Source organism: Rattus norvegicus, chromosome 6, assembly GCF_021556685.1.
Source record: "Rattus norvegicus strain SHRSP/BbbUtx chromosome 6, alternate assembly SHRSP_T2T, whole genome shotgun sequence".
Classification (NCBI taxonomy): domain Eukaryota; kingdom Metazoa; phylum Chordata; class Mammalia; order Rodentia; family Muridae; genus Rattus; species Rattus norvegicus.
In genome coordinates, this window is record NC_141539.1 from 90,881,214 (window position 1) to 90,953,302 (window position 72,089).

The 72,089-nt window shown below is 38.3% G+C and overlaps 1 long non-coding RNA gene across 1 annotated transcript; it reads left to right on the forward strand.

Annotated features, from left to right (window-relative positions):
• The first annotated feature begins 421 nt into the window (after nt 1-421).
• Nucleotides 422-27,264, forward strand: LOC148005275 (uncharacterized). Its single transcript, XR_015623486.1, has 4 exons — nt 422-559; nt 10,901-11,035; nt 11,311-11,412; nt 27,107-27,264. It is a non-coding gene; the product is annotated as an uncharacterized LOC148005275 (long non-coding RNA).
• Nucleotides 27,265-72,089: the final 44,825 nt, after the last annotated feature.

Genomic DNA, 72,089 nt, shown 5'->3' on the forward strand with positions numbered 1-72,089 from the left:
AGTCCAGGGTCAGTCCATGTATAGTCTTTAGGTAGTGGCTTAGTCCCTGGAAGCTCTGGTTGCTTGGCATTGTTGTACATATGGGGTCTCGAGCCCCTTCGAGCTTTCCAGTTCTTTCTCTGATTCCTTCAACGGGGGTCCTGTTCTCAGTTCAGTGGTTTGCTGCTGGCATTCACAGAGGCACAATCTTATACTACCACACTGTTAATCCCACAGCGTGAGAGTAAGACCAATACCAAAAATTTTGAGCCAATTTTGAATCAAGCTTTATTCAGTGCTGGCCAGTACAGTGGACATTGGCTGTGTCCATTCTCAGGATTCCCAGAGTATGGCCATGAATTGCATTTGTCATAATGTAATTTGCTCATAAAGACAAAACCCATAAAGCTACATACTTCCCAACTTCATCCAATCAGGGGCAAGCATACATCCTAATATACTTCCTGCCTGGATGTGATCAAGCTCACCCTGGACAGTTGGAACAAACAAGATTGTTTACAGAAGTGAAATACCTGGCATGTTATCTTACATGAACAACAGCCGCCAACATTTCAGGGATGTATCCTTCCTTGGGCAAGTGTGGCTGACCAATTAGAAGTTTTTTCTTTCCTTTCCTTTCCTTTCCTTTCTTTCCTTTTCTTTTTTTTTCTTTTTTTCTTTTTTTGCTTTTGTTTGTAGACCTCTTAAGCACAGTAATTTAAACTTAAAACATTAATTAACAAAACCTATGTATTTTCAGAGACCCTTACTTAGAAAAAGAGTTGAAGGGCAAACCAATATGAAAGCAAGTTTACAACTTATTTAAGGACATGTTTGATTGTTTTTTAAAATTTATTTAATACTTAATAATAATTCTTTGGTTTCTGGGCAAACATCCCCCTCCCCCCTCCCCTTCCTTATGGGTGTTCCCCTTCCAACCCTCCCCCCATTGCCGCCCTCCCCCCAAAAGTCTAGTTCACTGGGGGTTCAGTCTTAGCAGGACCCAGGGCTTCCCCTTCCACTGGTGCTCTTACTAGGATATTCATTGCTACCTATGAGGTCAGAGTCCAGGGTCAGTCCATGTATAGTCTTTAGGTAGTGGCTTAGTCCCTAGAAGCTCTGGTTGCTTGGCATTGTTGTACATATGGGGTCTCGAGCCCCTTCAAGCTCTTCCAGTTCTTTCTCTGATTCCTTCAACGGGGGTCCTATTCTCAGTTCAGTGGTTTGCTCCTGGCATTCGCCTCTGTATTTGCTGTATTCTGGCTCTGTCTCTCAGGAGTGATCTACATCCGGCTCCTGTCGGTCTGCACTTCTTTGCTTCATCCATCTTGTCTAATTGGGTGGCTGTATATTTATGGGCCACATGTGGGGCAGGCTCTGAATGGGTGTTCCTTCAGTCTCTGTTTTAATCTTTGCCTCTCTCTTCCCTGCCAAGGGTATTCTTGTTCCCCTTTTAGAGAAGGAGTGAAGCATTCACATTTTGATCATCCGTCTTGAGTTTCATTTGTTCTAGGCATTTGGGTTATTCAAGCATTTGGGCTAATAGCCACTTATTAGTGAGTGCATACCATGTATGTCTTTCTGTGATTGGGTTATCTCACTCAGGATGATATTTTCCAGTTCCAACCATTTGCCTACGAATTTCATAAAGCCATTGTTTTTGATAGCTGAGTAATATTCCATTGTGTAGATGTACCACATTTTCTGTATCCATTCCTCTGTTGAAGGGCATCTGGGTTCTTTCCAGCTTCTGGCTATTATAAATAAGGCTGCGATGAACATAGTGGAGCACATGTCTTTTTTATATGTTGGGGCATCTTTTGGGTATATGCCCAAGAGAGGTATAGCTGGATCCTCAGGCAGTTCAATGTCCAATTTTCTGAGGAACCTCCAGACTGATTTCCAGAATGGTTGTACCAGTTTGCAATCCCACCAACAATGGAGGAGTGTTCCTCTTTCTCCGCATCCTCGCCAGCATCTGCTGTCACCTGAGTTTTTGATCTTAGCCATTCTCACTGGTGTGAGGTGAAATCTCAGGGTTGTTTTGATTTGCATTTCCCTTATGACTAAAGATGTTGAACATTTCTTTAGGTGTTTCTCAGCCATTCGGCATTCCTCAGCTGTGAATTCTTTGTTTAGCTCTGAACCCCATTTTTTAATAGGGTTATTTGTCTCCCTGCGGTATAACTTCTTGAGTTCTTTGTATATTTTGGATATAAGGCCTCTATCTGTTATAGGATTGGTAAAGATCTTTTCCCAATCTGTTGGTTGCCGTTTTGTCCTAACCACAGTGTCCTTTGCCTTACAGAAGCTTTGCAGTTTTATGAGATCCCATTTGTCGATTCTTGATCTTAGAGCATAAGCCATTGGTGTTTTGTTCAGGAATTTTTTTCCAGTGCCCATGTGTTCCAGATGCTTCCCTAGTTTTTCTTCTATTAGTTTGAGTGTATCAGGTTTGATGTGGAGGTCCTTGACCCACTTGGACTTAAGCTTTGTACAGGGTGATAAGCATGGATCAATCTGCATTCTTCTACATGTTGACCTCCAGTTGAGCCAGCACCATTTGCTGAAAATGCTATCTTTTTTCCACTGGATGGTTTTGACTCCTTTGTCAAAAATCAAGTGACCATAGGTGTGTGGGTTCATTTCTGGGTCTTCAATTCTATTCCATTGGTCTATCTGTTTGTCTCTGTACCAATACCATGCAGTTTTTATCACTATTGCTCTGTAATACTGCTTGAGTTCAGGGATTGTGATTCCCCCTGAAGTCCTTTTATTGTTGAGGATAGTTTTAGCTATCCTGGGTTTTTGTTATTCCAGATAAATTTGCAAAATGTTCTGTCTAACTCTTTGAAGAATTGGATTGGTATTTTGATGGAGATTGCATTGAATCTGTAGATCGCTTTTGGTAAAATGGCCATTTTTACTATATTAATCCTGCCAATCCATGAGCATGAGAGATCTTTCCATCTTCTGAGGTCTTCTTCAATTTCTTTCTTCAGTGTCTTGAAGTTCTTATTGTACACATCTTTTATTTGCTTGGTTAAAGTCACACCGAGGTACTTTATATTATTTGGGTCTATTATGAAGGGTGTCGTTTCCCTAATTTCTTTCTCGGCTTGTTTCTTTTTTGTGTAGAGGAAGGCAACTGATTTATTTGAGTTAATTTTATACCCAGCCACTTTGCTGAAGTTGTTTATCAGCTTTAGTAGTTCTCTGGTGGAACTTTTGGGATCACTTAAATAAACTATCATATCATCTGCAAATAGTGATATTTTGACTTCTTCTTTTCCTATCTGTATCCCCTTGACCTCCTTTTGTTGTCTGATTGCTCTGGCTAGAACTTCAAGAACTATATTGAATAAGTAGGGAGAGAGTGGGCAGCCTTGTCTAGTCCCTGATTTTAGTGGGATTGCTTCAAGTTTCTCTCCATTTAGTTTAATGTTAGCAACTGGTTTGCTGTATATGGCTTTTACTATGTTTAGGTATGGGCCTTGAATTCCTATTCTTTCCAGGACTTTTATCATGAAGGGGTGTTGAATTTTGTCAAATGCTTTCTCAGCATCTAATGAAATGATCATGTGGTTCTGTTCTTTCAGTTTGTTTATATAATGGATCACGTTGATGGTTTTCCGTATGTTAAACCATCCCTGCATGCCTGGGATGAAGCCTACTTGATCATGGTGGATGATTGTTTTGATGTGCTCTTGGATTCGGTTTGCCAGAATTTTATTGAGTATTTTTGCGTCGATATTCATAAGGGAAATTGGTCTGAAGTTCTCTTTCTTTGTTGTGTCTTTGTGTGGTTTAGGTATAAGAGTAATTGTGGGTTCAAAGAAGGAATTCGGGAGTGATCCATCTGTTTCAATTTTGTGGAATAGTTTGGATAATAGTGGTATGAGGTCTTCTATGAAGGTCTGATAGAATTCTTCACTAAACCTGTCTGGGCCTGGGCTCTTTTTGGTTGGGAGACCTTTAATGACTGCTTCTATTTCCTTAGGAGTTATGGGGTTGTTTGACTGGTTTATCTGTTCCTGATTTAACTTCGGTACCTGATATTTGTCTAGGAAATTGTCCATTTCCTGCAGATTTTCAAGTTTTGTTGAATATAGGCTTTTATAGTAAGATCTGATGATTTTTTGAATTTCCTCTGAATCTGTAGTTATCTCTCCCTTTTCATTAATGATTTTGTTAATTTGGACACACTCTCTGTGTCCTCTCGTTAGTCTGGCTAAGGGTTTATCTATCTTTTTGATTTTCTCAAAGAACCAATTTTTGGTTCTGTTGATTCTTTCTATGGTCCTTTTTGTTTCTACTTGTTTGATTTCAGCTCTGAGTTTGATTATTTCCTGCCTTCTACTCCTCCTGGGTGTATTTGCTTCTTTTTGCTCTAGAGCTTTTAGGTGTGCTGTCAAGCTGCTGACATATGCTCTTTCCTGTTTCTTTCTGCAGGCACTCAGAGCTATGAGTTTTCCTCTTAGTACAGCTTTCATTGTGTCCCATAAGTTTGAGTATGTTGTACCTTCATTTTCATTAAATTCTAAAAAGTTTTTAATTTCTTTCTTTATTTCTTCCTTGACTAGGTTATCATTGAGTAGAGCATTGTTCAATTTCCACGTATATGTGGGCATTCTTCCCTTATTGTTATTGAAGACCAGTTTTAGGCCGTGGTGGTCTGATAGCACGCATGGGATTATTTCTAACTTTCTGTACCTGTTGAGGCCCGTATTTTGACCAACTATATGGCCAATTTTGGAGAAAGTACCACGAGGAGCTGAGAAGAAGGTATATCCTTTTGCTTTAGGATAGAATGTTCTATAAATATCTGTTACGTCCATTTGGCTCATTACTTCTCTTAGTTTGTCTACGTCTCTGTTTAATTTCTGTTTCCATGATCTGTCCATTGATGAGAGTGGGGTGTTGAAATCTCCCACTATTATTGTGTGAGGTGCAATGTGTGTTTTGAGCTTTAGTAAGGTTTCTTTTACGTATGTAGTTGCCCTTATATTTGGGGCATAGATATTTAGGATTGAGAGTTCATCTGGGTGGATTTTTCCTTTGATGAATATGAAGTGTCCTTCCTTATCTTTTTTGATGACTTTTAGTTGGAAATTGATTTTATTTGATATTAGAATGGCTACTCCAGCTTGCTTCTTCTGACCATTTGCTTGGAACGTTGTTTTCCAGCCTTTCACTCTGAGGTAGTGTCTGTCTTTGTCTCTGAGGTGTGTTTCCTGTAGGCAGCAGAATGCAGGGTCCTCGTTGCGTATCCAGTTTGTTAATCTATGTCTTTTTATTGGGGAGTTGAGGCCATTGATATTGAGAGATATTAAGGAATAGTGATTATTGCTTCCTGTTATATTCATGTTTGGATGTGAGGTTACGTTTGTGTGCTTTTCTTCTCTTTGTTTTGTTGCCAAGATGATTAGTTTCTTGCTTCTTCTAGGGTATAGCTTGCCTCCTTTTGTTGGGCTTTACCCTTTATTATCCTTTGTAGTGCTGGATTTGTAGAAAGATACTGTGTAAATTTGGTTTTGTCATGGAATATCTTGGTTTCTCCATCTATGTTAATTGAGAGTTTTGCAGGATACAGTAACCTGGGCTGGCATTTGTGTTCTCTTAGGGTCTGTATGACATCAGTCCAGGATCTTCTGGCCTTCATAGTTTCTGGCGAAAATCTGGTGTGATTCTGATAGGTCTGCCTTTATATGTTACTTGACCTTTTTCCCTTACTGCTTTTAATATTCTTTCTTTATTTTGTGCGTTTGGTGTTTTGACAATTATGTGACGGGAGGTGTTTCTTTTCTGGTCCAATCTATTTGGAGTTCTGTAGGCTTCTTGTATGCCTATGGGTATCTCTTTTTTTAGGTTAGGGAAGTTTTCTTCTATGATTTTGTTGAAGATATTTACTGGTCCTTTGAGCTGGGAGTCTTCACTCTCTTCTATACCTATTATCCTTAGGTTTGATCTTCTCATTGAGTCCTGGATTTCCTGTATGTTTTGGACGAGTAGCTTTTTCTTCTTTACATTATCTTTGACAGTTGAGTCAATGATTTCTATGGAATCTTCTGCTCCCAAGATTCTCTCTTCCATCTCTTGTATTCTGTAGGTGAAGCTTGTATCTACAGCTCCTTGTCTCTTCTTTTGGTTTTCTATTTCCAGGGTTGTTTCCATGTGTTCTTTCTTGATTGCTTCTATTTCCGTTTTTAATTCCTTCAACTGTTTGATTTTGTTTTCCTGGAATTCTTTCAGCGATTTTTGCGATTCCTCTCTGTAGGCTTCTACTTGTTTATTAATGTTTTCCTGTGTTTCTCTAAGGGAGTTCTTCACGTCTTTCTTGAAGTCCTCCAGCATCATGATCAAATATGATTTTGAAACTAGATCTTGCTTTTCTGGTGTGTTTGGATATTCCATGTTTATTTTGGTGGGTGAATTGGGCTCCGATGATGCCATATAGTCTTGGTTTCTGTTGCTTGGGTTCCTGCGCTCGCCTCTCGTCATCAGATTATATCTAGTGTTACTTTGTTCTGCTATTTCTGACAGTGGCTAGACTGTCCTATAAGCCTGTGTTTCAGGAGTGCTGTAGACCTGTTTTCCTGTTTTCTTTCAGCCAGTTATGGGGACAGAGTGTTCTGCTTTCGGGCGTGTAGTTTTTCCTCTCTACAGGTCTTCAGCTGTTCCTGTGGGCCTGTGTCTTGAGTTCACCAGGCAGGTCACTTGCAGCAGAAAAGTTGGTCTTACCTGTGGTCCCGAGGCTCAAGTTTGCTCGTGGGGTACTGCCTAAGTCCTCTCCGCGGCGGCAGCAATCGGGAAGATCTGCGCCGCTCTTTCTGGGATCCTCCGTGCACCAGGGTTCCAGATGGTGTTTGGTGTTTTCCTCTGGCGTCTGGATGTGTGCAGAGTGCAGCCTATTCTGGTTTCCCAGGCGTGTCTACCTCTCTGTAGGTTTAGCTCTCCCTCCCAAGGGATTTGGGTGCAGAGAACTGTTTATCCAGTCTGTTTCCTTCAGGTTCCGGCGGTGTCTCAGGCGCAGGGGTCCTGCCGCTCCTGGGCCCTCCCCTACAGGAACCCAGAGGCCTTATACAGTTTCCTCTTGGGCCAGGGATGTGGGCATTGGTTGGCAGTGTTGGTGGTCTCCTCCGCTCTGCAGCCTCAGGAGTGCCCACCTGACCAGGCGGTGAGGTCTCTCTCCCACGGGGTTTGGGAGCAGAGAGCTGCTGCGGGCCGGGATCCGCGGGTCATGTTTGATTTTTTTAACATAGATTTGAACAAGGATAAGCAAAAATAAAAAGATGCCAGAGCTTAAGTCCAAGTGGATCAAGGACCTCCACATCAAACCAGATACACTCAAACTAATAGAAGAAAAAATAAGGAAGAGTCTCGATCTCATGAACACTAGGGAAAATTTTTTTGTAAATTAATGATGCAATATTTTAATTAGGTTGATTGTGTTTTTATACAATATATACATATAAACACATGATATCATTGGTCAAAAAATTCTATAAAAGAGAAAAAATAAAAGAGAAATAATAGGAGGGAAGAAGAGAAGGAGGGGAGAAAGAGGACAAGGAAGATAGTAGGGGGAAGAATGGATAAAGGGAAGGAAAGAAAGAATAAAGGAAAACAAATCAAGCTAAGTAAAAAAATGATTCCAAATTAATTTTTAGGACATTTTTTATGCATACAATTAACTTAGAATCCATCCATAACTTAATTACTGTCCATCATCCTTTCTATTCGCCTTTATAGTGATTATGACTGAAGTCAGATGGATGTTCAATATTGTTTAGATTTCTACTTCCTATTTTACTTACTTCATTATAACATAAATATATTAAAATAATCTACCATTATTTATATTTAAAAATAATATGATTAAAGATTTCTATTAACAATTAATATACATCATTATCCTGAAAATTTTTTTCATCTCTGATAGTATTATCTGGTCATGTGAAATAGAGAAAATTGTAATACTATTTCATTTGTCTCATCAATAATAAGCAACCCTATATAAATGCATATAAGATTTCCATTATTCTTTTTATAAGAATGACTCCAACTGATAACCGTATTTTGTGATGTTTTCTAGTTCTATTCATTTACCTGTGAATATTATGATTTCATTTTTTAGCATCTGAGAAATACTCTCTTGTGTGAACATGCCACATTTTTTATATCTGCTCATCTGTTGAAGAATAACAGCTAGGTCATTTTCAATTCCCCACTGTTATGAATAACGTTGCAACAAACATGATTGATCCAGTATCCTTGTGGTAGGATAGAGCATCTTTGGGTATATGGACAGGATTGGTATAGCTGGGTCTTGAAGTAGACTGATTCTCCTTTTCTGAGGAACTGCCACACTGATTTCCATAGTGACTGTATAAGTTTGCATTCCCACCAGCAATGGAGGAGTGTTCTCATTACTCCACTTCCTCATCGTATGAACTTGTCACTCTTTTGATTGATGTTAGTCATTCTGACAGGGGTAAGATGGAATTGTGACAGTTTTGATTTGCATTTCCCTGATAGCCAAAGATGTTGAACATTTCTTTCAGTATTTCTCAGTCATCTTTCCTCTTTTGAGAATTCTCTGTTAGATCTCTACCCAATTTTTAAATTGATTTTTGTGGTTTTTTGTTTTTATTTTTTGATGTCCAAGTTTTTTAAAACTTCCTTATATATTTTGGCTATGAACCTTCTATTAGATATGTAGTTAGTATGGTGATTTGAATATGCTTGGCTCAGAGAGTGGAGGCAAGGTCTTGTTGGTGGAAGTGTGTCACTCTTGGGGTGTGCTTTGAGAAACCTTCTTCCTAGTTGCATGGAAAACAGTCTTCTGTTTCTCTGCAGAACAAGATGTAGAACTCTTATCTCTTCCCGTGCTATGCTTGCTTGGAGGTTGTCATGCTTCCTGCCATGATAATTGCTGCTGAGAATTAAACAAACTCTTTTGTACTCCTGAGTGGTCATACTCGCACACCAGCCCAAGGCCAATCTGGAACCAGCAATGAAATATACCTTTGTTCCCTCTATTTTCTTGGGCATGGTTGTGATTCACTATGTGGTTGCTAGGAATTGAACTCAGGACTTCTGGAAGAGCAGCCAGTGCTCTTAACCACTGAGCCATTTCTCACTTCTCCGTCCCTTCAATATTCTTTTATATTTAAACTTTATATTTAAAGTTTAGATTAAAGTATATGTATTAAATTGGAAAATTTCCTGAACAAAACACCAATGGCTTATGCTCTAAGATCAAGAATCAACAAATGGGACCTCATAAAACTGCTAAACTTCTGTAAGGCAAAGGACACTGTGGTTAGGACAAAATGGCAACCAACAGATTGGGCAAAAATCTTTACCAATTCTACATCTGATAGAGGGCTTATATCCAAAATATACAAAGAACTCAAGAAGTTAGACTGCAGGGAGACAAATAACCCTATTAAAAATGGGGTTCAGAGCTAAACAAAGAATTCTCAGCTGAGGAATATCGAATATCTGAGAAGTACCTAAAGAAATGTTCAACATCCTTAGTCATCAGGGAAATGCAAATCAAAACAACCCTGAGATTCCACCTCACACCAGTCAGAATGGCTAAGATCAAAAACTCAGGTGACAGCAGATGCTGGTAAGGATGTGGAGAAAGAGGAACACTCCTCCATTGTTGGCAGGGTTACAAACTTGTACAGCTACTCTAGCAATCAGTCTGGAGGTTCCTCAGAAAATTGGACATTGCACTACCTGAGGACACAGCTATACCTCTCCTGGGCATATACCCAAAATATGTTCCAACGTACAACAAAGACATATGTTTCACTATATTCATAGCAGCCCTATTTATAATAGCCAGAAGTTAGAAAGAACCCAGATGCCCTTCAACAGAGGAATGGATACAGAAAATGTAGTATATCTACACAATGGAGTACTACTCAGCTATCAAAAATAATGACTTTGTGAAATTCATAGACAAATGGATGGAACTAGAAAATATCATCCTGAGTCAGGTAACCTAATCACAAAAAGACATGTATGGTATGCACTCACTGATAAGTGGATATTAGTCCAAAAGCTTGAATTACCCAAGATAGAATCCACAAACCACATGACGCTCAAGAAGGATGACCAAAGTGTGGATGCTTCACTCCTTAAAAGGGGGAACAAAAATACTCATAGGAGGGGAGACAAAGTTTGGAGCAGAGCCTGCCCTACCTGGGAATATAGCATGTGTGTGTGTGTGTGTGTGTGTGTGTGTGTGTGTGTGTGTGTATACATACATATATATATATATATATATACACACACACATATATATATATATATATATATATATATATATATATATATGCCAAAACTGGATAATACTGATGAAGTCAAGAAATGCATGCTGCTGACAGGAGTCGGATATAGCTGTCCTGAATGCTCTGTCAGAGCTGTCAAATACAGAGGCTAATGCTAGCAGCAAACCATTGAACTGAGAACAGGACCACCGTTGGAGGAATTAGAAAAAGGATTGAAAAACCTGAAGGAGCTTGCAACCCCATAAGAACAACAATGTCAACTAACCAGAGCTCCCAGGGATTAAACTACTACTCAAAGACTATACATGGACTGACCCATGGCTCCAGCAGAGGATGATCTTGTTGGATACCAGTGGATGGAGAAGCCCTTGGTCCTGCTAAGACTGGATGCCCCAGTGTAGGGGAATGTCGGGGGGTGGGAAGGGGGATAGATGGGGAGGGGAACACCTTTATAGAAGAAGGGAAAGGGGAGGAGATAGGGGACTTATGTCTGGGAAACCGGGAAAGGGAATGACATTTGAAATGTAAATTGAAAAAAAAAACAATAAAAAAAAGAGAGATGTAACTCTCAGACAGAATCTCATTTCTCTGTCTTTACATTTATCTCTCTATAGGATTTTGGTGAATTGCCCTCAAAGAGCTGGTGAAAAGTTCACGTGAGATCATAGGATGACAGAATTATAATTGATAAGGCAGACTTCTTGATCTCTGTGATATAAGAAGATCGAATATCTGCACTCCGAACAAAAGTTAGTTATCTTGTTGAGATTCCCAGAAATTGCTTGGGGAAGGAGAATGTTCACACTTTAGAGCATATTCAATTCGACCTTAGAATTATTTGATGTTTTCATTGCTATTTTAAATCGTAAACATTGCATCTTTGTAGGCAACCTTGACAGTAGAAGATTCAGCAGGATGTAGGCTCTTTTTTTCTTCTCATATCCCCATAATTTTACTGTTTTTCTATCTTGCCTGAAGATGGAATACAAATTTCAGGAAAGTAATATATGTTTTCTCCACGCAGAGCTTGCATAGCTGCTGAGCTTGTGAAGTTTATTGTGAACTGTTGAAAAGAACTGACTGCATTCAAGCGTTCTGCTCCCTATATGCCTTTGGACTGGGAAAGGTTATTGTTTTTTCTTTCCTGTAACAATACCTATTCTAACTGCTGGGATAGAGCAGGAGATGAGTAATCATTTATTGGGTGAATGAACACCTATCACAGTGAAGTATCGTGTTCAAATCCAAACTAATCCTCCAAGCCTTATAGTTGCGTCCTTATACATGTACACAACTGAAAAGAAGTATCATGGGGATTTCCTGCACTTCAACATTTAGTGTATTTCCTGCAATATATTAGTGGATGTTTTATGTAGCCATGTTATTTCAATCATTTTGTTTTTGTGTCTTGTGCCAAAAACTAATTTCCTGTGAAAGCAAGATGGTATAGCTTGTTTGAAAGTTCTCATCTATGCGTGGATTCTCAGTGATGTAGGGAATTCCCAGTATTTCAATGGAATTCTACTTTTGGATGTGTTCTGAGTCCACATGGCTCTGTCCAATGGGAGTATAAGCAAAAGCCAGGGTTCACAGTTGAATATGTGAACAAAGATGAGTAAACAAACTATTCTGCCACATATGATTTTCTCTTTCAGCTTTTTACATGAGCTGAAAGAGAGATAAAATGGTCATTTTTGTTTGCTAACAAAAATATTTGCCACTAATATATTGCAGGAATATCTCTAATAATACAATTAAACTGTGAGGTTAATAAGATTAGGCTGTTAATAACGACAAACCTATGTATAGCTTTAATGCAAAAGAAGATTCACACACATATGTCATATATGATATATATCATTTCCACCTTATAAATGTTTTGTTTTCTTTGGTAGTGGTCTTAGCATAAGATGTGCATTTAAATAATCACAGATATACTTAAATTACATAAAAACTCATTATCAGTCACTATGCAATCATCTCCCTAAGCATAATTTTAAGATTCAGGCAAAGCTGTAGATGTTATCTTTTTGTTCCTGAGTGCTTTTTTTGTTTACTCATTTTAACTTAAGGAAGGTTCCATATCTTAAAACAGTTTCAATCTGTTTCTTTTAATGGCACTCATCAAAAACAATGATTGGAGGTTTTTAAAATCATTCTTTCATCTCTCTAGCAGGGGAACTATTTAATGAGATTCCAATTAAGCGGTATTTTGAATTTAATTTTATTTATAAAATGTTAAGATACTTATGTACCTTAAAAAACTCATTAAGTAACAAAAGACACAAAATTACTTTTTAAAAAATTGAATGAGCAAGGGACACAAATTTATGATGAAGAAAGTTTTTCTAAGAAAGAATGGCCTATATTATAAATTGAACTTGTCCACAAGGCATTTAATTTAGAATGATTAATAAAACTTTAAAATAGCATGTCAGGCTTGAAAATTTCAAATACACACAAATGAAATCTTTACAGTATCAAAATTAAACCATAGAAAATGTTAATTTATTAGCAAACTTAGTTTTAGTAGAACGTATATTTAGAAAGAATGTTTGGAAATATTGTCCGTGTATAGGAAAGTCTAAATTAGAATATATTTTCTCACAAAAACTTTAGTGAAGAGGTTGTGGGGAGGGGAATTTCCTCGTGTATTAATAATCACTATGCAGGATTAATCTTTTAGTAGGGAAAAAAGGAAAATACTCTAATGATGTTAGATTTTTGCTTAGAAAGATTATGTAAAATTCCTGAAAAGTTTTTTTTTGAATTATAACACAAAGCAACAGAATACAAGCCCGAGAAACCGCATAAAAGCCCCACCCCAGGTTAAGGCAGCGTGCCTGCTCTCGCAACACAACGTTTGTAAAGCGGAATAGATGACTTGAAATATGTTGAGATTATAGAGATTTGAGGTGAAGTAATTGTCTCCCACCTGACCTCTTGTGCCTATTAACATGGCAGTTAGTTTGAAGAGATGGAGTCACACAGAATCCTGATGCATTGTCTTGATGTGGTCAGCCACTCAGTGATTTAAGCAATCAAACAAACAAAACAAACAAGGAAACAAACAACCCCCAAAAAACAAAATAAACTCCAAGATTTTACACACAAATCTCTCTAAAATAGTGTTATTCTTTCTCTGAGATCATAAGAAAAAGCAAACAATGAACATGAAAGACTTTGTTAAATCTGTTTTTCTTTTTTCTTTTGCAGCTTTTCATATTCTACTTTTGTTCCCTACATTCAATGTGATTTTTATATATTTTTTAAAATTTGTTTGTACAGTTCAGACTTTATCCCCCTCCAGACCAGCCTCTGACTGTTCCACATCCCATAGCTCCTCAGCTCCCCTACAACCTTCCCATCACCTGCCATCCCTGACCCCCTGCTCCACTAGGGTGTCTCTACTTCCTCACCCCCCACCCCACCAGACCTCTCCACTCCCTGCAACCTCCAGTCTCTCGAGGGTTAGGTGCATCTACTCTGACTGAACCCAGACATGGCAGTCCTCTGCTGTATATGTGCTGGTGATCTCACATCCACCTGGTATATGGCGTTAATTTTGGAGAAGGTAGATTGAGGTGCTGAGAAGAAGGTATATTCTTTTGTTTTAGGATGAAATGTTCTGTAGATATCTGTTAATTCCATTTGATTCATAACTTCTTTTAGTTTCACTGTGTCTCTGTTTAGTTTCTGTTTCCATGATCTGTCCATTGATGGGAGTGGGGTGCTGAAATCTACCACTATTATTGTGTGAGGTGCAATGTGTGTTTTGAGCTTTAGTAAAGTTTCTTTTATGAATGTTGGTGCCCTTGCATTTGGAGCATAGATATTTAGGATTGAGAGTTCATATTGGTAGATTTTCCCTTTGAGGAGAATGTTCTTCCTTACCTTTGTTGCTAAATTGTAGTTGAAAGTCGATTTTATTTGATATTAGAACGGCTACTGCAGCTTGTGTCTTGGGACCATTTGCTGGAAAAAATTTTCCCAGCCTTTTACTATGGGATAGTGTCTGTCTTTGTCACTGACGTGCTTTTCCTGTATGCAGCAAAATGCTGGATCCTGTTTATGTATCCAGTGTGTTAGTTTATATCTTTTTATTGGGGAATTGAATCCATTGATGTTAAGATATATCAAGGAAAAGTGATTGTTGCTTCCTGTTATTTTTGTTGTTAGAGGTGAAATTATCTTTGTATGTCTATCTTCTTTCGGGCTTGCTGAAACATTACTTTCTTTTTTTTTATCTTTATTAACTTGAGTCTTTCTTATTTACATTTCGATTGTTATTCCCTTTCCTGGTTTCTAGGCCAACACCCTCCTCCCCTTCTCTATTGGTGTTCGCCTCCCCACCCTCCCCCCATTACCGCCCTCCCCCCAACAATCACATTCACTGGGGGTTCAGTCTTAGCAGGACCCAGGGCTTCCCCTTCCACTGGTGCTCTTACTAGGATATTCATTGCTACCTATGAGGTCAGAGTCCAGGGTCAGTCCATGTATAGTCTTTGGGTAGTGGCTTAGTCCCTGGAAGCTCTGGTTGCTTGGCATTGTTGTTCATATGGGGTCTCGAGCCCCTTCAAGCTCTTCCAGTCCTGAGAATTTCTTACTGAAGACAACCATATGGCAAAACAGGAGAAATTCTGGGATACTGATATATTTGTAGCGCCCACGACTGACAGCACTCTACCACTGAACTATGCCACAGTCCTGTACATGGTAATAAAGTATCTGCTACAATTTAAAAATCAAATCCTGGATGTACAAGGATTTCCTTTTGAAGGCTGCCTTTTGTGTGGACCATGTTTGGTGATTTTGTGAAAGTGTCTGTCTGTACCTGGATATTCTAGTTCTCTATAAAACAACGCAACAAATGAAAGCTGAATTTTACAGATTATGAAGAATTTTATTTAAACACAGTATGCAAAATATTAAATAAGGTAAGACTGAGGAGGTATCTGTTGTGAACCAAGAGGACCTGCAAGAGGGCAGGCATTAGGGAAAAATTGTAAGAATAAGAGTGATATATTTCACCTGTCATTCATAATAATCCTGTTAACCATGTGGCCTATACTCACATAAGAATGGGTTATACTGGGGGACTACATTTTGTGACTCTCTAAGTTAACCAAAGATTTGAGAGTTTTATTTTTAAAATTACTTTTTTATTTGATGGATATCATTATCATACTAAATATAATTCAGGGATGATTGGTATAATTCCAGGAGTCTTGAAAAGAAACATTCAAAATGCCTACTTCTGTTTTTTTTTCTCTCTCATGTTTCTAAAGATACAGCCTTTGTTTCTCTTTCAGTGGTCATTGTTGTAAGCCTTAATAATTTCAATAAAAAATCCATTTTTCTGTTTTACTTGATTAAACCATTAAATTAGCTGTAATTGTGTTTAATGTGTTATGATAAAATTATGTTCTTGCAGATGTAATCTCCAACCAAACAGAAAATAAATTTCATTCTTTATTTCATTCCCTACATATATTTTAGTTGATACTAAATATTTTTAAATTAAAGTGAACTATAAAACCTGCCACTTTCTGTTAACTGCCACTCTGATGTCCCAACAGCAATGTTAGACCGACTGAGCTTCATTGTAGTGAGAGCAAACAGCACATAGGCTAATACCCTTCTAGTACACACTTAGCAAATCCTCTTCAATGTCTGGAAGATAGCAGTGATGTGTTCTCGGAGAGTCTTTATTGACTGAGTAACTAGTCTTGGGTAGTGTTATCAATTGCTGCCTTGGTTTCACTCAGTTTGGAACCTATCTGTGGGCCTACCTTCAAGCTTTTACTTAAACACCTGGCATTCATATCTTTTCATTTCTCATAAAGGTTTTCTAGGCCATGCTGATTGCTTGGTCATAGTCTACCAGAGGCTGAAAGCAAGCAAGCACTGATGGTTATGTGTGAGTGGACAATCAGGATATGTCATACCATCCTCTTCCTCTTCTGTCACCTCTGTGGGCATATGCCCAAACACTTAGACTTCAATTGCTGTTGTATCTGTTATTACAAAATGCCATCATGACCAACCTGCATACATGGTGGTACTGGTGAAACTCAAGGGGGAAGCTTGTCTGCAGCTTATTAAATGTTGAAAATTTATACTGATTTAAACCAATTTATTCCAAAGGGAAAATAAAACCGCTTTCAACTGGTTTTGGGAATGTTTCTTTATTGCCCTTGAGAAGGGTTGGGTACAAGGAATAAGTAGTTTAGTGTCAGTCAGGAAATGTAACAAGTTCCTCTGCCACTAAAAATTCACTTTTTTTCCTGTCTCATATTAAACATTGCTGACAATTTCTAAAATTAATGAAAAGAATAGTAATTCACTTGAATGCCCAACACCTTGTCTGAAACTGGGCTTCTTCCCTCAGTTTTTCTTCCTTGGGAAATTTCACTTTAGGACATTTTTTAATATGTCAAGTTTTAAAACTATTTATTTTATATATTCACTTTACATCCTGCTTACTGCCCCATCCCCAGTCACTCCCTTCCACAATCCTTCCGTCCATTCTCCCTCTTCTTCTCCCTGGAGTGGGTGGCATCCTCTTGGTTATACCCCCACCTTGTCACATCAAGTCTCTTTGAGACTAGGTGAATCTTCTCCCACTGAGACCTGACAAGGCAGCCCAGCTAGAAGAACGCATCACACAGACAGACAACAGCTTTTGGGGATAGCCCCATTCCAATTGTTCAGGATCCACATGAAGACCTAGCTGCACATCAGCTACATATGTACAGGGAGGCCTATACCTGTGTATGTTTTTTGGTTGGTGGTTGAGACTCTGAGAACCCCAATGGTCCAGGTGAGTTAACTATGTTGGTCTTCCTGTGAAGTACCTACCCCCTTCAGGTCCCTCAATCCTTCCTCCTATTCTTCCATAAGACCCCCCAAGCTCCATCTACTCTTTGGCTGTGAATGTCTGCATCCATCTGAGTCAGCTACTAGGTGGAGACTCTCAGAGGACAGCCATGCTGGATTCTGGTCTGCAAGGGTTACAGAGTATCATTAATAGTGTCAGGGATTGGTGCTTGCCCATGGGATGGGTTCATTTTGGGCCAGTTAATGGTTGGCCACTCTCTAAGTCTCTGCTCCATCCCCCATCCCTGCATTTCTTGTAGACAGGATACATTTTGGGTAGGAAGTTTTGTGGGTGGGCTGGTTTCCCTATTCCTCCACTGGGGTTCCTGCCTGGCTCCAGGAGGTGGCCTCTTCAGGTTCTATATACGCAATGCAGTGAGTAACAGCTAAGGACACCCCCAATTGATTCTTGGGTGCTTCCCTTATCCCAGGTCCTTGTCTTGTCCTGTGAATACCTCCACCTCTCCTCCTGCACCAGTTGCAGAATTCCATTCATTATCATAGACATCTGGCCATCTATCCTGTCCCTATTCATACCTGATCCTGACTCTGATATTCCCCTCCTTATCTGCACTCCCACTGCCTGCTCCCTCCCTCCATTTGCTTCTTATCATTATCTTAGTCCCTCTTCTGAGTGATATTCAAGCATCCTTTCTTGAGTCTTCTTTCTTGTTTAGCTTGTTTGGGTCTGTGGAGGGTAGCATGGGCATCCTGTGTTTTATAGCTAATATATAGCTAATATCCACTTGTAGGTGAGTACATATGATGAACATCTTTTGGGCACTGGGTTACCTCACTCAGGATTATATTCTCTAGTTCCATCCATTGGCCTACAAAATTCATGATGTCTTTTATTTAATAGCTAAGGAGTATTCCATTGTGTAGATGTACTACATTTTCTGTATCTCTTCTTCAGTTGAGGGACATCTGGGTTGTTTCCAGAATAAAGCTGCTATGAACAAAATTGAGCAAGTGTCTTTGTGAGATAGTAGAATTTCTTTGGAGTACATGTCCAGTAGTATATCTGGGTCTTGAGGTAGAACTATTCCCAGTTTTCTGAGAAACTGCCAAATTGATTTCCAAAGTGGTTGTACAAGTATGTACTCATCATCTTCAACAAATGGTGCTGGTATAACTGGATAGCTACATGTAGAATAATCCAAATAGATTCATATTTATCACCCTGCACAAAACTCAAGTCCAAGTGGATCAAGAATGCCAACATAAAACTGTGTACACTAAATCTCATAGAAGAGAAGGTGGGAAAAATACCTTTGAATGCATATAGTACAGGATACAACTTCCTGCCAAGAACACCAATCACTCAGGCTGTATGATAGACAGTTGATAAATGGGACTTATGAAATTGCAAGGCTTCTGTAAGGCAAAGGTCACTGTCAATAAGACAAAACAACAGCCTAAAGATTGGGAAAGGATCTTCACCAACATCATATCTGACAGAGGACTAATATCTAAAATTTATAAAGAACTGAAGAAGTTAAAATTATTTTTAATTCAACAAACACGTAGAATTGTGTCCAATGTGGAAATGGAGTATAACTGGATGCCTGGATCATCTTTCAGGATTTCCTTCATATGATAGACAGCACCCTTAACTGGTAAAGCAAAATAATTCCTTTTATCCTTTAAGTTGCTTTTTTTTCCAGAGTATTTTATCACAGCAACAGAAAAGATAACTAGGACAGTGAGAATATTTAATGCTGTGTTGATTAATTAGCTCAAGGTGTCAAAATGGGATTTAAAAAGGATTTGGACCAATGGGGTTTGCCTCATTATCATGATAGGAAAAAGATTGCTCAAAAGCAAAGTATATAATAGTTTTGTGAAAAAATACAAGAAAGCTGGAAAATAATATATAAGCTAATAACGGTTTATCTTTTGATGTGCTTAGAAGTTTGGGTTTAAATTGATATAATGACACATTACCGGATCAAGGTTTTGTAAAAAAGAATGATATGACCTGGTTAGTGTTTTGAGTATTATCCATCGCCAGATGCATGGTGGATGTACATACAAAGGAAAGAATTGTGTGAAAATGGATGCTGAGAGAGTCAGAGGTCGAAAGCCAGTTCTTCTGTCTAGCTTTTTATTCACCCCCAAATAGTGTCTCTTCTTTTTCTTATCTGTTGTTGGGAACACAGCATGAAGGTTCAGATCTCTGGAGAACCCAGTAATGTTAAGCATGCAGGATTGTCTTTCCAATAGGAAAGATGAAAAGCCTGCTCTTCTATCCCGAGAGCTGGGGATTGGAAGTGACTAATAGCCAGTTGATAGGTGTTATCTGTTCAGACAGGCTAAATCAAGCTCCTACAAACAAGACTGGAGATACTTAACAGTCTAAACGACCCCCACATCATTTGTATAGCCAGAGGTTTCCCCAAGTTTCCACAACCAGAACCAATACAAATGACCTCTACACCACCTCTATCTGTACAACCTAGACCAGGCCTGATAGCTTCTCTTGCCCTTAAGCTAGTTCAGGTAGCCTATCTCTAGAATCTATCTTCTTGAAAGAAACATCAGGCACCCTGAGTTGAGTTTTTATGTAATTACACTTCTTTGTGCACTGAGAATTGTTATACATGAGGAAACTTTCCAAATTGTACTGTTTAAAATATGCTGGCAATGAACTGCCTGGCATTAGACTACCTGAAGACCATCTTCAGGGTCCCCTTAACCTATGTTTATAATTTATCAATTCACGTGTCAGAAATGCGCATTAAGTAATTTAATGAGTAAAATACATTAAGCACCTAAAGAAACAATGGTAGCTCTTTTGGAATAAAGTATGAAGCATAAATTGTTTCTACAAGTAATTTTGACTCACCACAGAAATAAGAAAGAGAGTGATAACATTAAAAAAAATAAAAGGTCCTAGGATAGATAAAGATTAAATATGATTTAGTTCTTGCATGTGAGTTGAACATAAGGTTGAAAGAGAGATGCCACTCATGAAGTAGTAGGCATAACAAATATTCATAAGCAGGGAATAAAATTACTCCCGGTTTCAGAAAAGTTAGAAGAGAGAGCAAATTTTAGAAATGAAGACAATGAAACCTTTGTCTGTTTAGTAATGTAAACTTTGCTCATAGTTCATAATTAGATGGCTGCATCTTCTCAGCTTCTGATGAGAGTCATTTGCTGCCCTTGTAGGAGGAAAAGCAGAATAAAATAATATGTGTTTATGTGTAGAACAGAGAGAAGGAATCCCCTCACTTTGTAACTACACATCCTCCCACTACTCCTACACTACTGACCCAGTGTCCCAAGAAAGGTGTCTGTGCCAAAGGTTCTATTTCTTAACACTACTGCCTTGATAACATATTGGTAGAGTTAACTGAAACCAGATTTAGACAACTAGAATTATGGAGAATGTGGTTCAAGTACAGAGAAAGAAAACCATACATGCTGTATGTACCTTAAGCATTCTCCTTCCTCTCCATATCTACTTCTATTTCAGAAAGCTTACTTTCCAGATTTAAAGACCATGATATTCCTTTGGCACTTCGGAACCTTAAATTCTGAAATATAGCCAGAGTGTCCGTTAGAGACCTGCAAGGAAACAAAATCAGTGGTATATACAGATACATAAGAGTCTGTTTATTGTGAAAACTGGGTAAGGTAATTAGGACAAGAAGTCATAATATATTGACTATACACTGGAGTAAAAGAGAGGCAAATAGAATTCAACTTGGATCTGTAGGCCCAAGAACCAGACATGCTGATTGTAAAGTTCTATTACTGAAGCTGAAGGGCTATGAATTTAGGGCCGGGGGTATTGCTGCTGAAAGTCCTAGACTCTGAAGGCTGAAGGATTTCGAATCTAGTAATGGGCACAACATGCATACTCTTGTGCTGTGAAAGGGAATGAATTATCTTTCTCTAATTTTTGATCACTGTGCTACTGAACCTTTTTTTTTAACTAATATTATTATTTGTTGTTCTGAAGCATGAGGTGGCTAAGATGCCCAGTCTCACTGTAGGCTTTGAACCTGTACTCCTCTTGCTTCAGAGCCCTGTGTAGCTGGGATAAGCAAAATGAGTCACCATGTCCAGCTACATATATATTTTTTCATTCAAATGTTAATATCTTCTGAAGACACTGTAACAGACATACTCAGCCATCTTGATAAGACTTAACCCAGTCAAGTTGATATATAAGTTAACGATGCTTGTCAAACATGCCCTTCACACTGTATCATTAACCTTTCGGATTTACCTCAGTTGTAAGCATTCTAGTCAATCTGCAGAATATCCATTTGTAACACAGGCTGTGGTTTTCTCAAAACTGAAAATTTCTGATACTATTTTGTCAAAAGTAATTTGACACCAGCAAGGTTTCAAGCAGTAATATTAAGCAGTAGTGTGCTGTTTAATAGGAATTGTATCGTAATCTCTCTCTCTCTCTCTCTCTCTCTCTCTCTCTCTCTCTCTGGAATACAAGTCCTGCATGGATATCAATTTTGTGAATCACATTTGTGTTTTTCTTTTTTTCTTTAAATTTTCTAGTGAAATGATTATATCCTAGTACACAGAGAAAAAGCATTACTCCTTGCACCAAATCAACAATTTTAGCTTCATTTTCTACACTTTCCTACCTGGAGTGATTTTTCTTCCTGGATACCTACATCAATGTAGTTTTATAACCAATGATATGAGGAACTGACTAAGTATACTTGTTCAATGTGGTTTTCTATGTTAGCTCATCTAATCTTGCCCAATAACATTCTCTTTGTTTTGTAAGTGAGCAATATTATAGATTTTTAAATTATTCATTCCCATAAGTTCCTGTGTTCCAGTTTCACCAAATGTAGTAATTTCAACAATACCTGTCCCACATAGTCTCAAGCATTTGGACTCATGGTCCCTGACTGATAGCGTTGTTTGTAGAGGCGTGGGTGTGGACAGATTTGCTGGAGGAAGTTAGTCACTGGGGACAAGCAGTGTAAGGACTCAGCTTCCTGTTCCAGTCTCCATTCCTGCCCTTTGCTGCCCTTTCTAGACATGATGAACTCTCATTCTTCTGAAACCTTAAGGTCACACAGGCTCTTCATTCTATACACTGCCTTGATTATACTGTTTTGCCACAACACCAGAAAAGTAACTAATACACCTCGTGATAGAACTTTTATTATCGTTCATAATGTTTTAGAGAGCATGTGAGCAGAACACAGTTTCACTTATTATAGAGAGGTGCATAAAAAGAGTTTGGGTTTTTTTTTGTTGTTGTTGTTGTTGTTTCTTTTTTAGCATCATGGAAAGTTGCTATATCTCTTTCTCCTATTCTGTTATCATTTAAGAACTTAGGAATTAGACATGTAGGAAATGGTTCTCCCCAATCTGGTTTAATGAACATCTTTGCATAAAGTTTTGATGTGTCAGATTTTGAATCAACAGTTTTATCATGCCCACAGGTGTTCTTCATGTCTCTTGTCAAAATATTCTGCCTGGCTCAGAACTTGCCCTCTCTAGTAGTATTCTACATAAAACTGAACCCAGCTCTATATGGAAAAAGCTTTCTGAGCTTTAGATCTTTTTTCTGTTGTTGTTATTTGAAGCAGAAGTTGTTTTTATATGATTTAAATAACACTTGCATGTTAAACTTTAATGGAATAGTGAAGGCCTGAATGGTGTATATTAGGAAAGTATATGCCAGATGATGCTTTCAAAGCACTAACACTGCGATTAGCTTCTTTCTTTGGTTTTCTTCTTGCTGGGACTGACTCACTCCCTGCTCATATGTTGACATCAGGATCCTCAAGGCAGCAATGTAATAGCCAGCTAATATTTGTGAGAGCTGATTCAGGTTGTAAGGGAAGTAGTCTGATGGAACAATTCTCAGGTATTTGTCTTGCCAATCAAAGATGTGAATATACAGAAAACGATGGTCAACTATGAAGCAAGAAGCTGTCACTCGCAGGTCACTGTGTCTTTCTGGATTTTAATCTAGAATGCTAAGCCTTCAGAGTTGTGAGAATTCACTTCTTTTAACTATAAGCCAGCAAGATTATAATATTTGGTAAAAATGGCCAAGCTGACTGAACTGTTCCTCCATGGTCTTTTCCACTTCAACATTGAAGAGGCAAAAGTTATTCCATTTTATTTGTCTTCAGAAAACAATGTACCTATTTGTAGAAGTCTTAACTTAGCTCCTAAAAGTGTACTTATACAATATTTACTTATATGCAAAGATTATAACACAAATATTGGTTTCCCAAGTATAATCATAGCACAGCTAAAATCCATAATTTTATAAATATTTGTCAGCTGTAATAGTTGAAAGCCATTGGTTATTAAAAACTAAATTGCCTTCCTAAAAATTATATTCATATGAACAAAGTACACAGTGGGCATTTATAGAACAAATGTTTTATTTGAACAATTTTATTAAATATTTATATTGAACTTTAGACTTGTATAAAGTTTAAGGACTCAAATTCTTAGGTTTTCATGTTTCATCTAAAAACATACCAACTCTTCTAAAGGAACAAAGTCACTCAACAAATGGACAGATCAATGAGGAACAAAAAACATTCTTTCTGTAATGCAGTGCACACTCTCTGAAAAAAATCAGAGATGAAATTAAGACATGTACTTCCAGGTGCTATCTGTTCAGGTAAGTAGAACACTAAATTTACACTAAGATGCCTAAAAGCTATGGAAAATATTCATATTTCATTTGATAGGTATTTTAGCCTTGATTCTGTATAGTACACTTTGTAAGCCTTTCAAGTTTTCTTTCCCATTTTTTCTTGGTGAATGTGTAGGACATTAGTTGAAGTAAACACTATGCTGTCAGCTAGTTATAACTCAGATAAATTGTGAGAAACCACCCACTGCAGCTAGTATTTCAGATCCATGCTAACCTAAGCCTCAATACCCAAGCTATGGATATCTTACTCCTTTCCTTTCTGGTTTCACTACTGTTGTCTTAGATTTTGCTTTTCAAAGTTTTTCCTTAAATTGTCTTCCTGCATTTTCTTTTGTATCTGAATGTGTTTTCTCATTTTTGTACATACTTGGCTACACTTCTGTTATTAAAAATGAGTAAGCTATTTTAAAATATGTAGGAGAGGCATTACAATGTTAGGAAGACATATTCATATAAACATTTTACAGAACAAAATTTTATATATATATGTATATATCTGTATATATCATGTCACAACTATAAACAAAAAGTTAAGAAGTCACATACACCCAGACACCCAGACACACAGACACAAAGACACACACACACCCCCCCCCACACACACACACACACACCCACCCAGAGAGAGAGAGAGAGAGAGAGAGAGAGAGAGAGAGAGAGAGAGAGAGAGAGATACAATGTTGATCTTTGCCAGAAATTCTGTGATTTCTTTTCTCTAGACAGAGACAAACCTGAATAGTTGAATACCCATGGATAATGTCATTAATAAGCAATAAAAATTAATTGCTACTTCAATAAAATATAACTCCTTTACTCTTAATTGCTATGTTCCTTGAAAAGTAGACTATTATTGAAGTTTTTCATCTAGAAATTTTGGGTATAGTATTACTTTTTAAAAAAATGATTTTAAGCTAAAATACTTGAAAATGATTTTACAGAAAACTGTGATAATTTAGTACTTGAAAATAGGTCCTTCAAGAAAAATATATGTCAGTCTATAGCATTACCATCACACACTACTTCAAATTACCTGGCATTTATGGAAAGTGCTAAGCGATGCTTGAATTAATCTGAAGTCAGAACTTAAAACAGTGCACATTCTGTATCTCAGGGAGTGTGTGTGCATGTGAATGGTTCTTCCTCTATCTCAATGGAGCTGGACATGCTGTATTATACATTGATCCTTTCCATAAGGTTCTTTATATCTGTTATTTGTTGCAGATGTAGGATTTGTACAGAACATTAGCCAATCAATACTTAACTCACTCAACTCATAAATTGTGTTTACCTGCTTTATTAGGGTATAATTGGCAAAAATATGAATTATGTACACTTAGAGTACACAAGAGAATACTTTAATATATGGATAATTGTTTCTTAGTTGGTATTTCTACTGCTGGGATAAAATACTATGGCTGAAATTAATTTGGGAAGGAAAAAGTTTATTTCACTTTATAGCTTGTAGTCCCTCATTTAAGGAAGTCAGAGCAGGAACCTAGAGGCAAAAGCTGATGCAAAGGACATGGAGGGGTGCTGATTATTGGCTTCCTCCTTATGATTCTCTCGGTTTTCCTTTTATAGCACTCCTGACCACCAGTCACAGGGTGTCATTATCCACTGTGGAAAACAGTGTTGATCTCTCTTCCAGAAAACACTAATTAAGAAAATGCCATACAGGCTTTCCTATAGTCTGGTCTATGGAGGGATTCTCAATTGAGTTTCCTTCCTCTCAGATGACTCTAGCTTGTGTCAAGGTGACAAAAAACCAGCAAAGACAATGGTAAAAAGAACAAATCAAAGTTGTCACCACATTTAGGATGTCACATTCTTATCATTTGAGTGGGGGATATGGGAAAAACATTGAAAACCCTCTCATTAATTTTCAAATTCTTTGTATGAAAATATTAACTGCAATTAAGTGGAGCTATTCGATTTATATGTCTTGTCCAAGCGCAACTTTGGTACACTTTGACAAACGTTTTATGGAGAACAAGGAGAATAATCTGCAGTGTTTGTCAAGAGAAGGTTTTTTATTTTTTCTCAAGAGAAACGACAATCTCAGCTCAGATTTAACATTATGCTTTTGTACAACGAAACCTCCCCTGCAGAGCCTTGAATCTTCCTGATCTGCCAATAAAACAGTAGTGAAATTTCATCTGCTTTACTCACATAATGCTGTGCTTGATCCTCGGACTGAGCTGTTATGTGGCAGGCTTAGCTGAGTTGCTGGGACTATCAGGACCCATGAGTTTGCTCTGAGGGAGATTTAGTGTGGTCGAATGCCTTCATTCCCACAAGACAGCAATCAGACAGACGGTTTCCTGGTGCTATAGGGCCAGTATCATTCTTTCCAAATCACCATGTTTGATTTCAAAACTTTAACTGGGACTAAAGAGAGAGTTCAATTAGTAAAGTGCTTTCAGTGCAAACACAATGCCTTTGGTCTGATCTTCAGAAGCCATATAAAAATCCAGCTGTGAGGGTGTGATTTTGTAATCTCAGTGCTAAAGAGTTGTAGATAAATTCGATAATTTTTATTTATGTTTCAAATGTTATCCTTTTTCACAGTTTCCTGGCCATAAGCCCCCTATTCCATCCTCCTCCCCTTCTTCTATGAGGGTGTTCCCCCTCCCCAACCACCTCCCCTTTCCACCCCCTGACATTCCCCTGTATTGGGGGGTCCAGTCTTGGCAGGACCAAGGGCTTCTCCTCCTATTGGTGCCCAATTGGCCATCCTCTTCTACATATGCAGCTGGAGCCATGGGTCTGTCCATGTGTACTCTTTGGGTAGTGGTTTAGTCCCTGGGAGCTCTGGTTGATTGCTATTGTTGTTCTTATAGGTTACAAGCCCCTTCAGCACCTTCAATTCTTTCTTTAATTCCTCCAACGGGGACCCTTTTCTCAGTTCAATGGTTTGCTGCTAGCATTTGCCTTTGTATTTGTCATTCTCTGGCTGAGCCTCTCAGGAGACCACTATATCAGGCTCCTGTTAGCTTGCACTTCTTGGCTTCATCAATATTATCTAGTTTTGGTGACTGTATATAAATGAGCTGTATACCCAGGTGTGGCAGGCTCTGAATGGCCATTGTGGTTAAGCCATGTAAAATGGTGGACATATCCAGAAAATTCCTATACGGCTCATGATAAGGATCCACATGAAAACCAAGCTGAAAATACACTCTAAACTTTGTGAACATGAGTGTGAATTGTCAGACTGATGAGTTTGACTTCATATAGTAAACACATTGTGTTCTTTTTTTTTTCCCAGAGCTGAAGACTGAACCCAGGGTTTTGTGCTTGGTGTTCCAAATCAGATTAAAACAGATAATGGAACTAGCTATTGCAGTCAAGCATTTGAGATGTTTTTGGGACAATTTGATATTACCCATATTGCTGGGGTTTCTTATATTCCTCATGATACAGGTATGTGGAACTTTAAAACAATAACTTCATAAAATAAAAAGGGGGAAGTTATATCCCCATATACAACACAATCATTTAAATCATGTTCTTTTTATTTTAAAAGTTTTAAACTTTGGATGCCAAGGAATTCTCTGCTAAGTGTCTATGGCACCCTACAACTAGACATACTCATGCCTGGGTAAAATGGAAGCATTCACATACTGGTATGTGGCATGGTCCCAGTTAGGTATTTAATATGGGAAAGAGGGAAAAAAAGACATAAAAAAGAAAAAAAGAAAAAAGAAAGCAGAAGTGTTAGATCTTCCTGTAGTTAGAGCTAAATATAGTTTTATGCCTCTAGTCTTAGGTGCTTGGAATTGAACTAAGTCCTCTGTGATAGCAGCATGTACTCCAAACTGCTCAGCCATTTTTCCAGCCCCACTTTCTTATAATAATACTTTATGTTTATGTAACACAGAGACATGATCTAGGCAAAACAAACAATAAACTAAGTGAAAAAGTTAATTTTTAATTTTTTGTGTGATAATCAAGAACAGGGCTTAGCAAACATTTTCTGTAGAGACAAATAACAAACACTTTGTGCCTCTTGTGCAGTATTACAAGCTCATCTCTGCCAGTGCAATGAAGAAGCATCCCTTAGGTGAAAGGTAAAGGCTTGAGATGGCTGTTTCAACAGAATTATTAATAAAATCATGTCTTGAGTCTTGTGTGACTAATCTTCTAGTTTGTCTGCTCCTTTCCTCCATTCTAATTTAATTACAATATCATTACATTTTATTATTTTTCAAAAACACATGGTTATTTCCCAGGATTATGATTATCTTCAATGTATACATATATAATCACATATATGTGAACAAGAAAGGAAGATTCTGAAAGACCAGAGGTCTCCCTTGTTCTTTTTGTTTTGCTTTCATTCGTTTGTTTGGCAGTGTTGGGATTTGAACCTTGGTCCATGCACTTGATAACAAGAGCTCTGCTACTTGTATTTCCAGCCCTCGGAAACCTGTATTTTCATACTTAATTCTTCTCTGAGAAGAATAATGAACAAACATATTCTACATTTGATAGGCTTTTACTTTAAACACTAAAGCTATTTTCACTTTGTTTACTATGATACACAAAATAATATATTTTACATATAGAGAGCCAACTATCAACTAAAAATGACATGAGGGAGGTGCAGATATTGGAAGCTCTTCAAGTGAATGTAACAGTACAAGTTGTCCTAATAATTATGAACATCCAGCTCAAGTTCCAAGCTATCATCTTGTCAGCTCCCTCCCATTCAGGCTTCACCGTGACAGCAGTTGTATAAGTTCACTTGAAAAGCTGGGCGTTGGTGTGAATATAAATACATTTCATTCTGTCCTAATTTATGCTTTCTCTTTAGACATGATTTGGGCTTTTAGTCTCTGTTCCATGTATTCAGTATATTTCTTAATCCAGATGGGTCAAATTTGAGTATCACTTGTATCTGTGGGAGCTTAAAAAATTGTTCAGCTTGTTTCCTGGAAATTCTTCTCTTCATGGCCTCATGGAATTGCACCCAGTGTACAGCAATTAGGAGAAGAACCAAGAGGGATTTCATGGAGTCTCTGAAGCTCATTCCCAACATTGCTCCCTTTTCTCTAACATTATGCTCTGAGTGTCCTTCTATTGTACTTTCTGTCTCTGCTCCTCAGCAGGAATTTCTAAAACCCTGGTTCTCCCTCTCAGTTATAATAAGAGTTTTATTTCCAGAAGAAATAGAGAGTCTTCGGGGCTCTCTTTTTCTCTGTCCCCCTGACTTGCAGAGCACAGTCCTGGAGAGATGTGCAGCATCTAGAAAGTGGCTCACATGGGTCTAATTTCACAGTGTTCCACTGAGAGCAAATGCCAAGAACTAGTTGCTTCTCAATAAGGACATACAAGACTTAAATTCTAGGCTCATTTGGAAGATGACAGCTTTGTTGTAAAACTAGGAGACTGTGCTTGCCTTTCACTTCACATTGAAAATCATGTAAATAGTGGTTCTCAACCTTCCTGATGCTGGAAGCCTTTAATATAGTTCTCATGTTGTGGTGACCCTCAACCATAAGAGTATTTCTTTGCTACTTTATAACTAATTGTGTTAGTGTTATGAATTGCTATGAAAATATCTGTGTTTTCCAATGGTCTTATGCAACCCCTATGAAAGGGTCATTTGACCACTAAAGAAGTCTTGACTCACAGGTTGACAGCCACTGAAAAATGTTGTGTCAAAACCTTCAGTGCCAGTAATATTGTCTTGTTTGCCTGCCTGCCTGCCCGCTTTCCTTCCTTTCTTTAATAAGTTATATTAAAGCATTGTGGTCTGCCCTGGAGTTATCTGTATTTTGATGCTAATTCCACTGCCCTAAGGATGGCTGCTTAGTCATGTACTCAGGACTCAGGTGACGTCACTAGAATCTTCTTCCCATTTAATTTGTAAAATACCTGTGAGGGCAGGTACAGGATAGAAGGAGGCCTGTCGTTGGATGAGAAGGATAAGTGGGAGAAAAGTTTGAAGGAAGAGGAGGAGACTGGAACAGAAAGAGGAGAGACAAGAAGGACAGAGAGGGTAGTCACAGCAGAGTGAAAAAGCTGACTTTAAGACAAAGAATTCACAGGTGAGGAATGCTAAATGGCTGAGAAACACCTAAAGAAATGTTCAACATCTTTAGTCATAAGGGAAATGCAAATCAAAACAACCCTGAGATTTCACCTCACACCAGCGAGAATGGCTAAGATCAAAAACTCAGGTGACAGCAAATGCTGGCGAGGATGCGGAGAAAGAGGAACACTCCTCCATTGTTGGTGGGATTGCAGACTGGTACAACCATTCTGGAAATCAGTCTGGAGGTTCCTCAGAAAATTGGACATTGAACTACCTGAGGACCCAGCTATACTTCTCTTGGGCATATACCCAAAAGATGCACCAACATATAACAAAGACACATGCTCCACTATGGCTATTTATAATAGCCAGAAGCTGGAAAGAACCCAGATGCCCTTCAACAGAGGAATGGATACAGAAAATGTGGTACATCTACACAATGGAATATTACTCAGCTATAAAAAACAATGACTTTATGAAATTCACAGGCGAATGGATGGAACTGGAAAATATCATCCTGAGTGAGGTAACCCAATCACAGAAAAACACACATGGTATGCACTCATTGATAAGTGGCTATTAGCCCAAATGCTTGAATTGCCCTAGATGCATAGAACACATGAAACTCAAGACGGATGATCAAAATGCGAATGCTTTACTCCTTTTTTAAAAGGGGAACAAGAATACCCTTGGCAGGGAATAGGGAGGCAAAGATTAAAACAGAGGCAGAAGGAACACCCATTCAGAGCCTGCCCCACCTGTGGCCCATACATATACAGCCACCCAATTAGACAAGATGGATGAAGCAAAGAAGTGCAGGCCGACAGGAACCGGATGTAGAGCTCTCCTGAGAGACACAGCCAGAATACAGCAAATACAGAGGTGAATGTCAGCAGCAAACCACTGAACTGAGAACAGGACCCCCGTTGAAGGAATCAGAGAAAGGACTGGAAGAGCTTGAAGGGGCTCGAGACCCCATATGAACAACAATGCCAACCAACCAGAGCTTCCAGGGACTAAGCCACTACCCAAAGACTATACATGGACTGACCCTGGGCTCCAACCTCATAGGTAGCAATGAATAGCCTAGTAAGGGCACCAGTGGAAGGTGAAGCCCTTGGTCCTGCTAAGACTGAACCCCCAGTGAATGTGATTGTTGCGGGGGAGGGCAGTAATGGGGGGAGGATGGGGAGGGGAACACAGACATAGGAGGGGTTAGGGGAATGTTGGCCTGGAAACCGGGAAAGGGAATGACAATCGAAATGTAAATAAGAAATACTCAAGTTAATAAAGAAAAAAAAAAGATTCCACTCTGTGTATTTACAGGTTGTTATTAATGTTTTTAAGGGATGGATGTGTACTGGGCTTTGTATGTTTAGGTGGGCAGTTATATCTTATCAATTGGGTCAAAGATTATTATGTTGTGTGTTCTTTTATGTGACGGTTTGAGTGTAGGAAAGTGTGCAGAGGCTGAAGACACTGGGCCGCTGCCGAATTGGGATGTGTGTTTCTCGAATGGAAACCTGCCTTGGGAACTAGGTAGGTAGAGAGATTGCTGCCAGGCTCAGAGAGAGGCCTTCAGCAGTGTGATATAGGATGGAGCAAAGCAGGTGAGAGGCTTTGCTGACTGAGAATTAAGATATCTAGCAGATATCTTGGGGCACTGCGGTGACGGACCTAGTGGGGGATAAAAGACAGCATTTTATTTTATTTATTTTTTTATAATTTTACAACATTAAAGAGCTTCCAGGGAAAAATTGGAAATGTGTAACAGTGTTTTGATGTTTCAGAATAAGGTGACTTCCTGAATTCTACACTTGAGATTTGATGTTAACACTGAGAAATGTTAATATAATTGATGTTAAGGTATAGCTTCCTGTCGCGCTTTTGACAACGTAACTTAAAGACTATGCTTCCAATCAACTTAGGGAATGTGCCAACAGCAGAGAAGTGGATGTTTTTTCTTCTCTCCCTCTTTGCTACTGTAAATTGGCAACAGCCAAGAATATACTGAAACAACAAAACAATACATTGTTTCAGGTAGAAATTAAATCAAGTTGAGAAAGCAATGTTTGCCTATACTTTCTGGAACAAGTCAGAATTGAACAGAAGTTTTTCTGTACCCTTGCAATGACTGTGCTTTATTCCACCAACCTTGAGAAATTGTTATTAGATTGACAGCCATATGGCCACACTTATCCCAATGCTTTCTATCAAAATTCCAATCACATAAAGCTGGGGAAGAGTGTGAAAATCACTGTAATGGAAAGGCTAGCTAGCTTTTAGCCAAACTGTTTTGTTTCTGGTTTCCTTTGAGCATATAGCTAGACGACCTTCCCTAAGATGTATCACAGTGAGGTGCATTCAGGTGGACTCTGAATGCCAGTATACTGGAATAGGTAGTACAATTATTCAAATTTCACACAGCACAATTTTCTTAATGTCTATCCCTTTTATATCCTCCTGTCTATACTTAACTGCCTATTAAGGAGAACTCCTGGGCTAAGAGTTTTGCTTAGTGCTAAAATGTTTCTTCCCTCAAATTCATAAGGCTCTGGGTTCAAACTCCAATAATCACCTCTGTGTACAAACACACACACATGTGCACACACAATCACCCCACCACCACCACCACCACCACCACCAACAACAACAACTCAATGTAGCAGCTTCACATTTGAAAAGAAGAATGTCTTTTGCTGAGTACTGTTTTTACTTCCTTCTGCCAACAAATATTAAGAGGGCAAGATGTATTTGTATCTTGTGTTAACAATAAAGATAGTATAGTAAACTTCTACTATATTACCTTAATGATGATTTATAAAGCCAAACTATTAAACTATTCATTGTAATTCATAAGTAGGGAAATCTATATTATGTACTGCAAAAGATTTAGTTGGCTGGATTCAGACTAATGGCCTGCAGCTTGGGAAACAGTGGTTAGAAAGTGAAGGGATATGTGCATGGCTTTTACTTTACTCTTTTCAAGATGCATTTCATGGGTAAATGTGCTAAGTAAAAAAAATCTTTTCAGAGATCAAAGATACTACTGAAGTTAAGAGAATACAGGCCAATGGCTTAGAAAAACCATCTGTTACTAGAGGGAAAGTATTCAGAATAAAAGATGAAATGTTTCCAGTCACAATGGAACTCCTCAACTGAACAAAGATACTCTGAAGTAAAGAAAGGATCAGCTATGTGTGTTATATGCCCATCAAGTATTTCTCCAGATGACCTCAAATTAGTCCATTACATTGAAAGAGAGGGCATCAAGGCAAAGGATCAAAGAAACAAAACAAGGGCAATTACATCAAAGAAAGCATTAGGTGTAGTTCCTGGCACATTCATAGCTATTGACTAAGACCAGAAGTTAACTGTAAATATTGAGGGAACTGTAACACATGCACAAGAATACACACACACACACACACACACACACACACACACACACACACACACTTGCATCCACAAGTCTTCACAGCCCGCTTTAAACATCTTGATTTGTTTAGATTTCAGCACAATTCTCAAACTCCCAAACTTGTTTAAATAGGAAATTGGCTCTGAATTCTGAGACATTATTTGAGGAGTATTTCTCAACACTTAGGCCTACAGAAGGCAATAAAAATAGTAGACTTTCAGAGTTTAAAGCCTGAGGGTAATTAAATTCTTTCAGTTGTCCCCCAGGCAAAGCACTACAAAAAATTCCCTGCCCAGCAGAATACAAAAGGCTACTTTGGGTTCCCCATCTCCTTTTTAAGTAGGAGATTTCATTGCTGTTTCCCTAGTGTTCCAACAGTCACTACTGAGTATTTAGGGAAGAAAATAAGCTTTCTTTATCTCTGTACATTCTTCAGTTTTTAAGTGACTCATGGAAAGAGCATCCTGACATTCAGGGAGCCTGCACTGTTTCTTGGTGCCAGCATTAGAAGGGGCAGCTTTCAGCTTTTCCACTCAGAACTGTGTTTCTTATATTTTTGGTTGTGAGCCTAGCCTTTAACAGCTGAGCCATCTCTCTAGCCCAGAACTGTGTTTCTTATGAGCATGTGTTTGAGGAGAAATGACAGAAAATTCCTCACCACAAGGACAGGTCATGATAGAGATTAGCCAGTTGTTGACTAGCCTGGTTTCTGCTTCTCTACACATAGCCATAGTATGTTTCCGATCTCCTTTTTTGGGTTGTATGGTTACGTACTAAATAGAGAACATGGAAAGTGGGAGAATTTTTTCATTGCTCTTCATGAGCCACTGGGAGGATAGAGAAGAACATGAAACATACAGAAAAGCTTACAGAAAGGAGAAAATTAGGCCAGGTATTAAAGAAGTTTGAAGCACAGCATTCATCTACCTTGCATATATAATTAGATATTACAGGAAAACATGATGAATTTCTACTGTGTTACATCCCTGAAACCTCAAGGCTAACAGACTAGAGCGCCTATCATTATTTTAATGAATGTAAATATATACGTTTTCTTCATATTCATATGCAAAGCAATGCAGGAAATAGGAATATACATTATAGTAATTCAAGTATCTGATATCTGGTATTTATAAATGCAGAAGGAAACCTAATGATGTGGAGAATGAAGGAAGATGTATGCCTAATAATAACAGACATACTTATTGAATAATCTATATGCTAATCATACATGGATTTATTTATTCAGCAAAATGAAAATTGAAACATACTTCTTGTACTGTGCCAAGCCCTGCAATAATATCATGACCAGAACAGACAAAAATCCTTGTAATGTTCATGTCTTATGTAAGCAGTGCAAAAAACTTGAGGTTGGTAGTTTATTATATATCATTTAAATGATTGCATGATAACCAAGCAGATAAAAAATAAGTCCAAACTTATACAAGTCAAAAAATATTAAACCTGATTTTTTAATCTAAAGCTTTCATAACCAGATACATTAACATCTCAGAACATCATTGGCTTTCACTTGTCTAAAGACTACCTCACTTACCCGGGTGTAATTATGTAGCTATAGCATCGTACATTCTTGAGTGCATTACAATATCTGAAGCACTTATCCTGTGAGAATTTGTCACAAAGTATATTTTAGCGCATAAAAACTAAATGAAGAGTAATATTCGAAGTAGTATTATCAACACAATTCTATGTCGTATGTTCTAAAAGCAGAGAGAAATATTGCCAAATTTTAAAATATTGAAATATTTCCATCATTTCTCTTCCTCCTTGTTAACGTATATCAAATTGCGAAACCAGCTGCTAAGTTATAGTATAACTTGGCACAAATATGATAATCATGAGTGAATTCTTGTTTTTCAGTGAACACAGGGGATGTGAATTAAGATCAATTCCCATATCACTATACAAACTGGTGTTATACTGTTTTTTATATTAAGAACTGAGTTGAATAATACATACCAAAAATATAAACTGTAGGAACCTGAGCCTCGGGACCACAGGTAAGACCAAATTTTCTGCTGCAAGAAAGCTGCCTGGTGAGCCTGGGACACACGGAAGCAGAATTTCTCTAGAACCGGGCACGTTCTGTGTGTACCGGAAGTCCCACACCCGCGGATCCCGGCCCGCAGCAGCTCTCTGCTCCCAGACCCGGTGAGAGAGAGACCCAACCGCCTGGTCAGGTGGGCACTCCTGAGGCTGCAGAGCGGAAGAGACCACCAACACTGCTCACCCCTGCCCACATCCCTGGCCCAAGAGGAAACTGTATAAGGCCTCTGGGCTCCCGTGGGGGAGGGCCCAGGAGCGGCAGGACCCCTGCCAGAGACACCGCCGGACCCTGAAGGAAACAGACCGGATAAACAGTTCTCTGCACCCAAATCCCGTGGGAGGGAGAGCTAAACCTTCAGAGAGGCAGACAAGCCTGGGAAACCAGAAGAGACTGCTCCCTGCACACACATCTCGGACGCCAGAGGAAAAAGCCAAAGACCATCTGGAACCCTGGTGCACTGAAGCTCCCGGAAGGGGCGGCACAGGTCTTCCTGGTTGCTGCCGCTGCAGAGAGCCCCTGGACAGCACCCCACGAGCAAACCTGAGCCTCGGGACCACAGGTAAGACCAAATTTTCTGCTGCAAGAAAGCTGCCTGGTGAACTCAAGACACAGGCCCACAGGAACAGCTGAAGACCTGTAGAGAGGAAAAACTACACGCCCGAAAGCAGAACACTCTGTCCCCATAACTGACTAAAAGAGAGGAAAACAGGTCTACAGCACTCCTGACACACAGGCTTATAGGACAGTCTAGCCACTGTCAGAAATAGCAGAACAAAGTAACACTAGAGATAATCTGATGGCGAGAGGCAAGCGCAGGAACCCAAGCAACAGAAACCAAGACTACATGCCATCATCGGAGCCCAATTCTCCCACCAAAACAAACATGGAATATCCAAACACACCAGAAAAGCAAGATCTAGTTTCAAAATCATATTTGATCATGATGCTGGAGGACTTCAAGAAAGACGTGAAGAACTCCCTTAGAGAACAAGTAGAAGCCTACAGAGAGGAATCGCAAAAATGCCTGAAAGAATTCCAGGAAAACATAAATAAACAAGTAGAAGCCCACAGAGAGGAGACACAAAAATCCCTGAAAGAATTCCAGGAAAACACAATCAAACAGTTGAAGGAATTAAAAATGGAAATAGAAGCAATCAAGAAAGAACACATGGAAACAACCCTGGATATAGAAAACCAAAAGAAGAGACAAGGAGCTGTAGATACAAGCTTCACCAACAGAATACAAGAGATGGAAGAGAGAATCTCAGGAGCAGAAGATTCCATAGAAATCATTGACTCAACTGTCAAAGATAATGTAAAGCGGAAAAAGCTACTGGTCCAAAACATACAGGAAATCCAGGACTCAATGAGAAGATCAAACCTAAGGATAATAGGTATAGAAGAGAGTGAAGACTCCCAGCTGAAAGGACCAGTAAATATCTTCAACAAAATCATAGAAGAAAACTTCCCTAACCTAAAAAAAGAGATACCCATAGACATACAGGAAGCCTACAGAACTCCTAATAGATTGGACCAGAAAAGAAACACCTCCCGTCACATAATTGTCAAAACACCAAACGCACAAAATAAAGAAAGAATATTAAAAGCAGTAAGGGAAAAAGGTCAAGTAACATATAAAGGGAGACCTATCAGAATCACACCAGACTTCTCGCCAGAAACTATGAAGGCCAGAAGATCCTGGACTGATGTTATACAGACCCTAAGAGAACACAAATGCCAGCCCAGATTACTGTATCCAGCAAAACTCTCAATTAACATTGATGGAGAAACCAAGATATTCCATGACAAAACCAAATTTACACAATATCTTTCTACAAATCCAGCACTACAAAGGATAATAAATGGTAAAGCCCAACATAAGGAGGCAAGCTATACCCTAGAAGAAGCAAGAAACTAATCGTCTTGGCAACAAAACAAAGAGAATGAAAGCACACAAACATAACCTCACATCAAATATGAATATAACGGGAAGCAATAATCACTATTCCTTAATATCTCTCAATATCAATGGCCTCAACTCCCCAATAAAAAGACATAGATTAACAAACTGGATACGCAACGAGGACCCTGCATTCTGCTGCCTACAGGAAACACACCTCAGAGACAAAGACAGACACTACCTCAGAGTGAAAGGCTGGAAAACAACTTTCCAAGCAAATGGTCAGAAGAAGCAAGCTGGAGTAGCCATTCTAATATCAAATAAAATCAATTTCCAACTAAAAGTCATCAAAAAAGATAAGGAAGGACACTTCATATTCATCAAAGGAAAAATCAACCAAGATGAACTCTCAATCCTAAATATCTATGCCCCAAATACAAGGGCACCTACATATGTAAAAGAAACCTTACTAAAGCTCAAAACACACATTGCACCTCACACAATAATAGTGGGAGATTTCAACACCCCACTCTCATCAATGGACAGATCATGGAAACAGAAATTAAACAGTGATGTAGACAGACTAAGAGAAGTCATGACCCAAATGGACTTAACGGATATTTATAGAACATTCTATCCTAAAGCAAAAGGATATACCTTCTTCTCAGCTCCTCATGGTACTTTCTCCAAAATTGACCATATAATTGGTCAAAAAACGGGCCTCAACAGGTACAGAAAGATAGAAATAATCCCATGCGTGCTATCGGACCACCACGGCCTAAAACTGGTCTTCAATAACAATAAGGGAAGAATGCCCACATATACGTGGAAATTGAACAATGCTCTACTCAATGATAACCTGGTCAAGGAAGAAATAAAGAAAGAAATTAAAAACTTTTTAGAATTTAATGAAAATGAAGATACAACATACTCAAACCTATGGGACACAATGAAAGCTGTGCTAAGAGGAAAACTCATAGCGCTGAGTGCCTGCAGAAAGAAACAGGAAAGAGCATATGTCAGCAGCTTGACAGCACACCTAAAAGCTCTAGAACAAAAAGAAGCAAATACACCCAGGAGGACTAGAAGGCAGGAAATAATCAAACTCAGAGCTGAAATCAACCAAGTAGAAACAAAAAGGACCATAGAAAGAATCAACAGAACCAAAAGTTGGTTCTTTGAGAAAATCAACAAGATAGATAAACCCTTAGCCAGACTAACGAGAGGACACAGAGAGTGTGTCCAAATTAACAAAATCAGAAATGAAAAGGGAGACATAACTACAGATTCGGAGGAAATTCAAAAAATCATCAGATCTTACTATAAAAACCTATATTCAACAAAATTTGAAAATCTTCAGGAAATGGACAATTTCCTAGACAGATACCAGGTATCGAAGTTAAATCAGGAACAGATAAACCAGTTAAACAACCCCATAACTCCTAAGGAAATAGAAGCAGTCATTAAAGGTCTCCCAACCAAAAAGAGCCCAGGTCCAGACGGGTTTAGTGCAGAATTCTATCAAACCTTCATAGAAGACCTCATACCAATATTATCCAAACTATTCCACAAAATTGAAACAGATGGAGCCCTACCGAATTCCTTCTATGAAGCCACAATTACTCTTATACCTAAACCACACAAAGACACAACAAAGAAAGAGAACTTCAGACCAATTTCCCTTATGAATATCGACGCAAAAATACTCAATAAAATTCTGGCAAACCGAATTCAAGAGCACATCAAAACAATCATCCACCATGATCAAGTAGGCTTCATCCCAGGCATGCAGGGATGGTTTAATATATGGAAAACCATCAACGTGATCCATTATATAAACAAACTGAAAGAACAGAACCACATGATCATTTCATTAGATGCTGAGAAAGCATTTGACAAAATTCAACACCCCTTCATGATAAAAGTCCTGGAAAGAATAGGAATTCAAGGCCCATACCTAAACATAGTAAAAGCCATATACAGCAAACCAGTTGCTAACATTAAACTAAATGGAGAGAAACTTGAAGCAATCCCACTAAAATCAGGGACTAGACAAGGCTGCCCACTCTCTCCCTACTTATTCAATATAGTTCTTGAAGTTCTAGCCAGAGCAATCAGACAACAAAAGGAGATCAAAGGGATACAGATCGGAAAAGAAGAGGTCAAAATATCACTATTTGCAGATGACATGATAGTATATTTAAGTGATCCCAAAAGTTCCACCAGAGAACTACTAAAGCTGATAAACAACTTCAGCAAAGTGGCTGGGTATAAAATTAACTCAAATAAATCAGTTGCCTTCCTCTATACAAAAGAGAAACAAGCCGAGAAAGAAATTAGGGAAACGACACCCTTCATAATAGACCCAAATAATATAAAGTACCTCGGTGTGACTTTAACCAAGCAAGTAAAAGATCTGTACAATAAGAACTTCAAGACACTGAGGAAAGAAATTGAAGAAGACCTCAGAAGATGGAAAGATCTCCCATGCTCATGGATTGGCAGGATTAATATGGTAAAAATGGCCATTTTACCAAAAGCAATCTACAGATTCAATGCAATCCCCATCAAAATACCAATCCAATTCTTCAAAGAGTTAGACAGAACAATTTGCAAATTCATCTGGAATAACAAAAAACCCAGGATAGCTAAAGCTATCCTCAACAATAAAAGGACTTCAGGGGGAATCACTATCCCTGAACTCAAGCAGTATTACAGAGCAATAGTGATAAAAACTGCATGGTATTGGTACAGAGACAGACAGATAGACCAATGGAATAGAATTGAAGACCCAGAAATGAACCCACACACCTATGGTCACTTGATTTTTGACAAAGGAGCCAAAACCATCCAATGGAAAAAAGATAGTATTTTCAGCAAATGGTGCTGGTTCAACTGGAGGGCAACATGTAGAAGAATGCAGATCGATCCATCCTTATCACCCTGTACAAAGCTTAAGTCCAAGTGGATCAAGGACCTCCACATCAAACCAGACACACTCAAACTAATAGAAGAAAAACTAGGGAAGCATCTGGAACACATGGGCACTGGAAAAAATTTCCTGAACAAAACACCAATGGCTTATGCTCTAAGATCAAGAATCGACAAATGGGATCTCATAAAACTGCAAAGCTTCTGTAAGGCAAAGGACACTGTGGTTAGGACAAAACGGCAACCAACAGATTGGGAAAAGATCTTTACCAATCCTACAACAGATAGAGGCCTTATTTCCAAAATATACAAAGAACTCAAGAAGTTAGACCGCAGGGAAACAAATAACCCTATTAAAAAATGGGGTTCAGAGCTAAACAAAGAATTCACAGCTGAGGAATGCCGAATGGCTGAGAAACACCTAAAGAAATGTTCAACATCTTTAGTCATAAGGGAAATGCAAATCAAAACAACCCTGAGATTTCACCTCACACCAGTGCGATTGGCTAAGATCAAAAACTCAGGTGACAGCAGATGCTGGCGAGGATGTGGAGAAAGAGGAACACTCCTCCATTGTTGGTGGGATTGCAGACTGGTAAAACCATTCTGGAAATCAGTCTGGAGGTTCCTCAGAAAATTGGACATTGAACTGCCTGAGGATCCAGCTATACCTCTCTTGGGCATATACCCAAAAGATGCCTCAACATATAAAAGAGACACGTGCTCCACTATGTTCATCGCAGCCTTATTTATAATAGCCAGAAGCTGGAAAGAACCCAGATGCCCTTCCACAGAGGAATGGATACAGAAAATGTGGTACATCTACACAATGGAATATTACTCAGCTATCAAAAACAACGAGTTTATGAAATTCGTAGGCAAATGGTTGGAACTGGAAAATATCATCCTGAGTGAGCTAACCCAATCACAGAAAGACATACATGGTATGCACTCATTGATAAGTGGCTATTAGCCCAAATGCTTGAATTACCCTAGATCCCTAGAACAAACGAAACTCAAGACGGATGATCAAAATGTGAATGCTTCACTCCTTCTTTAAATGAGGAAAAAGAATACCCTTGGCAGGGAAGGGAGAGGCAAAGATTAAAACAGAGACTGAAGGAACACCCATTCAGAGCCTGCCCCACATGTGGCCCATACATATACAGCCACCCAATTAGACAAGATGGATGAAGCAAAGAAGTGCAGACCGACAGGAGCCGGATGTAGATCGCTCCTGAGAGACACAGCCAGAATACAGCAAATATAGAGGCGAATGCCAGCAGCAAACCACTGAACTGAGAATAGGTCCCCTATTGAAGGAATCAGAGAAAGAACTGGAAGAGCTTGAAGGGGCTCAAGACCCCAAAAGTACAACAATGCCAAGCAACCAGAGCTTCCAGGGACTAAGCCACTACCTAAAGACTATACATGGACTGACCCTGGACTCTGACCCCATAGGTAGCAATGAATATCCTAGTAAGAGCACCAGTGGAAGGGGAAGCCCTGGGTCATGCTAAGACTGAACCCACAGTGAACTAGTCTATGGGGGGAGGGCGGCAATGGGGGGAGGGTTGGGAGGGGAACACCCATAAGGAAGGGGAGGGGGGAGGGGGATGTTTGCCCGGAAACCGGGAAAGGGAATAACACTCGAAATGTATATAAGAAATACTCAAGTTAATAAAAAAAAAAAAAAAAAAAATATAAACTGTAAACTACAAAATGTAATCTTGATTTAATTTGCTCTGTAATTCTGAGTGATCAGGACCAAGTTGAAACAATTTAATAGGCTCAATAAAGACTGTTAGGAAAGAGCACTTCCTCTTGACTGTTTCATTTAAAGTTGTAAGGTTCCAATCCTCATGTCAGATTTGATATCTTGCCCTGGATGAAGCATTCTGACTGAGATGTGTTAGATCTCAGGAGCAATTTGGTGAGCAAAGAGAAAAGTCACTTACGTAGCATTTTCTATCTGAATATCAGGAGAAACTAATTAGTGAAAAGATGACTGGAATTATAATAGCCTGTTAGTATAGTTTTAAGGTAAAGCCAGTGAGATTTTAGCTTCTGTTTGCTTGAAATTATTTTTAATTAGCATATATGAATGAGGAACTCAGAATTTAACATGCTCATATTCTTAACTGCAAAATGAAAATATTTTCAATAAAATGAGCTTCTTTAAAAATAAAAAAAATACCTAAGATACATTTAAATATTTGATATTTTAAATTCAGTTAAGAATTACATAAACTAATACACAGAGAAACTCAGAATATGTGTCACATATAGATCATCTTGATCACTCTGTATTTATTTAAGCTAAAAAGCAAACTACTATTTTTATCAGTGTTATTCTTGAATGAAGTTTCATTACACAAGATTCTTGAAAGGAAGTTTCCTGTCCAGTACAATTTCTTGTGCAAGCCCCACTCTTACTGTGCTGTACTCTTTGCAGTGCTTTGCAGATATTTCAGTCTTTACAAATTAGTTTAGGGTTATTATGTCAAGGAAGTTCATTGGTATCAGTTTAAATAAGGACACATCTTATATCTTGGCATCTAAATCTGATAACTCTCATGTTTCAAGATCTCTCATTGTAAATATATATATATTTATTTATATATATAAATATAAATATAAAATATAAATATATATATGTTTTTGTGACTTTTCTTTTCATTGATATAGTATGGGCCACAACAGCTGTGCTTCTAGTACCTTCTATCCCTAATATTGAGGGAACTGCTATATTCCCTTAGACACAAATGAAGCTAATAGCCTTGACAGGATGAGTCATAGTTACTGGGGAAAAATTCTACTCTTATTAATCTGGTAGTTCTATTTTTTTTGAAGAACTTCCTTAACTGATTTCTAGAGTGAATGAAAAACTACATTCCATCCAACAGCATGTAACAATTCTTTCCCTGAATCCTTGCCATCTTTTGTTGACATTTGTTTTGTTGGTGTTAGCCATTTTGACTTGTTTAAGACAGACTCTTGAAGGTGTTTTTACTTTTGTCTCTGTCCTCATTGGAAAAACTAGTCTGCAGATTTTTTTTGTTGTTGCTGTTGTTACTTTGCTTGAATTTTTTTTTTATTAACTTGAGTATTTCGTATTTACATTTTGAATGTTATTCCCTTTCCCTGTTTCCGGGCAAACATCCCCCTAACCCCTCCCCTTCCCCTTCTTTATGGGTGTTCCCCTCCCCACCCTCCCCCCATTGCTGCCCTCCCCACAACAATCATGTTCACTGGGGGTTCAGTCTTAACTTTGCTTGAATTTTATATCTGACAATGTTTGCTTTGCAGAATTAGTTTAGTAGTGGGCCTTGTGAACCTCATGAAAAAGAAAAAGGAAAGTAAACAAAAAAACAAACAAACAAACCTACCATAATAATGATAGTAGGTTTTCTCCCAGTTTCTGTGACTTTTCTTTTCATAGGTTATTAGCTTCATGGACAGTGAAAGGTCTGGGTTTTATTTCATGAAGTGCGTCTTAAGTTCAACCTTTCAAATCCACTATTCATGAAGAAAGATCAATTGGCCTAATATTTTGCATATCTTATGTGGATAACTGTATTCCAGTGAGTTCATGAGTGAAGTGGCCATGTTATATCCAGAAGAGTCTGTTTTTCAATTTCTCCTCAACTTCTCCCTCATACGTTCTTTCTTCCCTATCTCATGTGATGTTCCCTGAGCCCTGGAGGAAGTGACATAGATGTTCAGTTTAAGGCAAAGCACTTAACTCTTCAGTACTCTGGCTAGTTATGAGAGTCTGAGTTAACCTTCCCCACTGAGAAAAAGAAGCTTTTGTAATGAAGGCTGAAAACAACATTAGTGTACACAGTTATAACTGTTCCTTTTACAACATCCTTAGTTATGATACTAAAGTTCAATAGGTTGTGATTTCATTTTCATTTGTTTCTACAGCTTTCCATTCCTCTCTGATTATTTTTTCAATGACCCATTACTAGTCATTTGAGGGTGTATGATCCAGACTCTAATGCTTGTGTGCTTTCCAAAGTATTTCTTACTATCTGTCTCTAGCTTTATTATACTATAATTTGATGATATAAAAAGATTATTGAATTTATTTTGTATTTGGTAATCCAAGACTTCTGGCCTAGGATTGGTCTATTATAGAGAAGACTTGCCTGAGATATATGTATTGAATAGAATATTCTGTAGTTATTTCATAAGAAATAAATTATCCCATTTGTCTATGATATATTTCAACTCTAAGATTTATTTGTTGATTTTTAGTTTGGAGGCTCTGACTAGAGGAAAGAGTAATATATTGAGATCACCCACTACTATAATATAAGATTCTTTTTGACTGATTGTGCTCTTTATTGTTTGTTTTCTCAAACTGGGAGACATGACATTTGATCAGTAGTTTCTTACACTAATTATGTAGTGGACTTCTTTATCTTTTCTAATTCAATTAGACATCTACTTTTTCAGATATTAGAATAGCTACCTAGGATTTCATTCAATTGATAGACTGCTTTTACCAGTGAGGTGAGATAGTGCAATCTACATTTTAAAACTATTTCTTCTTATTTTCATTTTATGTGTACATGTGTTTTATTTACATGTATATCTTGTACTGTGTGTGCCTGGTGCCTGTAGAGGTCAGAAGAGGGCATCAGATCCCATGGAACTAGAATTACATATGCTTTTGAGCTGTGTGATGATGGCAATCAAACCTGGGTCCTCTGGAAGAGCAGCTAGTGCTCTTAACCACTGAGATGTTCTATAATCTGAATCTAGTTATTAATTTAGTCAATGAATCTGTGTCTTTTACTGGTAAGTTGATGTTATTTATAGTTAGGATAAATAATACTGATACTATACAAATAATAATTTCTGTAATATTTGGATGTTGTTTTTCTGTGTTGGAATATTATCTTTATTTTATTTGTTTTCTTCTCTGTTAGTACCCATAATTTGTTTGTTCAGTGTGTTGTTCATCTATTCCTCTCATAAAATATATTCATTACAATGCTCTCAGGAATAAGGCTGCCCTCCTCCTCCTCCTCCTCCTCCTCCTCCTCCTTCTTCCTCATCTTTTTCTTCTTCTTTTTCTTCTTTTTCTTCTTTTTCTTCTTCTTCTTCTTCTTCTTCTTCTTCTTCTTCTTCTTCTTCTTCTTTCTTTTTCTTCTTCCTCTTCCTCTTTCTCTTCCTCTTCCTCCTCCTCCTCCTCTTCTTCTTCTTCCTCTTCCTCTTCTTCCTCTTCCTCTTCTTCTTCCTCTTCTTCTTCTTCTTCTTCTTCTTCTTCTTCTTCTTTCTTTTTCTTCTTCCTCTTCCTCTTTCTCTTCCTCTTCCTCCTCCTCCTCTTCTTCTTCTTCTTCTTCCTCTTCCTCTTCCTCTTCTTCCTCCTCCTCCTCTTCCTCTTCCTCTTCTTCTTCTTCCTCTTCCTCTTCCTCTTCTTCTTCTTCTTCTTCTTCTTCTTCTTCTTCTTCTTCTTCTTCTTCTTCTTCTTCTCCTCCTCCTCCTCCTCCTCCTCCTCCTCCTTCTCCTCTTCTTCTTCTTCTTCTTCTTCTTCTTCTTCTTCTTCTTCTTCTTCTTCTTCTTCTTCTTCTTCTTCTTCTTCTCCTCCTCCTCCTCCTCCTCCTCCTCCTCCTCCTTCTCCTCCTTCTTCTAGTTTTTCTCCTTCTTCTCCTTCTTCTCCTTCTCCTCCTTCTCCTCCTCCTCGTCCTTCTTCTTCTTCACAGTATTTTAAGCATTTTCTGCATTGTCATAAAATTTTGAGATTTTTAAAAAATTTGTGATTATCTTGAAATATTTATTAACCATCATTTTGCAATCTTAGTTGACAGTTATTTACTCTTACATTTGAAATATATTGTTTCATGCTTCATGGCTGTGCAGTTTGCTACAGAGATATCTGAAGTTAATCTGAGTGTCTGCATTTGCTGATGAATAGGTGTTTTCTCTCATACCCTTGAATACTATCTGCTTTGTATTTTTAATTTTTTACATTTTATTTCTGTATGTGTGTGTGGTATATGGAAAGTGTGTTACATACATGTGCCACAGTACTCATGTGAAGATTTAATAATAACTTTCAGGACCTTTGTTCTCTCCATTTGTCATGTGGGACTTAGGTATTAAACTCAGGTGTTCAGGCTTTTTACCAAGTGTTCTTACCTACTGTGCTATCTCCTCACTGGTCCCTTTTTGTATGTCTTGTCTGAACATGTTATGGAGAAATTTTTCTCTGGACATGTTCATTTTCTATTCTACATTCCACTTCTGTTTGAATGTCTATTTCTGAAGATTGGTTTTCTGCTAAAATTTCACTGAATAGATTCTCTATCTTTTAGTATTTATCTAAGTTCCCTCTTCCCCCATGGCTTCCTATTTGTCTATTGCTCATATTACAGAATTTTATACACTGAGTCTATTCAGTGTTTCTCCTTATTAACACTTGATAGTTGTCATGTGTATGTGTGTCTGTGTACATGGATGTGTGTGTGGGGGTATGCACATGTGGAGTACAGATGTCAATATTGAGTGTTCCTCAATTATTTCTTCACCTTGTTTTGAGTCATGGTCTCTTAATGAACCTAGAACACATTGATTCAATAAGGTTGGCTGTATAGCAAACTACAGAGATCCTGCTGTATCTGCTTCCCTAGTAATGGGATTTCATGTGTACACTGCTGTACCTGACTTTTCACATGGCTATCAGGGATACAAGCTGAGATGCTATTTTACAAGCATTTTACTGACAGAGTAAAATCACCCAGTCCTGTGAATAGAATATTTCTTCAACCTAGTTGTCAGTCCTTGGTAATACTTTTTATGCTTAGTTGAGTCTATTGATAGAGATTTTTACTGTGATTTTTATTTGCTTCACAGAGATATTCGTGTCTGATATTTCCCTCTTTTTTTCCAGTTTTCCTGTTGAATTTGTTTCTGTGTTGCACATTCTTTCATCCTTATTCCTGATTTCCACATTTATTTTGGTGATTTTTTTCTTTGTTTCTGGCATTTCTCTCTAGGTTCTAAAGTGAATTCTTCTGTTTGTTTGTATCCTTCTTCAAAATCATTTGAAACATTCACCTAGCATTTTGCCTGTTTCAGTATAACTTGAGCTCACCGTGTAATGAGTTCTGATGTTTTAAGGAGCTCTGCTGCTTCTTTGTGTCTTTGCATTTATATGCTATTATGAGTGCATCAGTTGGCTTTGGCATCTCTTCTGATATTGAAGGATGGAGAATTTTCCTAATAAACAGGATCATTCAAAGTGCTACTTGGTGACAAAAAAAAATTCCTGTGAAGGAGATATCAAGCCATATGAACTGTAGAAATACACTGACAGCAGATTTCAGCCTACTAAAACACCACCAGTGTGCAAGAAACTATCAGAAAATGTGTTAAGAAGTTTAAGTCACTTAGCATAATTGAGGAAGTAGTAAATGAACGATATAACTGGAGGACTCTAGATAAAGAGGGAAGAATAAGGGGAGACGGGAGTGTAATTAAATAAAAGTAAGAAGGCAGTAGGAAATTATGGGGGAAAAGTAGAAATTAACTGAAAAGGAAAGTGAACGTAAACTTACAGAACCAGTGACATGGCTCAGCAGGTGAAAAGACACCATCAAGCCTGGATATTTCAGTTCAATCCTCAGGAACCACAAGGCAGAAGGAAAGAACCAATTGCTATGAAATGTTCTGTGACCTCCAAACACAGGCTGTGTCATGCATGAACACACACACACACACACACACACACACACACACACACACAAACACACACACACACACACAAACACACACACACACACAAATGCACTCATGTATGTGCACACACGCAGAGGAGAGAGAAAAAGAGACTGAAAAATAAATATAATGAAATGTTAAAGATAAATTTCTTAAGAAAGAGGAGTGAGTAGAAAGAGGAGGAATTGCAGAGAAAAGAAAGAAGGGACACTAAGGAAAAGAAAAAAAGCCTCGAACAAGTATCTCTAGGATAGCTAATTTTCAGCTGGGGGTGTCTTCCAAATGCACTGAAAACATGGAAAGCACCTACAACGCTCAGTTCAGTACAGGGTAAGGACCTACGTTTGCATTTTCAAGGTCTCCCGACTGTTGATGTCTCTGCAGAAAGGGTACCATTGTGAATCATGTATATCAGTGGGAATTCTTAGAATGTACAGCAGTGAATTTGGGGCTCCCAACTTGATTCATCCTCTGACTTCAGACTCAGAGGTATCACACTCCAAGGCTATTCACAGTAAATCTGTGCTCATACTAAGGACTCGGCTAATGCCTGCTGACTGACCCAGCCTGCTGCTAGCTGATGCTGTCAGCTTGTTGATGTCCAGCCCTCTGCCTCCCACAGCTGCTTTGCCTGTGACAGACCAGACTTATGTTCCTTAATCTGTGGGTGTTACTTGATCTCAGCTTACTGGGGCCATCAAGTTTTTAAAAATAGATTCTTTCTCAGGATGGCACCTAAAAATTCTTCAGAGTCATATAATGTCTAAAAGAGATTTGTTTCTGCCAGAAGATTCACTGTTGTCTCCAAACTCATGCCCAGATGTGAGACTTTTGAGGGCTATGGCATTTCTGAAGGATGGGACAGCAATATATTTGTCAATTGTGATTTGATAAAACTTCCAAAATGAGGAAGTGAGCAAAGAACAGTGACTATGGTAAATATTTTTTACACATTTGAGAGGATATAATTTGGGAGCATATAAAAACTCCTTCAGTATATTAGCAGGTAGCTGAGTCAAATACATAGAAAAAACTTTGGGATCGTATTATGACTAAAAGTAAGAAATTAGTTTCTGAAGGTCAATGCTTAAGAGAGAGAGAGAGAGAGAGAGAGAGAGAGAGAGAGAGAGAGAGAGAGAGAGAATAGAGCTTTAGGATGAATGGTCTTGAAATGAAACCAGAGGACTGCTGTTTGAGAAAGTTAAGAGAACACCCTCTGAGGCATGTTTGACCTAAAGGACTCTTTATTTTCTAAGCACTCCAATTGTATGAGTCGAAGAAACTGTGAAAGAGTTCCTATGGCAGGATAGGTGATATCCAGATACTTTTAAATATAGGAGTTATAGCTTGAATGGAATGGAAACCATAAGATAGAGAGAAGCAAGGAAGATGCATCCCATGCATTCTAATGTCAGTTCCTTTGCCTAAATTGAAGGCATAGGCTCTCTGCTGCGTTCACTCTTGTCTGAGAATGTCTGAAGGACTACTGGGCTAAGTCTGCTGTGTGTCTACTTCTGATTCCCCTAAGATACAGATAAACAAACAAACAAATAAATATATCGCCTGAGAATGGCTTAAGCAATATCATGTCTATAAGGTTATTGAGACAATTAAGAACTCAACCAACAAGCTCTCTAAATAATCCAGGATGATTCTAGGACAGAACCAGTCTCTGAAAACTGAGAGTGGACCCCCATTGCCAAGAAAAACATCCATAAAGCTCATTGAACATTGAGTGGTCTAGCTGGTGTCAACATGGAGATTTTATTTCATTTTCTAATATCTTTGCCTCAATAGGATTCTCTGCAGGCTACAGCAAGAGAAACTGGGACAGCAACCCAGCCAAAAAATCCTTGACCTACCATCTTTCCTTCCTGGAAGATGTGCTGGGGCACAGAAATTGTGGGAGTGGCCAACCAATATTTGGTGTAACTCAAGGGCCATACCAGGAGGAGTCCATGCCCCACAATGCTTGGATGGCCAGGAACTGGAGACTCTGAGACTGGATAGCCCAGAGACCTAGATTAGAACCAAACATGACTGACCAAACAAACAAGCAAACAAACAAACAAAAAATCCTGTCAAGAAAATCATTCCTAATGGTATTCTGCTATACTAGTAAATTGGTTCCTTGTCTAGTTGTCATCAGAGAGGATTCCTCCCACAGCAGATGAGAGCTGGTACAGAGACCCACACAAAGACATTATGCAGAGAGAGAGAGAGAGAGAGAGAGAGAGAGAGAGAGAGAGAGAGAGAGAGAGTGTCTAAATCTCGTTCGCTACTCTTTGAGATCTGGAAACCCCTGAAGACTGGGAGGAAGATTGTAGAAGTCAGAGGGAATAGAGGATACCAGAACATGGCCTACTTAAGCAGCTAAGCAGTGTTCCCATGGGCTCAGAACGATTGAAGCAGCAAGTTCAGAGCTTACCTGGGTCTGAATTAGGTCTTCTGTCTATTTTGAGGCTGATGGCTTGGTGTTTTTTGAAACTCCAAATGGTGCCTGCTCTTGGGCCTTTGACTTGTCATACTGTCTCCTGTTTTGTCCTGTTTGGCTGTCAACTCTTAGAGACCTGATCTTTTCTGAAGATGAAATGAAGGAGGAGTAGGTCTAGGAGAAAGGAAATATGAGAGGCAAATGGGAGGAGCAAAACTGTGGCTGTGGTATATTCTATGAGAGAAGAATCCATTTTCAACTAAAAAATAATTAATTAATTTAAAAAATAACTGGAGTATGAAGTATTCCTGTATCTACTCATCTTATCTTCATTGCATGCTCATCGGAGAGCTTCCCATGTTCCTCTGGAGTTGAAGTTGGAGGAGAAGGAACTTCCTTTCTTCTAACACTTAGAGTGCACTATGATAAATGTCTCTTTAAGGGATTTTGTTTTATAGAATCATCATAGGATGCTTACACAAACTAAGGTGCCTATAAAATTACTATGTAATGCAGTCAGTGGTACCAGCAGCCTCTCTTCAGGAAGGAGAATTAGCATCAAAATACAAAACAGTACCAGGGCAATCCACAACAGGTGAGTGAAATTTGCATAACAGCTTTTGGTATATGTGAGAATGTGCTTGTCAGAACTGTAACCAGATCTTGGGGGCCAGTATTTAGTATTTGACCAACAAATACTAAAGCAGCAGACCAACCCCCAACCTCTTACTTTATGGTTCTATTCATCTTAACAATGAGAAAAAGATAAAATTAATTAACTAAAAATCCAGAAAAAGCAAAGATAAGGTCAGTGAGATGCTCATCAATGCAGTTCATACCCAAGCCTGTGAGTTTGCTCTCTGAAACCCATGTAAAGCTGAAGGAGAGAAAGGAATGAACTGACTCCATTTTGTCCTCTTACCACATACAGGCCATATAATTGGTCAAAAAACGGGTCTCAACAGGTACAGAAAGATAGAAATAATCCCATGCGTGCTATCGGACCACCACGGCCTAAAACTGGTCTTCAATAACAATAAGGGAAGAATGCCCACATATACGTGGAAATTGAACAATGCTCTACTCAATGATAACCTGGTCAAGGAAGAAATAAAGAAAGAAATTAAAAACTTTTTAGAATTTAATGAAAATGAAGGTACAACATACCCAAACTTATGGGACACAATGAAAGCTGTGCTAAGAGGAAAACTCATAGCGCTGAGTGCCTGCAGAAAGAAACAGGAAAGAGCATATGTCAGCAGCTTGACAGCACACCTAAAAGCTCTAGAACAAAAAGAAGCAAATACACCCAGGAGGAGTAGAAGGCAAGAAATAATCAAATTCAGAGCTGAAATCAACCAAGTAGAAACAAAAAGGACCATAGAAAGAATCAACAGAACCAAAAGTTGGTTCTTTGAGAAAATCAACAAGATAGATAAACCCTTAGCCAGACTAACGAGAGGACACAGAGAGTGCGTCCAAATTAACAAAATCAGAAATGAAAAGGGAGACATAACTACAGATTCAGAGGAAATTCAAAAAATCATCAGATCTTACTATAAAAACCTATATTCAACAAAACTTGAAAATCTTCAGGAAATGGACAATTTCCTAGACAGATACCAGGTATCGAAGTTAAATCAGGAACAGATAAACCAGTTAAACAACCCCATAACTCCTAAGGAAATAGAAGCAGTCATTAAAGGTCTCCCAACCAAAAAGAGCCCAGGTCCAGACGGGTTTAGTGCAGAATTCTATCAAACCTTCATAGAAGACCTTATACCAATATTATCCAAACTATTCCACAAAATTGAAACAGATGGAGCCCTACCGAATTCCTTCTATGAAGCCACAATTACTCTTATACCTAAACCACACAAAGACCCAACAAAGAAAGAGAACTTCAGACCAATTTCCCTTATGAATATCGACGCAAAAATACTCAATAAAATTCTGGCAAACCGAATTCAAGAGCACATCAAAACAATCATCCACCATGATCAAGTAGGCTTCATCCCAGGCATGCAGGGATGGTTTAATATAAGGAAAACCATCAACGTGATCCATCATATAAACAAACTGAAAGAACAGAACCACATGATCATTTCATTAGATGCTGAGAAAGCATTTGACAAAATTCAACACCCCTTCATGATAAAAGTCCTGGAAAGAATAGGTATTCAAGGCCCATACCTAAACATAGTAAAAGCCATATACAGCAAACCAGTTGCTAACATTAAACTAAATGGAGAGAAACTTGAAGCAATCCCACTAAAATCAGGGACTAGACAAGGCTGCCCACTCTCTCCCTACTTATTCAATATAGTTCTTGAAGTTCTAGCCAGAGCAATCAGACAACAAAAGGAGATCAAGGGGATACAGATCGGAAAAGAAGAGGTCAAAATATCACTATTTGCAGACGACATGATAGTATATTTAAGTGATCCCCAAAGTTCCACCAGAGAACTACTAAAGCTGATAAACAACTTCAGCAAAGTGGCTGGGTAAAAATTAACTCAAATAAATCAGTTGCCTTCCTCTATACAAAAGAGAAACAAGCCGAGAAAGAAATTAGGGAAACGACACCCTTCATAATAGACCCAAATAATATAAAGTACCTCGGTGTGACTTTAACCAAGCAAGTAAAAGATCTGTACAATAAGAACTTCAAGACACTGAGGAAAGAAATTGAAGAAGACCTCAGAAGATGGAAAGATCTCCCATGCTCATGGATTGGCAGGATTAATATGGTAAAAATGGCCATTTTACCAAAAGCGATCTACAGATTCAATGCAATCCCCATCAAAATACCAATCCAATTCTTCAAAGAGTTAGACAGAACAATTTGCAAATTCATCTGGAATAACAAAAAACCCAGGATAGCTAAAGCTATCCTCAACAATAAGAGGGCTTCAGGGGGAATCACTATCCCTGAACTCAAGCAGTATTACAGAGCAATAGTGATAAAAACTGCATGGTATTGGTACAGAGACAGACAGATAGACCAATGGAATAGAATTGAAGACCCAGAAATGAACCCACACACCTATGGTCACTTGATTTTTGACAAAGGAGCCAAAACCATCCAATGGAAAAAAGATAGCATTTTCAGCAAATGGTGCTGGTTCAACTGGAGGTCAGCATGTAGAAGAATGCAGATCAATCCATACTTATCACCCTGTACAAAGCTTAAGTCCAAGTGGATCAAGGACCTCCACATCAAACCAGACACACTCAAACTAATAGAAAAAAAACTAGGGAAGCATCTGGAACACATGGGCACTGGAAAAAATTTCCTGAACAAAACACCAATGGCTTATGCTCTAAGATCAAGAATCGACAAATGGGATCTCATAAAACTGCAAAGCTTCTGTAAGGCAAAGGACACTGTGGTTAGGACAAAACGACAACCAACAGATTGGGAAAAGATCTTTACCAATCCTATAACAGATAGAGGCCTTATATCCAAAATATACAAAGAACTCAAGAAGTTAGACCGCAGGGAAACAAATAACCCTATTAAAAAATGGGGTTCAGAGCTGAACAAAGAATTCACAGCTGAGGAATGCCGAATGGCTGAGAAACACCTAAAGAAATGTTCAACATCTTTAGTCATAAGGGAAATGCAAATCAAAACAACCCTGAGATTTCACCTCACACCAGTGAGAATGGCTAAGATCAAAAACTCAGGTGACAGCAGATGCTGGCGAGGATGTGGAGAAAGAGGAACACTCCTCCATTGTTGGTGGGATTGCAGACTGGTAAAACCATTCTGGAAATCAGTCTGGAGGTTCCTCAGAAAATTGAACATTGAACTGCCTGAGGATCCAGCCATACCTCTCTTGGGCATATACCCAAAAGATGCCTCAACATATAAAAGAGACACGTGCTCCACTATGTTCATCGCAGCCTTATTTATAATAGCCAGAAACTGGAAAGAACCCAGATGCCCTTCAACAGAGGAATGGATACAGAAAATGTGGTACATCTACACAATGGAATATTACTCAGCTATCAAAAACAACGAGTTTATGAAATTCTTAGGCAAATGGTTGGAACTGGAAAATATCATCCTGAGTGAGCTAACCCACTCACAGAAAGACATACATGGTATGCACTCATTGATAAGTGGCTATTAGCCCAAATGCTTGAATTACCCTAGATCCCTAGAACAAACGAAACTCAAGACGGATGATCAAAATGTGAATGCTTCACTCCTTCTTTAAATGAGGAAAAAGAATACCCTTGGCAGGGAAGGGAGAGGCAAAGATTAAAACAGAGACTGAAGGAACACCCATTCAGAGCCTGCCCCACAGGTGGCCCATACATATACAGCCACCCAATTAGACAAGATGGATGAAGCAAAGAAGTGCAGACCGACAGGAGCCGGATGTAGATCGCTCCTGAGAGACACAGCCAGAATACAGCAAATACAGAGGCGAATGCCAGCAGCAAACCACTGAACTGAGAATAGGTCCCCCGTTGAAGGAATCAGAGAAAGAACTGGAAGAGCTTGAAGGTGCTCGAGACCCCAAAAGTACAACAATGTCAAGCAACCATAGCTTCCAGGGACTAAGCCACTACCTAAAGACTATACATGGACTGACCCTGGACTCTGTCCCCATAGGTAGCAATGAATATCGTAGTAAGAGCACCAGTGGAAGGGGAAGCCCTGGGTCCTGCTAAGACTGAACCCCCAGTGAACTAGACTATGCGGGGAGGGTGGCAATGGGGGGAGGTTTGGGAGGGGAACACCCACAAGGAAGGGGAGGGGGGAGGGTGATGTCTGTCCGGAAACCGGGAAAGGGAATAACACTTGAAATGTATATAAGAAATACTCAAGATAATAAAAAAATAAAAATAAATTAAAAAAAAAAAAAAGAAAGCAGGGACATGAAGGGAATGCCCTGGCATGTGCTCAATATCTATGTGGGAAAGGCAAAAAAAGACCTGGGAGAAATAAAAAAAAAAAAAAAAAAAAAAAAGAAGATCTGACAACCACTCGTGGGAGTCCATTCTGTTCTACCATGTGCAGTCTGGAGTAAACTCAGGGCTTCAGGCTTGGTAGCAAGATTCCGCCTACTGAGAGGTCTTGATGTTCCCATTCGCAGATTTACATATAAAAACACACCTCCATAATATTCCAGGAAGTGATAAAAATGCATTCTCTTTTATATTTCCTAAATGGTTAATTTACATTCAATTAAAAATCTAACAATATTTCTGTCACAGTTGATATAATCACACTTCTACACCTGAAAATCATACATTTAATTAATTAACATGTGTTAACATCTGAGCTATTTTTCAATATTAACATATGGTGTGTGTATATATTTGTAAGTAAGAGGAGAAAAGAATACAGGGTCAACAGTAAATTCCCTTGCAAAATCACCTGATTTGTGCAGACTTGTTCACAGTAACAAAGGAAATACAAATGTAGACAACACATCTTTAAAGATTGCCTACTTAAATTATAACCAAGGAAAGTATAGTTATTGTATAGTTCTTAACGTCCAATAATTTTGTGATGTAAAGTTTAAGTGGTTCATATGCTCTTTAAACAAATCACAGGCCATTATAAAAAGGCCATCATATTACTAGAAAGCATGCATGATATTATATTAAATTCATGCTCAATGCCATTGTGCCTAAAAACAAACATCAAACATTTTAAATAATAAATTACATGTTATTTATGGCTAAAATGAAACCAGTGGTGTTAATTTCCAGTTCCCACCTGTTAAAACACACTTCTTAATTAATGATTCTGGTCTTATGATTTCCCATACTCATCTATTTTATGATTTATTCCTTCATAAAGATGTGCTGAAGGAAAAAGAGCCCTTAAAATAGAGTAAGTACAAAGGAATTGGTTAGAAAAATGCTGTATCAAATCTATTGTATCACCTTTATCATTTTAATGTGCTCTCTCTTAAGAATGTTCTTCTTCATGATAGTAATGTCTGCTCAGTATCAGAATTTAGGAAATGCAAAGACAAAGAGTTACATGACTTTTCCCAGGGAAACCCATTTTGAATTCCTGTCCACATTCTCATATTTATATATCTACTCATACCTTTCCATATATATACATATGCATATATGTTTGCTATGTATATATAGTTTTTATATATACATATATTCACCTTATACACATTGTTTATATACAATATATATGCATATGCATCTATGTACATGCATATTGATGTATATGATGTATCTGTCATGGACTCGGAGCTTAATTACTACATTATAAGCATCATAATCTTATTTCCTGGTAAAGATTAACAAATATAAGTCAATAATATTCCCTAATAAGCAAAGGAGCTGATGGCATATACATTATACATTACAATATAGTGAATTTGCTTTCTATAGCTGAGTAGGTCTGCAGGCTCTAAATTCTCTCCAAACTGTACAATGAATGTTTATTATCAAGTACATATGTTGCTATATAATTCTCTTAGAAGTTTAAGTAAAAATTTAAGTTCCTATGCACTTTTAGAATCCTAAAAGTAGTAGGTGTTCAGCCTCTGGTCATGTTTTGCACTGTTCCTTTTCCTTGAAACAATGCTATTTTTACTCATCCTAGTTCATAAGCATAAAACAATATAACATCAAGACACTTATTGACTGGGAAGTATTGTTTTTGAATACAAAATGACTTAATTGGTTCATTATTATACAAAAATATTTCTATTTTATTTATATCATTAATTAGGTCATATGTTCTTTTTCTCCTTTATTTTGAAGGCCAGTTTATCTTGAGTTAAATTTATTAATAGCATAGATTTTGGACTTTCTCTTCCTTTGGTTTATTTCTGCAACAAATCTAATCAGGTCCTCCCTTGTATACTTTTCCTCCTTGTGCTGTCATATCCCAGGGACAGGACTGTACAGGGATCAGCATCCATTCTTTCTGGCTGTCAATTGGAAATAGCTTCTGGGTTAGGGCTAAGAGGCTTGTGTCTACTCTTCCTCTGAGTGTTGGAACTCCATCTGACTTAGAACTATGCAGGCCCTGTGCATGCTGCCATAGATGCTGTGAATTCATATGCGGATCAGTTCTGTTGTATCTGAAAGTCACTGATTTCCTTGGTATTATCCTCTGGCTCCTACCGTCTTTGTGTGTCCTCTTCCTCATAGCTCCCAGAGCCCTTGATGGGAGATTTTGATGAAGAAATTCTATTTACACCTGCATTTCCCAAAGTCTCTCACTTTTGGCACATTGTCCAAGTGTGGGTTTCCCAGTAACTATAGGAGGATAATAAAGCAGTGCTCAGATATGGCTACCTTAGCTAAGGTGTATCGGCAAAATATAAAATATAAATGGGGCAATAAATATATCATCTGAAATCAGGCTTACTAGGATCATACGGTTTTATGTCAGAAGTTTTACCTATACCTTCAGTGATTTTGAAGAAAGCTTACAAGGTACATCATTGACTAAGTGCCAAGTTCCACAGCAGAGGATTATCGTACTCTGTAAAAGTTTCTCCTTTCTAATTGAGAAAACTACCACATGTCCTCTAGCAGAAGGCAGACTAGTATAATTTTACTATTGTGACATATAAGCAGGCCTCAATATACTTCCATGTGTTGCTATGTGGTCATACATTTTCCATGGATTATCTGGTTATTTGGGAAAAGTGATTTACGGAGGTTTCTTTTTTTTTTTTTTAAATGATATTAGTTTTTATTTAAATTTTAATTGTCTGTGGCTGGGATAGAGAAATAGAACTGATTTTCCCATAAGTATCATATAATGTTAGTTATCATCTCATGTAGTTTTCATTATTTTTACAGAATCAGACCTTTTTCCTAAATAAAAGCTGTTTTAATTTTTCTTGTGAGCAGTCCATAAAACCTTGCTTAGAAGTGGTAAAAGCACACATCTTTGCCTTGTCCTCAATATGAAGACAGGAAGTATTTACTTTCAGTTTTACTAATTTTGAAACATCAGCGTACAAAGTAGTGGGTTTCAGAATGGCGCTTTCATGTGTATTTTTTATGGAGGTTTCTTATCTCTAAGAGCCTTTCAATGAAATTCAAAGGGTCAGTGAATTTAGAGAAAATAATTGACACTTTCAAAACTGCCTTATCTATACATTCAAGTGGTAAAAACAGCACTTAGGGGGCTCTTTACTAATTTTAAAATTAAATATTTTGATATTAAATTACAGTTGTTGCAAATGTTTCAAAAATGATCATCTTTTTAGAATTACAGTAATCATTACACTTTCATTCATCATCGTAATTGACATATTGAAACAGAAACACAACTTTGTCTTTATTACTGTTGTTATTTATAAATTTAGCTATTTCCTTTTCAATTCACTTAATCTTTTTTATGCATTATTAAGATTTTTTTTCTAGAAGAGTTTCACAGGCCTCATCAGAATGTCAAACTTGTCTGTGTTATACAAAAGTTTCAAATCTGAGGACTTACTAATTGTCGCCCTCCAGGAACATGTTTTTATGATTGCTACTATAAACTAATTTTTTGAAAAGTCAATTTCTTGTGGACTTTCCAAGTCACTATTCATTTACAACAAATGAATATAGCAGCAAAACATTTATATTCTCCCCTAACAACATTCTGAATCCCTTAGGGTCTCATGTCTGATGAATCCATTGGTTTTATTTTTATAAGCATTTCATGTTTTGACCCTTAAAGTAAAGCCCTATAATGGTGACTTATTACACTGAAGTTTTGAGCTGTAAAAGATGCTATTAGCTATATGGTGGTTTTCACTACAGTAGATTGATACCAACCTTTCGTATAAAATATATCTAAAGCATAATGTTTACATGAGCATTATTAATACCAATTTTACTCCTTAAGAAATAAGCCCCAAAGCTATTTACAGCACCCCAGAAAAAATGTCTCTACTCCATAGTCAGATGGAAAGACTTCCTTTCCGTTCAATACAACTTGACAGGTAAAATCATTTTCTCATCTCACCACTTTGTCAGGCTCAACACTAGACAATCTGTAGTATATATTTAATATGTGTGCTACATATTATTTCAAATAAAATAATACTATGACTTAGAGGAGCAGAAAGATACTTTCAGATTTGAAATTCACCTTCAGTTATTTCGAAAAGCACTTATCAACATTTACTAGTACACTTATCAATAATTACTAGTAAAATAATCTGCAAATGGATGAAAAATTGATTATGGCAACATGATTAATTGAAAAATATTTTTCCAGTAATTTACCATTGTAAAAACACATTAGAGGAAAAATGTGGTTTTAGATATTACTTCATTTTTTTGCTTTTACCATGTGTATTTACTACTTCTTAAAGTTTTGTTACTTTAATTTTTCTTATTTTTACAATCCAGTCGTTGCCCACTTCCTGGTCTGCCCTCCCAAAGTTCCTCATCCCTTTCCTCCTCCCCACTGTCTCCAAGAGGATGTCCCCTCTACCCTCCAGCCCCTGCCAGGCCTCCCCATCCCTTGGGGCCTCAAATTTCTCAACTGGTTAGGCATACCTCCTCCCACTGAGGACAGACCAGCCAGTCCACTGCTGTATATGTGTCTGGGGCCTTGAACCAGCTAGTTTGTGCTGCCTGGTTGGTGGCTCAGTGTCTAAGAGTGTCATTATTATACTGGTTAGTTGAAACTGCAGGTCTTTTATGGGGCCGACTTCCTCAGTTTCTTACAGCATTTGCCTAATTCAACCACAGAGGTCCCCGACTTCAGTTCAATGGTTGGGTATAAGTATCTATGTCTGTCTCAGTCAACTGCTTTTTGGGCCTTTTGGAAGACAGCCATGCTAGAATCCTGCCTGTAAGCACACCATAGCATCAGTAATATTGTGAGGCCTTGAAGCCTCCCATTAAGATAGATCCTATGTTGGCCTGGTCACTCCCTCAGACTCTTCTCTGCTTTTGTCCCTACAGTTCTTTTAGACAGGAACAATTCTGGGTCAGAGTTTTTGACTATGGAATGGCAACCCCATCCCTCCATTTGATGCCTTGTCTTTCTACTGGAGGTAGACTCTGTGAGTTTCTTTTCCCCACTGTTGTGTATTTCATCTAAGGCCTCTCCCTCTGAGTCCTGAGAATCTCACCTTCCAGGTCTCAGGTACTCTTTAGAGGAAACCGCCCCCCTCCCCCAAAGTTGTATGTTTTGATTCATTCTGATGGCCTTCAGGAATCCTCTCCTATCTCCCCCACCAACTCCCACCCCAACACCTAACCATATTCCCCTTTTTTCTTCCCATTCCCCTCTCCCACCATGATTCCTCCTTCCCTCTGTCTCCCATGATTATTTTCTTCTCCCTCTCAAGTGGGATTAAAGAAGAGTCCTTGCTTGGGCCCTTCTGCTTGTTAACTTTCTTGACTTTTGTGGATTATATTCTAAGTATTCTGTACTATTTTTGGCTAATATCCACTTATCAGTGAGTACATACTATGCATGTCCTTTTGGGTCTGAGTTACCTCAATCAGGATGATATTTTCTAGTTCCATCCATTTGCCTACAAAAAATACGATGTCAATTGTTCTTATGTGTATGTGGGTTTTCTGTTGGTTTTGTTGTTATTGAATACCAGTTCATGGTGATCTGATAGGATGCATGAGATTATTTCAATCTTCTTATATCTATTGACGCTTGTTTTGTGCCCAATTATATGGTCAGTTTTCGAGAGGGTACCATGAGGTGCTGAGAAGAAGGTATATTCATTTGTTTTTAGGGTAAAATGTTCCCTATATATCTGTTAAATCCATTTGGTTCATAACCTCTATTAATTTAACCATGTCTGTTTTAGTTTCTGTTTCAGTGACCTGTCTATTGCTGAGAGTGGAATCTTGAAGTCTCCCACTATTATTGTACGGGTTCAATATGTGTTCTGAACTTTAGTAAAGTTTCTTTTATGAATGTGAGTATTCTTACATTTGGGGCAAAGATGTTCAGAATTGAGACTTTCTCTTGGTGGATTTTTTTCTTGATGAATATGAAATGTCCTTCCCCATATTGCTTGATAACTTTTGATTGAAATTCTATTTAATTGGATACGAGGATGGCAACTCTAGCTTATTTCTTGAGACCACATGCTTGGAAGAAATTTTTCCAGCCTTTTACTCTGAGATAGTGTCTGTCTTTGTTATTGAGCTGTGTTTCTTGTATGTAGTAACATGATGGATCCTGCTTGCATTCCAGTCTGTTAGTTTATGTGTTTTTATTGTGGAATTGAGTCTGTTGATATTGAGAGATATTAAAGATAGATGATTGATTGTTAGTTTCTGTTATGTTTGTTGTAGCTGACAACAACTATATATATATATATATATATATATATATATATATATTTGATTTGGTTGCAAGATGATTAAAATCTTGTTTTTTCATGGGTTTAGGTACTCTCCTTGTCTTGTGCTGGAGTTTTTCTTCTAGAATACTTTGTAGGGATAGATAGGTATTTTATAAATTCAGTTTTGTCATGGGATATTTGGTTTCTCCATTTATGACAATTAAGAATTTTGCAGGGTATAGAAGCCTGGGCTGGCATTTGTGTTTTCTTATCATTTGCATGAACTCTGTCCAGGCTCTCCTGGCTTTTAGGGTCTCTGTTGAGAAGTCTTGTGTAATTCTGATGGGTCTGCCTTTATATGTTACTTGACCTTTTTTCCCTTACAACTTTTCATACTCTTTCTTTATTCTGTGCTTTTAGTATTTTGATTGTTGTGTGATAAGAGGATTTTCTTTTCTGACCCAATCTACTTGATGTTCTATAGGGTTCTTGTACATTTATGGCCATCTCTTTAGGTTGGGGAAGTTTTCTTTGATTTTGCTGAAGATGTTTTCTGGTCCTTTGATCTAGGAATCTTTTGCTTTCTTCTATTCCTATTATTCTTAGATTTGATCTTCTCATTGTGTCCTAGTTTTCCTGGATGTTTTGGGTTAGGGGAATTTTTTATGTTTTGAATTTTTTTTGGCCACTGTGTGAATATCTTCTAAGGTATCTTCTATGCCTGAGATTCTCTTTTCTATCCCTGTGTTCTGTTGTTGATCTGTAGCTCCTAACCCTTCTCCCAGGTTTTCCATTTACAGGATTGCCTCCATTTGTGATTTCTTTATTGGTTCTACTTCCATTTTTAGGTTTTAGACAGCATTATTCAATTCATTCACCTGTTTGATTGTGTTTTCCTGTATGTCTTTCAGTGAGTTATTTATATGCTCATTAAAGGACTCTGTTACTTTCACGAGCTAGGATTTTAAGTTAGCATCCTGGTTTTCAGGTGTGATGGTGTATCCAAGGCTTGCTGTGGTAGGAGAACTAGATTCTGATGGTGCCAAAGTATATTGGCTTCTGTTGCTTTCGGTCTTGCTCTTGCCTCTTGCCATCTGGTTATCTCTGGTGTTAACTGGCCTGGATGTCTTTGTCTGGAACTTGCCTCCTGTGTCTTTGGGTTGCTGCAGGTCTCCTGGGAGACCTGTGGCCCTGGCTGCAGCAAATCTCCTGGGAAGATTTCAGACTGTGGAGTCTATTGCCCTGGGTGCAGTAGATCTCCTGAGAGGCCTTCGGATTTTGTGGTCTCTTGCCTTGGGTGCAGCAGTTCTCCCTGGAGGCCCTAAGACTATGGGGTTTTCAGAGGGTTAGACATGCTGGTGATCTGCCCCAGCAGAAGGTGCAGGCCAGAAGGGCTAGCAATTACTTTTAAGAGAGTTATATAGGTACTTGATATTTGGAACTGATTGATCATTTAAGTGTTTTAAAATTCATCAGCTTTCAATCTGTTGAAAAGCTGGTTACACTCAAAGGAGAGGTAGAAAAATATTAATGGAAGAAATAGATCAGTTTAGTACATCATGCAGCATTGGTTTGAGCAAGAGTGCTATTTCACCCTTATCCAAGAAAAATAGATTTCATGTCTGTATACATTTTATGTTATTCTTATGATTGCATATCTGTAATAAAGTTTAATCTCTAAACTAGATATAATACAAAATTAACAATGATAATAAGACAAGATAATTATAACAGCACATAATAGAATCTTACAGGTTTAGAGAGATAGCTAAATTATAAGTGTTTGCTGTTAAAACACGGAGAGCTGAGTTAAATCCCAAGAAAGAACCTACATATGGAAGGATGGTGCCACATAGTAGTAATTTCAGAGCTGGTCAGATGACTAAAGGTAATTTTCTTGAAGTCTTTGGCCAGTCAGTATGCCATACTTCATAAGCTTCTGGCTAGTGAGAGAACTGGTTTAAAATAAAAAAAAAAACATGGCAGGCAGCACCTAAATGATTCCCGAGGTTGACTTCTGTCCTCATGCATCATGAGCACACTTATACCTCCCCTGTCTCCATAAACTTGTACTGACACACATTTGTGTGTGTGTGTGTGTGTGTGAGAGAGAGAGAGAAAGAGAGAGAGAAAGAGAGAAAGAGAGAGAGAGAAAGAGAGAGAGAGAGAGAAAGAGAGAGAGAGAGAGGGAGAGAGAGAGAGAGAGAGAGAGAGAGAGAGAGAGAGAGACTTAACCTTTCCTAAATTACCCTAGCTAGTAATGCCTTCCTATTGGATTGGAGTAATGTAAATCATATAAGACTTTGTGGTCTTATGTTAAGCAATTCTCAATCCTATTTTAACACAAACACTATAATAATTTATAGTTGATATTACAAAGATAGCTACTAAGCGAGTAAGGAAATATTTCACACCCAAACTGAATTGCTAGAAAAAGAGGTAATTCATACTCCAAATTGTAGTGCAAGATTGATCTGGACAAGCAGGTTGCTCTTCAATGACAGGGTCCTGAGAATGAAGGTCCAGGGAATCTGAGATAAAGAATATAGAACACCTGGTCTTGCACAAGCTATGTCTTATACCAAAAAGCTTATTAGGAAGTACAGCATCATATTTCAGGGAGAAATGATATGAAAATAGCAGAAGGCTACCCAAGCAATATTGCACAAGCAGAACACAGAATATCTTAAGAATGTTACAAACCAAGCACACAATGTTTTGGGGACAGATAATTCCTAACACTTCCAGGAATTAATTTTAATTCCAGGAAAAGCCAAGTTTCCAGGAATTAAAAGCTTAAAGCTTTCTTTTAAGGCCCTGGACCCCAGCCACAATCTGATCTTTGAAATCTCCCCCTTGTGAAAGTCCAGAGCTAGGTTTTCTTTTGTCCTTCATGCAGGCCTCTGAGAAAGGCTTGGATCAGCATGGCTCTCACCACAGGATTCTATCATACAACCTCAATGGCTGCATGATTTCATTTAAAATCTGTGATTGTTTCTTCAATTTTCTACTTACTGGATGATGTTTGACCCTGGGTAAATAGAGCTGAACCACAGAAAATGAAAACAGTGTAACTGTCACATTCAAGTAAGAGAAAGAAGAAATTAGATCTTAGAACTAATCATAGCAATTTTGTCTTTAACTTTCCTCTTTCAAAATGAATTACTATAAATATCTCAAGGGTTTTTTTTTTTGTTGTTGTTGTTTGTTCACTGTGTACACCCGAAAGTTAAAAAAAAACAAAAAAACAAAAAAAAACCTAAAGTCAAACGGAGAAACAGAAGACCAACTGATATCTTGGCCTCATCTAAAGACTGTACAATTTGATGATAGGAGGGACTAACTGTAAAAGAGTTTCTTTTTTCATGCTTTCTCAGTTTATTTTAATGGGCAGTTGAGTTTAAGAGCTACTCTTCTAGCCTATGACTTATTAATTAATTGTTCATCATTTCTTGTACCACCTCAAAACTAAAATGAAAAACTATTTACTGTACTCCAAATATCGTGCATTAAAATGATATAAATATTAATGCTTCTGTACTTACAGTGAATGTGGCCCAAATAGAGATGGTGCCACTTTCATTTTCTCATTTTCATGGGTTCTTCTGGCCAATGTAAAAGCACAAATACATTCAAGTTCTCACACAAACACCAGCACACAGAATTAGTGAATTAAAATTCTGAGGTACATGACCTAGATAACTCTGTGGTAATAAGTTTCCTGATAATGGAAATGCCAGTTAAACTGTTGTAATACTACTCTGAGGGATGGCATTTTCCTTTTACCTGTATTAAGTTAAAAGGCAGACTACTCAGAGAGAGAAAGAAGACTCAGGTGCATGTTCTCTGTGGCCCTGATATCTTCAGGGAGTTACAAAGTCTAAAAGAAAACATTTGTCCCCGTCCCCCCAATACAAACACACACAGTCAAGGCAATAAGACTAGGATGAAAAGGTCGTGCTGTGGGTTGCTACTGTCAGAAGCAGTGCGTGATGGTGTTGCACAGCACGCTACATGGAGCTCATGTTTCTGTACATGAAAGACTTCTTCTCAGGTGGGAACCAATATGAAATTTAATCTTTCTGTCAAAAGAAATTGAATTATAATCTTACACTTTGCTACAGCGCCTTTTGAACACACAGGAATCTGGCCAAGGGCACAAATGTGTCTCAGCAAGATGGAAGACAGAACGCCACAGCAGCGCGGGCTTAGTAGACCTGTGTTCAGGAAGCAAGTCGCTGAGAGAAGACATTTTCCAAGTGCCCTGAAGGTAAAGTTTACATGCATGGTTGTGTGAAGACTAAAATAAAGATAATGTAAATTCAGCAAAGATCTTTAAATACTTACAAGCACCCCCTACCAAAGAATATAATAAAGCTAAAAATAAATGTAAAAATATAAAACATAATATGAAGTGGAAAGAATATTTTCTTTTTTTTAAATTGGATAGTTTATGTATTTGCATTTCAAATGTTATCTCCTTTCCTGGTTCCCCCCGTCTCCCATCCCCCTTTTTCCTACTTCTATTAGGATGTTCCTCCTCTCACCCACCACCTCTCACCTCATCACCCCAGCATCCTGCTACACTGGGAAAGAGCCCAGAAGAATATTTTCAAAGACTGATATTGTTTTTTTTTTTATTATTAACTTGAGTATTTCTTATATACATTTCAAGTGTTATTCCCTTTCCCGGTTTCCGGGCAAACATCCCCCTCCCCCCTCCACTTCCTTATGGGTGTTCCCCTCCGCCCTTCCCCCATAGTCTAGTTCACTGGGGGTTCAGTCTTAGCAGGACCCAGGGCTTCCCCTTCCACTGGTGCTCTTACTAGGATATTCATTGCTACCTATGGGGTCAGAGTCCAGGGTCAGTCCATGTATAGTCTTTAGGTAGTGGCTTAGTCCCTGGAAGCTCTGGTTGCTTGGCATTGTTGTACTTTTGGGGTCTCGAGCCCCTTCAAGCTCTTCCAGTTCTTTCTCTGATTCCTTCAACGGGGGTGCTGTTCTCAGTTCAGTGGTTTGCTGCTGGCATTAGCCTCTGTATTTGCTGTATTCTGGCTGTGTCTCTCAGGAGCAATCTACATCCGGCTCCTGTCGGTCTACACTTCTTTGCTTCATCCATCTTGTCTAATTGGGTGGCTGTATATGTATGGGGCACATGTGGGGCAGGCTCTGAATGGGTGTTCCTTCAGTCTCTGTTTTAATCTTTGCCTCTCCCTTCCCTGCCAAGGGTATTCTTTTTCCTCATTTAAAGAAGGAGTGAAGCATTCACATTTTGATCATCCGTCTTGAGTTTCGTTTGTTCTAGGGATCTAGGGTAATTCAAGCATTTGGGCTAATAGCCACTTATCAATGAGTGCATACCATGTATGTCTTTCTGTGATTGGGTTAGCTCACTCAGGATGATATTTTCCAGTTCCAACCATTTGCCTATGAATTTCATAAACTCGTTGTTTTTGATAGCTGAGTAATATTCCATTGTGTAGATGTACCACATTTTCTGTATCCATTCCTCTGTTGAAGGGCATCTGGGTTCTTTCCAGCTTCTGGCTATTATAAATAAGGCTGCGATGAACATAGTGGAGCACGTGTCCCTTTTATATGTTGAGGCATCTTTTGGGTGTATGCCCAAGAGAGGTATAGCTGGATCCTCAGGCAGTTCAATGTCCAATTTTCTGAGGAACCTCCAGACTGATTTCCAGAATGGTTTTACCAGTCTGCAATCCCACCAACAATGGAGGAGTGTTCCTCTTTCTCCACATTCTCGCCAGCATCTGCTGTCACCTGAGTTTTTGATCTTCGCCATTCTCACTGGTGTGAGGTGAAATCTCAGGGTTGTTTTGATTTGCATTTCCCTTATGACTAAAGATGTTGAACATTTCTTTAGGTGTTTCTCAGCCATTCTGCATTCCTCAGCTGTGAATTCTTTGTTTAGCTCTGAACCCCATTTTTTAATAGGGTTATTTGTTTCCCTGCGGTCTAACTTCTTGAGTTCTTTGTATATTTTGGATATAAGGCCTCTATCTGTTGTAGGATTGGTAAAGATCTGTTGGTTGCCGTTTTGTCCTAACCGCAGTGTCCTTTGCCTTACAGAAGCTTTGCAGTTTTATGAGATCCCATTTGTCTATTTTGATCTTAGAGCATAAGCCATTGGTGTTTTGTTAAGGAAATTTTTTCCAGTGCCCATGTGTTCCAGATGCTTCCCTAGTTTTTCTTCTATTAGTTTGAGTGTGTCTGGTTTGATGTGGAGGTCCTTGATCCACTTGGACTTAAGCTTTGTACAGGGTGATAAGCATGGATCGATCTGCACTCTTCTACATGTTGACCTCCAGTTGAACCAGCACCATTTGCTGAAAATGCTATCTTTTTTCCATTGGATGGTTTTGGCTCCTTTGTCAAAAATCAAGTGACCATAGGTGTGTGGGTTCATTTCTGGGTCTTCAATTCTATTCCATTGGTCTATCTGTCTGTCTCTGTACCAATACCATGCAGTTTTTATCACTATTGCTCTGTAATACTGCTTGAGTTCAGGGATAGTGATTCCCCCTGAAGTCCTTTTATTGTTGAGGATAGCTTTAGCTATCCTGGGTTTTTTGTTATTCCAGATAAATTTGCAAATTGTTCTGTTTCACTCTTTGAAGAATTGGATTGGTATTTTGATGGGGATTGCATTGAATCTGTAGATTGCTTTTGGTAAAATGGCCATTTTTACTATATTAATCCTGCCAATCCATGAGCATGGGAGATCTTTCCATCTTCTGAGGTCTTCGTCAATTTCTTTCCTCAGTGTCTTGAAGTTCTCATTGTACAGATCTTTTACTTGCTTGGTTAAAGTCACACCGAGGTACTTTATATTATTTGGGCCTATTATGAAGGGTGTCGTTTCCCTAATTTCTTTCTCGGCTTGTTTCTCTTTTGTATAGAGGAAGGCAACTGATTTATTTGAGTTAATTTTTACCCAGCCACTTTGCTGAAGTTGTTTATCAGCTTTAGTAGTTCTCTGGTGGAACTTTTGGGATCACTTAAATATACTATCATGTCATCTGCAAATAGCGATATTTTGACCTCTTCTTTTCCGATCTGTATCCCCTTGATCTCCTTTTGTTGTCTGATTACTCTGGCTAGAACGTCAAGAACTATATTGAATAAGTAGGGAGAGAGTGGGCAGCCTTGTCTAGTCCCTGATTTTAGTGGGATTGCTTCAAGTTTCTCTCCATTTAGTTTAATGTTAGCAACTGGTTTGCTGTATATGGCTTTTACTATGTTTAGGTATGGGCCTTGAATTCCTATTCTTTCCAGGACTTTTATCATGAAGGGGTGTTGAATTTTGTCAAATGCTTTCTCAGCATCTAATGAAATGATCATGTGGTTGTGTTCTTTCAGTTTGTTTATATAATGGATCACGTTGATGGTTTTCCGTATATTAAACCATCCCTGCATGCCTGGGATGAAGCCTACTTGATCATGGTGGATGATTGTTTTGATGTGCTCTTGGATTCGGTTTGCCAGAATTTTATTGAGTATTTTTGCGTCAATATTCATCAGGGAAATTGGTCTGAAGTTCTCTTTCTTTGTTGTGTCTTTGTGTGGTTTCGGTATAAGAGTAATTGTGGCTTCGTAGAAGGAATTCGGTAGTGATCCATCTGTTTCAATTTTGTGGAATAGTTTGGATAATATTGGTATGAGGTCTTCTATGAAGGTTTGATAGAATTCTGCACTAAACCCATCTGGACTTGGGCTCTTTTTGGTTGGGAGACCTTTAATGACTGCTTATATTTCCTTAGGAGTTATGGGGTTGTTTAACTGATTTATCTGTTCCTGATTTAACTTCGATAACTGGTATCTGTCTAGGAAATTGTCCATTTCCTGAAGATTTTCAAGTTTTGTTGAATATAGGTTTTTATAGTAAGATCTGATGATTTTTTGAATTTCCTCCGAATCTGTAGTTATGTCTCCCTTTTCATTTCTGATTTTGTTAATTTGGACGCACTCTCTGTGTCCTCTCGTTAGTCTGGCTAAGGGTTTATCTATCTTGTTGATTTTCTCAAAGAACCAACTTTTGGTTCTGTTGATTCTTTCTATGGTCCTTTTTTGTTTCTACTTGGTTGATTTCAGCTCTGAGTTTGATTATTTCCTGCCCTCTACTCCTCCTGGGTGTATTTGCTTCTTTTTGTTCTAGAGCTTTTAGGTGTGCTGTCAAGCTGCTGACATATGCTCTTTCCTGTTTCTTTCTGCAGGCACTCAGCGCTATGAGTTTTCCTCTTAGCAAAGCTTTCATTGTGTCCCATAAGTTTGGGTATGTTGTGTCTTCATTTTCATTAAATTCTAAAAAGTTTTTAATTTCTTTCTTTATTTCTTCCTTGACCAGGTTATCATTGAGGAGAGCATTGTTCAACTTCCACGTATATGTGGGCATTCTTCCCTTATTTTTATTGAAGACCAGTTTTAGGCCGTGGTGGTCCGATAGCACGCATGGGATTATTTCTATCTTTCTGTACCTGTTGAGGCCCGTTTTTTGACCAATTATATGGTCAATTTTGGAGAAAGTATCATGAGGAGCTGAGAAGAAGGTATATCCTTTTGCTTTAGGATAGAATATTCTATAAATATCCGTTAAGTCCATTTGGCTCATGACTTCTCTTAGTCTGTCGACATCACTGTTTAATTTCTGTTTCCATGATCTGTCCATTGATGAGAGTGGGGTGTTGAAATCTCCCACTATTATTGTGTGAGGTGCAATGTGTGTTTTGAGCTTTAGTAAGGTTTCTTTTACGTATGTAGGTGCCCTTGTATTTGGGGCATAGATATTTAGGATTGAGAGTTCATCTTGGTGGATTTTTCCTTTGATGAATATGAAGTGTCCTTCCTTATCTTTTTTGATGACTTTTAGTTGGAAATTGATTTTATTTGATATTAGAATGGCTACGCCAGCTTGCTTCTTCTGACCATTTGCTTGGAAAGTTGTTTTCCAGCCTTTCACTCTGAGGTAGTGTCTGTCTTTGTCTCTGAGGTGTGTTTCCTGTAGGCAGCAGAATGCAGGGTCCTCGTTGCGTATCCAGTTTGTTAATCTATGTCTTTTTATTGGGGAGTTGAGGCCATTGATATTGAGAGATATTAAGGAATAGTGATTATTGCTTCCCGTTATATTCATATTTGGATGTGAGGTTATGTTTGTGTGCTTTCATTCTCTTTGTTTTGTTGCCAAGACGATTAGTTTCTTGCTTCTTCTAGGGTATAGCTTGCCTCCTTTTGTTGGGCTTTACCATTTATTATCCTTTGTAGTGCTGGATTTGTAGAAAGATATTGTGTAAATTTGGTTTTGTCATGGAATATCTTGGTTTCTCCATCTATGTTAATTGAGAGTTTTGCTGGATACAGTAACCTGGGCTGGCACTTGTGTTCTCTTAGGGTCTGTATGACATCAGTCCAGGATCTACTGGCCTTCATAGTTTCTGGCGAGAAGTCTGGTGTGATTCTGATAGGTCTGCCTTTATATGTTACTTGACCTTTTTCCCTTACTGCTTTTAATATTCTTTCTTTATTTTGTGCATTTGGTGTTTTGACAGTTATGTGACGGGAGGTGTTTCTTTTCTGGTCCAATCTATTTGGAGTTCTGTAGGCTTCTTGTATGCCTATGGGTATCTCTTTTTTTAGGTTAGGGAAGTTTTCTTCTATGATTTTGTTGAAGATATTTACTGGTCCTTTGAGCTGGGAGTCTTCACTCTCTTCTATACCTATTATCCTTAGGTTTGATCTTCTCATTGAGTCCTGGATTTCCTGTATGTTTTGAACCAGTAGCTTTTTCTGCTTTACATTATCTTTGACAGTTGAGTCAATGATTTCTATGGAATCTTCTGCTCCTGAGATTCTCTCTTCCATCTCTTGTATTCTGTTGGTGAAGCTTGTATCTACAGCTCCTTGTCTCTTCTTTTGATTTTCTATATCCAGGGTTGTTTCCATGTGTTCTTTCTTGATTGCTTCTATTTCCATTTTTAATTCCTTCAACTGTTTGATTGTGTTTTCCTAGAATTCTTTCAGGGATTTTTGTGTCTCCTCTCTATGGGCTTCTACTTGTTTATTTATGTTTTCCTGGAGTTCTTTCAGGGATTTTTGTGTCTCCTCTCTATGGGCTTCTACTTGTTTATTTATGTTTTCCTGGAATTCTTTCAGGGATTTTTGTGTCTCCTCTCTATGGGCTTCTACTTGTTTATTTGTGTTTTCCTGGAATTCTTTCAGGCATTTTTGCGATTCCTCTCTGTAGGCTTCTACTTGTTCTCTAAGGGAGTTCTTCACGTCTTTCTTGAAGTCCTCCAGCATCATGATCAAAAATGATTTTGAAACTAGATCTTGCTTTTCTGGTGTGTTTGGATATTCCATGTTTGTTTTGATGGGAGAATTGGGCTCCGATGGTGCCATGTAGTCTTGGTTTCTGTTGCTTGGGTTCCGGCGCTTGCCTCTTGCC